The 60,960-nt window shown below is 40.2% G+C and overlaps 1 protein-coding gene across 1 annotated transcript; it reads left to right on the top strand.

The window, feature by feature from the left end:
* Positions 1-11,236: 11,236 nt before the first annotated feature.
* Positions 11,237-39,878, top strand: LOC121854105. Its single transcript, XM_042348491.1, has 6 exons — positions 11,237-11,330; positions 22,320-22,432; positions 28,802-29,000; positions 31,489-31,710; positions 31,864-32,000; positions 34,980-39,878. The coding sequence occupies exons 1-6, from the start codon at positions 11,237-11,239 to the stop codon at positions 35,793-35,795; spliced, it is 1,581 nt and encodes a 526-aa protein (XP_042204425.1). The 3' UTR covers positions 35,796-39,878.
* Positions 39,879-60,960: the final 21,082 nt, after the last annotated feature.

The following is a 60,960-nucleotide window of genomic DNA, read 5'->3' as shown; positions in this document are numbered from 1 at the left end:
GCACCTAGCAGGTCTCCTGGGGGCAGTTGTTTTTGCTATATTTAGAACTCTTGGAGATATTTTGACGTTAAATAAATACGATTCCAATCGCATTTCCAGTATCATTTCATCCTGAACAATGTAAAGAACAAATATCCAACAGCAAAACATAAGTTGGGGTGTTGTGTTGACTGACTGCTGTTCTCCACATGTAGTTCGGTGATTTACGTTTTAGTCCACCAATCACAGAAAGTAGGATTGTTGGACATGCACGAGAACAGAACGATTCCACTTGATAGAGCTCCCAGGAGGTCGCCTGGTAGGCCCTGGGACTCTGACGCCCTGGCCACCCCGCCATTGAGGGTCGGGAGGGCCACACACGGTAGGTCCCGAGGGCAAGCTGCCCAGGGCAGGGCCCCAGCTGCTCCGCGGGCACTCAAGGGCACCTGCCCATGGAGGGCCTCCTAGGGGCCCCACCGCCCCAGGAGCGCTCATGGGGCGCCATCACCCAGTAGGTCCCAGGTGCGCCAACACCCTATTGAGGACCTCTGGGGCCGCTGGTCTTGGGAGGGCCTCCCAGGACGTCGCCACCTGGATGATTGTCCATAAAGGACCACGTATCTGGGAGGCCCATGGAGGCGCCATTTCACTGTAAGAACCCCTGGGATGCCATCATCCCTAAAAGGGCTGCTGTGGTAGCAGATACCCCGCAGAGGGCCCTATGGGCACCAATGCCCTTGGGAGGCTGTTTGTTCGACACCACCCCAGGGAATTTCCTGGAGGCACCACCACTCCTGGAGGGCCTCCTGAGGGCGCTTGCCCCTTAGAAGGCACCTAGGATGCTGCCGAACTGGGAAAGTCCTTGGGGCTGGGATCACCTGGAGGGCCTCTGAGGGCGCCCCCACACCGTGAGGTCCATTGGTGGCGCACCAGCACCTAGCAGGTCTCCGGGCAGTTGTTTTTGCTTTATTTAGAACTCTTGGAGATATTTTGACGTTAAATAAATACGATTCCAATCGCATTTCCAGTATCATTTCATCCTGAACAATGTGCAGAACAAATATCCAACAGCAAAACATAAGTTGGGGTGTTGTGTTGACTGACTGCTGTTCTCCTATTGGCTGTAGTTCGGTGATTTAGTTTTGTCCACCAATCACAGTTAAGTATGGGATTGTTGGACATGCACGACAGAACGACCTACTGCTATAGAGCTCCCAGGGGGTCGCCTCTGGTAGGCTCCCTGGGACTGCCGTTCCTGTGAGGGCCACGAAGGGCGCCACCGCCCTTGGGAGACGCTGTGAGGGCCACACCTTGGTAGGTCCCGTAGGACAGCAGCCCAGGGCAGGGCCCCAGCTGCCCTGGGCGGGCACTCAAGGGCGCCTGCCAACAGGAGGGCCCCAGGTTCGCCACCGCCCTGGGAGCGCCATGCCCCTAACGAAAGCCCGGCTGTGGAGCCGCTGCCCTGGGAGCGCTATCGCCGGTGACAGGCACCCTCGGACGACACTCTTCTGGAAGGAACCTTGAAGGCGACACCGCCCTGGAGGACCATGCGGATGCCATCGCACCTGTGAGGTCCATTGGTGGCGCACCAGCACCTAGCAGTCCCGGGGCAGTTGTTTTGCTTTATTTAGAACTCTGGATATTTTGACGTTAAAAATACGATTCCAATCGCATTTCCAGTATCATTTCATCCTGAACAATGTAAAGCAGAACAAATATCCAACAGCAAAACATAAGTTGGGGTGTTGTGTTGACTGACTGCTGTTCTCCTATTGGCTGTAGTTCGGTGATTTACGTTTTAGTCCACCAATCACAGTTAAGTATGGGATTGTTGGACATGCACGACAGAACGACCTACTAGCTATAGAGCTCCCAGGAAGGTCGCCTCTGGTAGGGCCCTGGGGACTCTGCCGTTCCTGGGAAGGCCACTAAGGCGCCACCGCCATTGGGAGGGTTCGTGAGGGCGCTGCCACACATTGGTAGGTCCCGTGAGGGGCAAGCTGCCCAGGGCAGGGCCCCAGCTGCCTGGGCGGGCACTCAAGGGCACCTGCCTATGGGAGGGCCCTTAGGGTCGCCACCGCCCCTAGAGCGCTCATGGGGCGCCATCGCACCTAGTAGGTCCCAGGTGCGCCAACACCCTTTGAGGAGACCTCTGGGGCGCCGCCGGCCTTGGGAGGGCCTCCAGGGACGTCGCCGCCCCGATGATTGTCCATAAAGGAACCACGATCTGGGAGGGCCCATGGAGGCGCCATTTCACTTGTAAGAACCCCGGATGCCATCATCCCTAAAAAGGCCGCTGTGGTAGCAGATACCCCAGAGGGCCTCTGGGCACCAATGCCCTTGGGAGGGCGTTTGTTCGACACCACCCCAGGAATTTTCCTGGAGGCACCAACTCCTGGGAGGGCCCTTGAGGGCGCTGACGCCCCTTAGAAGGCACCTAGATGCCGCCGGAACTGGGAAAGTCCTTGGGGGTGCCGACTGTCCCTGGGAGGGCACCTGAGGGCGCCCCCACACCTGTGAGGTCCATTGGTGGCGCACCAGCACCTAGCAGGTCTCCTGGGGGCAGTTGTTTTTGCTTTATTTAGAACTCTTGGAGATATTTTGACGTTAAATAAATACGATTCCAATCGCATTTCAGTATCATTTCATCCTGAACAATGTAAAGCAGAATAAATATCCAACAGCAAAACATAAGTTGGGGTGTTGTGTTGACTGACTGCTGTTCTCCTATTGGCTGTAGTTCGGTGGATTTACGTTTTAGTCCACCAATCACAGTTAAGTATGGGATTGTTGGACATGCACGACAGAACGACCTTACCAAGCTATAGAGGCTCCCAGGAGGGTCGCCTCTGGTAGGGCCCTTGGGGACTGCCGTTCCTGTGAGGGCCACGAAGGGCGCCACCGCCCTTGGGAGAGTTCGTGAGGGCGCTGCCACCTGGTAGGTCCCGTAGGGACAAGCTGCCCAGGGCAGGGCCCCAGCTGCTCCTGGGCGGGCACTCAGGGCGCCTCCGCAATAGGAGGGCCCCCAGGTTCGCCACCGCCTGGGAGCGCCAATGCCTAACAGCCGGGCTGTGGGGCCTGCCCCTGGGAGGCGCTATCGCGGTGACAGGCACCCTCGGGACGACACTTCTTCTGGAAGGAACCTTGAAGGCGCCACCGCCCCTGGGAGGGACCATGCGGATGCCATCGCACCTGTGAGGTCCATTGGTGGCGCACCAGCACCTAGCAGGTCTCCTGGGGGCAGTTGTTTTTGCTTTATTTAGAACTCTTGGAGATATTTTGACGTTAAATAAATACGATTCCAATCGCATTTCCAGTATCATTTCATCCTGAACAATGTAAAGCAGAACAAATATCCAACAGCAAAACATAAGTTGGGGTGTTGTGTTGACTGACTGCTGTTCTCTATTGGCTGTAGTTCGGTGGATTTACATTTTAGTCCTGGGATTGTTGGACATGCATAGAGGCAGCCTTACCAAGCTACTCGTGACTCCCAGGAGGGTCTTCTCTGAGTAGGGCCCTTGGGGACTCTGACACGTTCCTGGGAAGGCCACTAGAGGCGCCACCACGCCGTGGGGCGGGAGGGTTCGGGGAGGCGCACCACAGTGAGCCAGGTCCCGTGAGGTGACAAGCTACTGGGAGGCAGGGCCCAGCTGCTCTCCCCTGGCCGGGCACTCAGGGCACCTCCGCCTATGGGAGGCCATGGGGCCGCCACCGCCTAGGAGCGCTCATGGGGCGCCATCGCACTAGTAGGTCCCATAGGTGCGCCATTGCAGCTATGGAGGACCTCTGGGGCGCACGCCGGCCTGGGAGGGCCTCCTGGGGACGTCTGCCGCCCGATGATTGTCTATAAAAGAGACCCCACGTATCTAGGAGGGGCCCTTAAGGCTTCATTTCACTTAACAGAACCCCTGGGATGCCCATCTGTCCCTAAGGGCGCTGTGGTAGCAGCAGATACCCCGCAGAGGGGCCTCCTGGGCACAATGCCCTTGGGAGGGCGTTTTTGTTCGACACCACCCAGGAATTTTCCTGGAGGCGGCACCACCACTCCTGGGAGGGGGCCTTGAGGCGCTGACGCTTATGGAAAGGCACTAGGATACACTTGAGAGCTGAGAAGAATCCTTGGGGTGCCGACTGCCTGGGAGGAGGCCCTGAGGGGCGCCCCACCTGTAAGTCCATTGGTGGCACTGGCACCCTACATAGGTCTCCTGGGGGCAGTTATTTTGCTTTATTTAGAACTCTTGGAAGCACATGGCGTTAAATAAATACGATTCAATCGCATTTCAGTATCTGACTGCATCTCTGAACAATGCTGCTAAAAGCAGAGGAATAAATATCAACAGCAAAACATAGATTATGAAGTTATTTGTGGTGACTGACTGCTGTTCTCCTATTGGCTGTAGTTCGGTGGATTTACATTTGGGAGTCACCAATCACAGTTAAGTATGGGATTGTTGGACATGCACGACAGAACGACCTTACCAAGCTATAGAAGCTCCCAGGAGGGTCGCCTCTGGTAGGGCCCTTGGGGACTCTACTTGCCGTTCCTGTGGCATGAGGGCCACGAAGGGTGCCACCACCGCCCTTGGGAGAGAGTTCGTGAGGCGCTGCCACCCTGAAGTAGGTCCGTAAGGACAAACATAGGGCAGGCCCAGCTGCTCCTGGGCAGGCACTCAAGGGCGCCACCGCCAATAGGAGGGCCCCCAGGTTCGCCACCGCCCCTGGGAGCGCCACCCTAAGCCCGGGCTGTGGGGAGCCGCGCTGCCCTGGGAGCCATCGCCAGTGACAGAGGCACCCTCGGGACGGCTTGCGCTTCTTCTGGAAGGAACCTTGAGCGCCACCGCCCTGGGAAGGCCATGCGGATGCCACTCGCCTGTACGAGGTCCATTGGTGGCGCACAGCACCTCTTAGGTCTCCTGGGGCAATTGTTTTGTATTTAGAACTCTTGGAGAGATATTTTGACGTTAAATAAATACGGTTAATCGCATTTTCAGTATCATTTCATCTAGACAATGTAAAGCAGAACAAATATCAACAACCATGAAAGAAGCATAAGTTGGGGTGTTGTGGTGACTGACTGCTGTTCTCCTATTGGCTATGTAGTTCGGTGGTTTGTATTTAGTCCACCAATCACAGTTAATTAACGAGGATTGTTGGACATGCACGACAAACGACCTTACCAGCTATAGAGCTCCCCAGGAGGGTCGCCTCTGAGTAGGGCCTTGGGACTCTTTCTGCCGTTCCTGCTGAGGAGCCTGAAGGTGCCACCGCTGCCCTTGGGAGAGTTCGTGGCGCTGCCACCCCTGGTAGATCCCGTGGGACAAGCTGCCCAGACAGGGCCCAGCTGCTCCTGGAGACGGGCACTCAGGGCGCCTCCGCCCAATAGGAGGCCCCCAGGTTCTCCACCGCCCTGGGGCATAATGCCCTAAGCCCGGGCTGGGAGCACGCTGCCCCTGGGAAGCGCTTCTCGCCCGGTGACAGGCACCCTCGGGACGACACTTCTTCTGGAAGGAACGCTGAGGCACCCGCCCCTGGGAGGACCATGCGGATGCCATGTCGCACCTGTGAGGTCCATTGGTGGTGCACCCAGCACCTATGGGTCCTGGGGGCAGTTGTTTTTAGCTATTTAGAACTCTTGGAATGTTTTTGGCCGTTAAATAATCTTGATTTAATACAGCATTTCAGTATCATTTCATCCTGCGTTCATTAAGCCGATAAATATCAACATAAAACACTCTGGTTAGGGGTGTTATGTTGACTAACTATGTTCTCCTGTGCTTTCTGTGGTTCGGTGGTTACGTTTTGGTCCGCAATCACAGTTAAGTAACAGGATTGTTGGACATGCACGACAGAACAGCCTTACTTCAAGCTATAGAAGGCTCCCAGGAGGGTCGCCTCTGGTAGGGAACCCTTGGGAGATCTGACGTTCCTGGGAGGCCACTAAGGGCGCCACCGCCATTGGGAGGGTTCAGGAGGCGCTGCCACATTGTGGGTCCGTGAGGGGTGCCCAGGCAGGGGCCCCAGCTGCTCCTGGGCAGGCACTCAAGGGCACCTCCGCCTATGGGAGGCTGGGGACCACCGCCCTAGAGGCACTCTTGGGGCGCCATCCTTTTAATGGAATTCCATGGTGCGCCATAACCCTTTATGGAGGAGACCTCTGGGGCGCCCGCCTGGGAGGGCCTCCTAAAGAGACGTCATATGATGGGTGTCCGCAAGGAACCACATGTCTGGAGGGCCCATGGGCGCCGTGCTTTCGCCTTAGGAAGCCCTGGGTTTATCATCCTAAAAAGGGCGCTGTGGTAGCAGATACCCCTTGAAATACTGTGGGCACCAGAAAAATACACCCTTGGGAGGGCGTTTTGTTCAGCCTGCAGGGAGGTGCCTGGGCTGCCTACCTCCTGGGAGGCCCTTGGGGTGCTGACGCCCCTTAGAGGCACCTGGGATTACATAAAGCCTTTGGGGAAGAGTCTTGGGGTGCGACTACCCTGGGAAGACTGAGGCGCCCCCCCACACACCTGTAGTCCATTGGTGGCACGCACCAGCTTTTCTTGGAGTCTCCTGGGGCAGTTGTTTTTGCTTTATTTAGAACTTTCTTTGGAGATGTTTGATTAAATGATTCAATCGCATTTCCAGTGACTATCTCATTCATCTACAGACAATGTAAGCAGAATAATATCCAACAACCAAAGCATAAGTTTGAAGTTATTTGTGGTGACTGACTACTGTTCTCCTGCTGTGGCTGCTGGTTCGGTGGATTTACATTTTAGTCACAATCACAGTTAAGTATGAGTTGTTGGACATGCACGTAGAACGACCTGCAATACGTGAGCTCCCAGGAGATCTAACCTCTCTCAGGCCAGGGCCTTATGGGGACTACCCGTTCCTGTGAGGGCCCACGAAGGACACTGCACTTCCCCTTGGGAGGAGTTAAGTGAGGGGCGCTACCACCTGGTGGGTCCCGTAAGGTTCATGCTGAGGCAGGGCCCCAGCTGCTCCTGGGCCTTGGGCACTCAGGGCGCCTCCACTTAGGAGGGCCCCCCAGGTTCGCCACCGCCCTGGAGCGCCAATGCCCTAACAGCTTCGGGCTGTGTGGGGAGCCGCTGCCCCTGGGAGCGCTATCATACGGTGACAAGCACCCTGGGACAACACTTCTGGAAGGAACCTTGAAGGCATACGCCTAGAAGGACCATGCGGATCTGCTGAGGGTCCCATTGGTGGCGCACCAGCACCTAACAGGTCTCCTGGGCAGTTGTTTTGCTTTATTTAGAACTCTTGGAGATATTGCAGCGTTAAATAAATACGATTCCAATCGCATTTCCAGTATCATTTCATCCTGAACAATGTAAAGCAGAACAAATATCCAACAGCAAAGAAACATAAGTTGGGGTGTTGTGTTGACTGACTGCTGTTCTCCTATTGGCATGGCAGTTCGGTGGATTTACGTTTTAGTCACAATCACAGACTAGAAAGTATGGGATTATTGGACGCTGCTGACAGAACGGTACGCACAAGCTATAGAGCTCCCAGGAGAGATCTCGCCTCTGTTGGGGCCTTGCGAGGACTCTGACGTTCCTGGGAAGGCCACTAAGGAGCGCCACCGCCATTGGGAGGGTTCGGGAGGCGCTGCCACACATTGGTACTTAGGTCCCGTGAGAACAAGCTGCTGGGGCAGGGCCCCAGCTGCTCCTGGGCGGGCACTCAGGGCACCTCCGCCTGGGAGGGCCCTTAGGGCCTCACCACCCCTAAAGGCGCTCATGGGGCTCATCACTGAGTCCCATAGGTGCGCCATTACCTTATGGGCCTCTGGGGCTCATGACTTCTGGGAGGCCTCCTGGGGCGTCTCGCCCGATGATTGTCCTGCAAGAGACCCACGTATCTGGGAGGGCCACTGGAAGCACCATTTCACTTGCTGAAACCCTGGGATTGTCATCCCTAAAAAAAGAGCCCTCAGCAAATGCACAGAGGGCCTCTGTGGGCACCAATATATGGGAGAATAGTTTGTTCGACCTTCCACCCCAGGGAATTTTCCTGGAGGCACCACCACTGGGAGGGCCTTGAGGTGCCCCAGCCAAAGCACCTAGGGATGCCGCAGGACACGGAAAGATCCTTGGGGTGCCCAGGCTCAGGAGGGCCCTGAGGCGCCCCCACACCTGTGAGGTCATTGGTGGCACTGGCACCTATGGAGTCTCCTGGGGGCAGTTGTTTTGCTTTATTTAGAACTCTTGCCGGAGATGTTTTGACGTTAAATAAATATGCGATTCCAATCGCATTTCCAGTATCATTTCATCCTGAACAATGTAAAGCAGAATAAATATCCAACAGCAAAACGCGGATTTGGGGTGTTTATTGACTGACTGCTGTTCTCCTATTGGCTGTGGTTAGGTGGATTTACATTTTAGTCCACCAATCACAGTTAAGTATTATGGGATTGATGGACATGGACGACAGAACTGACCATACCAGCTATAGAGCTCCCAGGAGGGGTCGCCTCTGGTAGGTCCATGGGGACTCTGCTGCGTTCCTGTATGTGAGGGAGCCACTAAGGGCGCCACCGCTGCCCTTGGGAAAGTTCGTGAGGCGCTGCCACCCCTAGTGGGTCCCGTGGGGACAAGCTGCCGGGCAGGGCCCCAGCGCTGCTCCTGGGCGGGCACTCAGGGCGCCTCCTGCGCCAATAGGGAGGGCCCCAGGTCCTCTGCCCTGGGAGCGCCAATGCCCTAACAGCCCGGGCTGTGGAGCCGCGCTGCCCTGGGGCGCTTCTCGCCGGTGACCTGTGAGCACCCTCGGGACGACACTTCTTCTGGAAGGACAGCAGAGAGCGCGCCACAACCCCTGGGAGGAGGACTATACGGATCTATCCCCTAGAAGGGCCCAAAAGGTGGGCCAACACCTTTTATGGAGGATCTCTGGGGCGCCGCCGCCATGGAAGGCCTCCGGGACGTCGCCGCCCCGATGATTGTCCATAAAGGGACTGGTATGTATGTGGGAGGGAGAGGGACCTGGGCGCCGTCTCACCTGTAAGAACCTCTGGGATGCCATCACCTAAAAGGGCCCTGTGGTAGCAAATACCCCCCTCATAGGGGCTCTGTGGGCACCACCCCGTCCTTGGGAGGGAGGCCCTTGGGGCAACACCACCCAGGAATTTTCTGGAAGCACCACCACTCTGGGGGGCCGGTCATGGGGCGCTGCCGCCCTAAAGGCACTAGGGATGCCGCCGGCCTGGGAAGGTCGTAGGGCCATAGCCCCACACCTGTGAGGTCATTGGTGTTGCATCAGCACCTGGAATCTCCTGGGGGCAGTTGTTTTTGCTTTATTTAGAACTCTGGGAGATATTTTGACGTTAAATAAATACGATTCCAATCGCATTTCGAGTATCATTCACTAGACAATGTAAAAGCAGACAAATATCAACAGCAAAAGCACCAGTTGGGGTGTTGTGTTGACTGACTGCTGTTCTCCTACACCAATCACATTAAAGGAAGGGATTGCCGCCGCCCTTGGGAGGGCCCCTGGGGGCACCACCACCTCTGGGAATGCCCCTGTAGGCGCTACCACCCGTCGGGGGGGGGGGGTTCCTGGGGCCGCAACCGCCCTTCGGAGGTTCCCCTGGGAGTGGAGATACCCTGGAGGTGTGGAAGAGACCTAGAGGGTGCAGGAGACCGGGAGGGGTGGAGGAGACCTGAAGGGGTGGAGGAGACCTGGTGCGATAAGGAGACCTGGTGCGGTAAAGGAGACCTGGAGGGGTGGAGGAGACCTGGTGCGATAAGGAGACCTGGAGGGGTGGAGGAGACCTGGAGGAGTGGAGGAGACCTGGGTTGTGAAGGAGACCTGGAGGGTGGAGGGAGACCTGGAGGGGTGGAGGAGACCTGTGGAGGAGACCTGTGGTGAAGGAGACCTGGAGGGGTGGAGGAGACCTGGAGTGAAGGAGACCTGGAGGGTGGAGACCTGGTGGTAAAGGAGACCTGGAGGGGTGGAGGGAGATCTGGAGGGTGAAAGAGACCTGGTGTGGTGGAGGAGACCTGGGGTGGTGGGGAGACCTGGAGTGGTGAAGGAGACCTGGAGGGTGGAGGAGAACCTGGTGCGATAAAGGAGACCTGGAGGGGTGGAGGAGATCTGGAGGGGTGAAAGAGACCTGGAGTGGTGGAGGAGACCTGGGGTGGTGGAGGAGACCTGGAGTGGTGGAGGAGATCTGGTGTGGAGGAGACCTGGAGGATGGAGGAGACTTGGAGGATGGTAGAGACTTGGGGGGTGAAGGTGACCTGAAGGGGTAGAGGAGGCCTGATACTTGTCGACCTGGAGTGGTGGAGACGACATGGGTTTTACCCTTATGGATGCTCCGTATTACTAGTATGGAGGTTCCGTGTTACTAGTATGGATGCTAGTATGGAGGTTCCGTATTACTAGTATGGAGGTTCCGTGTTACTAGTATGGATGTTCTGTGTGTTACTAGTATGGAGGTTCCGTGTTACTAGTATGGATGTTCTGTGTGTTACTAGTATGGAGGTTCCGTATTACTTAATTGAAACAATTGATTTGAAACAGTTTATTTGGCCAGAAAAACACAGATACAGAGTGGATAATAATAACAATATTAACATGGCTGAGCCAGTTGAGAACCTGAGCTCTCTTTGAGGCACCTCATATATACTATACATCTGGAATAGTACAATAGCATGGTGGTAATAAGAACATCTCATAATGTTACCACGGTTATCACTTGAATATTTATTTATTTTATTTATTTTTTATTTTTTTATTTTGTATATACATAAACTACAGTGGAATTGAAAAACATAAGTATAATGGGGGAGCAGTACAACATGGGCTGTACAGTATTAAGGTTGAACAAGAGGACAGAGCTGTCAGGATTATGTCTAGTGTGCAATTATGTTTATTGCAATGGTAATTTCTTATCTATTTACATGATAATTTCCGATAAAACGGTTTTGATGGTACAATAAAAGCAAGTACTGTAAATATAGTAGGGGTACAAGAAATATTAATACTTGGACAATAGATATTTTTTAAGAGATGATTTAAAGGAAGGGAGCGTAGTCTTTGCTCGGATGGGTGGCGGTAAGTTGTTCCACACCTTCACACCGTGATATTTTATGGAGGTCTAGTATGAATGTTCCGTATTACTAGTATGTATGCTCCTTGTGTTACTAGTACGGATGTTCCGTATAACTAGTATGTATGCTCCAAATGTTTCGAGTATGGATGTTCCGTATTACTAGTATGGATGTTCTGTATTGCTAGTATGGATGTTCCTTGTGTTACTAGTATGGATGCTCCTTGTGTTACTAGTATGGATGCTCCTTGTGTTACTAGTATGGATGTTCCGTGGGTTACTGGTATGGATGTTCCGTATTACGAGTATGGATGTTCCGTATAACTAGTATGGATGCTCCTTGTGTTGCTAGTATTGATGCTCTATGTGTTACTAGTATGGATGTTCCGCGTGTTGCTAGCAAGGTTGGTCAAAAGTTACTATTGAGTTACCTGGTCTGAGGACTGTCCCTAGTAAGAGACCCAGAGATCCTTTTAAAAGATAATTGGATCTTCGACGCTTAATTGAATATGCCAGTTCTTTTAAGCGCTGGTGTAGCTCAGAGGTAACCCATCCCAACTGAGGTACAGCCTGAAATATAAGGGATTAGTCTCTGGTACATACTGTAGATATATACGAGGTTTTATACAAATCTATACAAAATTACATACTATGAGGTTTATACACGGCGTTATACAGATTTTAATTGTTTTATTTCATCCAAATTAAGTCGTCATAATGTTCCTTAACTCAGTAGAAATGAATCTCTTTACCCATTGTCTCATCCCTAACTTCAACACGCGTGAGAGCGGCATGTGGAAAGGGTAGGTAGGAAGGGGGAGGGGTCTCTTAGCTCCGTGTAAATACTCATCACAAGGAATACTTCAGAAACGAGAGTGAGAGAAGTGTTATATTGGAGGGATGTAAGTGAAGATTAACCTACTTAAGGAACGAGTCGGTCTGAATGAATTGGTTGGGAAGATTTCACTGAGCTTTATAGTTGAAGGTTTTTAATAGACATGGGGTATAGGAATATGTACAGGATTTTATTACGAAGAACGATAATTTGATGGGTGTGTTATCCCATGTGTATTATTATTACTGTAATATCATTATCATTATCATTATCCTTGTTGTTGTTAGCCTAGAGTAGGTATAAAGATTTAAGGATGGTGGATTTAGAGAGAATGTTTTCAGTACAGTGTAGAAATATCACAGGTCATAGCATAAGGTTGAAAAGGTAATTAGTTTTAAAGGGTCTGTTCAGGTAGAAAATATGTAAATGGAGGTTAAAGTACACGAAATGAAGGAGGAATACTCTCTCTACCTCTCCACCTCAATATTCATCACATGGTTCCATCTATTTCTCTGTATTGGACACACTCTTCGTCCCTGCTTACATCACCTCATCAAATATATACGTATTGTTCCTGGCTGACCAAAATATCCTTCTTTACATAAGAGCTTGTGTCTCTTGGCCATCCCTCGCTCACGCTGCCTCTTTCCTGCAAGATAGAAGAATAATTTACATCTTATTTGTAAATATGTTGTGTTCCTCTTATCATTTACAAGATTGTCGTATTATAAAAAGGGGGGGGGGGGAATGCATCATCTTGTAAAACTAAGTACACGTGTATATGCTATTGATAGTTGGTTATCAGGGAAGTCAATTTCATATAATCATACAATGCAAACCACGAACGTAATACACAAAGCATCTCGTTGGGTTTTAAAATGTTTGATCTAATTTGCAGGTTCCATAATGTGACTTTAAAATGATTTCCTTGTTCCAGTTGTACTTCCACAGTGTAGATTAGGTTCAGAGAGCACTGGTTCTTCTTTTCTTTTACCTGTAATAATTACTTTGATGTAAATTAGTGAGGATATTGTGTTTGATGTGTGTTTCTGTGTGTGTGTGTGTGTGTGTGTGTGTGTGTGTGTGTGTGTGTGTGTGTGTACCAGTCACTCATGAATGTACTGGGGAATAATTCACTTGTTTTCTCTGGCTTTGTATAGCTTAACAATATTATTATTATTATTACTATTATTATTATTATTATTTTATTGAATTCAGTGGTTTACCTTCTTACATCTGAGTTAAAACAAGTAACCCTCCCTACACTCTCTCTCTCTCTCTCGGTCGTGAACAAATAATGAACGTGGAAATACTATTGGACAGTGACTTTGTTAGCGAGACACCAGAAGTATAATAGACACAGCCAAGATAAATGAGTCGTAGAAGAGAGATAGTGAGGGGGAATAAAAGTCTCCCTCTCTCTTTATCTCTCTATATAGTGAGTCGAGGAAGCGAGAAAGTGAAGGGAATAAAGGTCTCTCTCAATATAATAGACTGATGAAGAAAGTGTCATACGAATAAGAAATAACACGAAAAAACAGAGAAGAAATGAGAATCACAATAAAAACAAAATAAAGGTGAAAAACAAAGAATATACTTTTTTTTTTACATAAATATCAACATCTACAAGAGCTTGATGGCGACTGAGGCATATGTAAATCACCTCGTTGTGTGGAATTAATGGACTTTGGGCGTAATGGAAATATACTCTTAGGATTATACCAAGATTTAAAGATGAATAAAATGTTATAGTATCTACATAAAGAATGACTCGAGGTCGTCTCTAATGTAGTGAAGAAATATATTGGGTATTATTAGTAGTTGTGATAAAAAAAACTATATTTGATACTAATAAGATAAACATGGATATAGAAAAGCCATTGTAAAGCGGTATTCGGGGAGTCACGTTACAGAGAACTATTTCACTAAAACTAAATAGAGCAGAGAAGAGAAAATGAACAGTAAATAAAACACGAAACAGGTAAATAGAATAAAGACAGTGTATGACCGATGATAAAAAATTTGTTGCAGGAAATGTATGAAGAGGGTAAAAAAAAAATAATAACGGAAAATATTGCAGAGATAAAAAATATTTCGTGGATTTTTTTAGTTTGTTTGAGTCGACTCCCCTCTTTGTTAACACACACACACACACACACACACACACACACACACACACACACACACACGTATGTATGTATGTATGGATGTATGTATCCGTCACTCCTACACAATAGATTTTACTTTACTATACACAAAAATTATGTGATTCATCCGCTCAGAGCACTCAGCAAATCCCTTGACCTATTCAACATTGTTTTTGTCATACTGTGCTGTTTTGTTTTGTGTTGTGTGACGTGACGTGTTGTGTGACATGACGTGTTGTGTGACGTGACGTGTTGTGTAACATGTGTTGTGTGATATGACGTGTTGTGTGACGTGTGTTACGACTTGGGGATTTAGAATATAGTTAAAAGTCTACCCAGATCCCAACAGGTAACAACAACAAAAAAACAAAGACAATCGGACTATAAAAGGGTAGACAAAGGATGCGAGTTTTTGTTGTGTATAATAAAGTACCATAAATCCCTAAACAAAATATTCAGCTTATAAATTACCCTTAACCAAACTTAACCTAAACATTAACAGTATATACATATTAATACAACATAAACAATTTTGAAGCAAGTGGACGTGGGGGAGGCAATACAAGATACATATACTTAAGTGAGGAGCTGAGATGGCTGACGAGTAAGGCTGAGTATTGTAGAAGACGGTAGGTAGTCACTGCACCGTAGGTTTAGAGGATAGATGATCCTGTGGTCACTTCCCAGAGCCAAGTGCTCTCTCCTCGAATTGGAGCTCACAAAGAAGACTTGGAGGAAGTGACGCAACAACCAGGATATGGAGAAGGGAAACCCCGGAGTGTTAACTAAGACGAGTCATACTCGTGTCTCGTCCCTAGATGGCGTTGCTCGTGGTGCTGGGTAGGTAGATCAGGACAATAGATGGCGTGGTTCGTAGTGCTGGGTGGAGGGGTTCGTAACACGTGTTGTGTGACATGACGTGTTGTGTGACATGACGTGTTGTGTGACGTGACGTGTTGTGTGACGTGACGTGTTTTGTGACGTGGCGTGTTTTGTGACGTGACGTGTTTTGTGACGTGACGTGACGTGACGTGACGTGATGTGTCGTGTCGTGTCGTGTCATGTCGTGTCGTGCTTTAGCTCCAAGCTCTAACACACAACCATTACACTAAAACATTTCACGAGGGAGAGTTCCTAACAGCATTTGCATATATAATCTTTTCTTTGATCAAATGACGAATCGAAGCAACTACTTATCAATCTAATATTAAAATATGGTGTTAATGGATCTTTTAGCTAAGTTAATTGTAGTTATAGTGTTCGTAATATGGGTGAAATTGGGGTGAAATTAGTTTGGTTGCTTGTACATGGATGAGTCTTGTCTAAGCAGGCTAAATGATTTTCGATGATTGTACGATGATGATGATGTATCTTATCAGCCATAAACACTAATTACTCTATTATTGTCAATCAACTATGGTTACGAACAATGATAGTTCCTTTTGTTTATCCATTCTCAGTTTATTTTATTATTTTTTTTTTTTTGGAGGAGATAAAAAAAAACATCGCATGTTCTTCCGCACTTACTGACGTTCCCCTAGTTATTAGTGTTGTTATTTCATGAGGTAATTTGTAGTCTTAACACGTTCTTGCCCCCTGTCACTGTCACGGCACAGTACTATAATCACTACACAATATATGAGGTAAGGATCGTCACTACAGTTAATTGAGGATGTCATTATGAGGGGAATTATAGGGAAAACCAGTTACCTAATGTGACTCTTGTTGATGGTGGATGTGATTGGTCTTGATGTTAATTTTATAGTGGTCAAGTGGTGGTCATAGGTCACAACCACAAGTTGGATATTACAACCCCACGCCACACCACATCACACCACCCCACGCCACACTACACCTCACCACACCACATAACATAACCTTTTCTGTATTCCCTGCAGAGTTCGAACCCACACTTCCGAGTGGCAAGCGAGGGTGCTACTACCACTGTACCATGAACAATTTAAACCTTCCCTGATGTCAATCGATCTGAGGAATTTAATCTGGACTCTTGACACCTAACACAAAGTACAGCTGGCGAGTTTTACCAAATGCCTCGCCGTCACTTGGAGGCAGAGAGAACCTTTAATGCACACGTACATACATGAGGACACTCAATTGAAGAAACATGCGCTTCATCCTCTTATATTCTCTCAGTCTCTCTTTCTCGTTTCTCTAATGGACATATCAACACGCCCAATATAATATACTTGGCGTCCTACCGCACTTAGGGAAATCCTCGTGGCCATTACAGTGTTACTTATACCATTGTTTACGTCTCTTTGTCCTCACTGCTATTGTCCATTTGCTGGCTCAGGGAAACACTTTACACCCAATAAGGGAGTGAGTGTCCCCTCGTTGGATTTACATGACAGTCGCGTTATAATGGCAAATGACCTCTTGAAAACGGCTCTCGGCAGTTACGGTGCTTGGTGATGGTACCAATGGCACTTGAGGTTAAACTCAAATGGCATCAGTGCCACTTGAAGTTAGACTTTGATGGCACCAATGTCACTTGGGTTTAAATTCTGACGGCACCAATGTCATGGAACTTAAACTTTAATGTGACAAGTTTCATGTAACGTGTAATAGTAAACTTTGGTGGTTCAGATGTTATTTAAGATTCAACCATGATATTTTACTGTTGTCAATTTAGACTAGATTCTGATAACAATGCAGTTATTGGTTAAAGCATTTACTTTGGGACCATCTCCTATGGTAACGATAGCATAATACAGTATTTATACCTTGAAAACAATTACCTGGTAACCTCAAGATGGATAAAGGTGTTTACAAAGAAGCTATATCCTAAAATGAACGAATGATTAACAATTGCATGGTATAATTTGGTGTTTAGTTTATAGGTAGTTAAGGGGGATATACCGCTAAACTAGAGAGAAAACGAGGACATGGGAAAGATTTAGAGAAGAAAAGAGTAAATGCGAGAGAAAAAGAGAGAGAACGTGAAAGAAATAAAAGATACACAGAGGGAGAAAAGACGATGAGAAATAGAGGAGCTAGAAAATGGGAAAGAAAGAACGTAGATAGAGACGAGATGGGATAAATTACTAAATAAAGAAAACTAGAGAATGAAAGATAATGAAAAAGGAAATCGAAAAAGAACAAGAGGGAAAAAATAAACGTAGGAAATAATCCCTTATCATCATCTCATTAGCTGATATTCATGTTTTTTGGCTGTGTTTTGGACAAGTATGTGATTAAAACCAGCTGTTTTTTTTTGTTTTTTTACTTTAGCGTACAACCGATGCAACAATTGAAATACCTTACCTTGGAAAAACTAAACATACGAATATAACCCAGTAATATCAGGCATGTCGAACCTATGATATATACGTTGTGTTTGTTCGGGCAGATTTCCACTCGGCAAAAGCTCACTTCAAACAGTTATTGCATCGCATAGAAATTAAAACTCTGCGGGGTACAAGTGAGTGAGTAGGTGAGTGAACAGGTGAGCAGAAAAGAAATACAGGAACCGTAAACTAGACCGGAAATTTGAATATTCTGGAACATGATGGGAAAGAGATCTATAGGTATCACAGTAAAGATTTTCATTTCATAAATTGATTAACATTTTCGTTGAAACATAAAATACAACAGGTAAAACGTACAAGATTATGTTTTAATACTTCTATGGGGATAATACCACACACATAACGATTAGGGTAGGCTAACATGTATAGTAATATTTGTTATACGAGTAATACCTAAATTAACATTAACCTCAAGTTGTAATAAACACAAATATTAAAAATTCACCTCATAAGGATATATTATAAAAGAGTTTGACTTATATTCGATTAAATTTCTTTCATATCCTCTAATTATGGCAATTTTATCACCATCTCCCAAACCACATTAGGATTTTCGTGTAAAATTATTTGATATTTATACCTAAATTTGGTCTAAAAGTATAGGATATCCTTCAAAAAGACAGATTATACAGTATACCTATGGGTGAATGATGGAGGGCTGGGAAGAAGTATTAACTTGTATGGAAACAGAATTATAAAAAATATATAAAATCATTGAAAGAAAAATACGAAATATGTCAAAATTTCTAATATGAAAGAGGAAGTAGTTGAAGCTCAAAGAAAAGTAAATAAAATAGTATAATTAATATAATTTACAGAAGGTAATATATATAATTCCCTATAATAGTAAACGAGAGAGAACGGGAAAACCATTAGTATCATTTGAATGTTTATGACTCGTCAACATAAAAGAAACAGCGAATGCATAAATAATAAGAGTCCTGACATCTTTCCATGAACACAACTGAAAAGAACTGACATTCCAATAGAAGATGTAATTGGGAAACACGAACAACTGCCTCGCATAAAAAAAAAAACAGATACGCTATAGCCAAAGAACAACAATAAAAACGTAGATGAGTGGCGAGATGAAATGGGAAAAGTGAAACAGCACATCATGGGTGGAAAATCTTCTCGCTAAAAGTATGAGAAGAATTACAATGAGAAGTGAAAAACCAGAAATGGACAAAGGATGTCAAGTTGATGCATTCTCTCTCTCTCTCTCTCTCTTGCTGTGAAAACTGCCACAATTGCACACTCACTGTCTTTCTTCCCGTGTGTCTCTCTGTCTGTCTGTCTCACACATACAATATGGACGCTACTAATAAACAATATATTCCTCCGGGCTTAAATTAGACTTTAACCTTAAATACGCCTCATAAACACGACTTATGAGCAATATTATGAAGAAATTGAACCCATTTTGTAAGCCTCATTAGGGAAGGGATAAATAATTTAAACCCCCAATGTAAATAATTTCCTTTACAGACAAAATTATTATTAATATTATTTTTAATTATGAAACAGATATAGCTTAAGACTTTCTGCTGAATTCTTTTTTGTCCACAAGTGTACATATATTTCAGTGTACAGTTGTAATAAGTGTACAATTCACTCCATGTATAACTATCTCCCTGGGAAACATAGAGGAATATAACTTTATCTCTTAAGCCGGTAACATGTTTAAAGGTGGAGCTTCATTACTGGTGTGAGTATGCAGACATCAAACAGGTAAATGTATCTAACGTAAGAAAAAAGTTCTACCTGGTTGGTGAAGCTAATTGGTGTGTAGAAAAGAAATACATGGACAGTAAACTACCCGCAAGCTAAATGTTTGTATCATTAAGGAATCGTGAGAGCTTGTTAGTGAGAGTCAGAGAGAGAGAGTTTCTTGAAAGGATCAACAGCAGCAAAGTAAACATCGTAATGGTAATCACGTTATATTTTGGAGATGGAAAATATCTTGGTATATATCGATCAATATTAGTGAGTGCCGAGAGAGAGAGAGAGAGAGAGAGAGAGAGGACCATAAATGGATGATGGTCTCAAGAAATCTCTCTCTCTCAGTAGTGGAGCTTCATCAACGTTGTGCTACACCCACAATACACCGTACTTTACAAGGCACTTAATAAAACCAGTTGATCATTACGGTCTTGTTCACGACGCCTCAGCCATAAAGCCCCACCCTCTCTTTGTCTCTCCTTCCTTACAGCATAACAGCAACAATTTACACCTGATAGGAGAGTGCGTGTTCCTCTTATCACTTAGGTGGGAGTTTTATCAGGAAAGATATAGCTGGTCTTCAAAGGCTTCTGGTAATCATGAGCGCTGCTGATGGTATCAAAGTCATTCCAGTTTAAACATTTAAAGCTGTAGTAATTTTAGAGCGAATTTGTACTTGGAGAAAGACGGGAGGTATTTTTATTTTTTTAAATGGGTCAAATTCTGTTTATTTACTTATATGTCTGTGTTTCTCCAATGTCTGTCTGTCTGTGTCTTTATGTCCACTCTGTCTGTCTGTCTGTCTGTCACTCACAGTTTTAAATTTACCCCATAAGCACTACCAATAATCAAGCGTCCATTACACCCGTCCTACGTCCAGCCATCAATCTCTCCGGCCTGTAAAATATACACCGATGTTTATCCATTTTCCCTAAATTATCATATAAATTAAAGGAAATATAAAGAAAAAATATATTGCAAAACTCTAAAGAAAAAAATACACACAGAATGTAAATAACTCTTCATAATTGACTTAATAAATCACGTATAAAAGTTAGTGTTGTAAAAAAAACAGTATATTTGTATATGGTGATTGTCGTAGTTGTCCCGGCACCATGATATAAAACTAACTCAACGATTATACCGGGATATCTCTCTGGCTGTCGAGGGGTGAACAGTATATACCTTGTATTTACGAGGTGAACTACAGTACAGTATATATGGGGTTTAGAGATAATCACCTCACCTACTTAAGCCTTGGAACACAGCTGACTATTTCACTACATAGGAATTGCATTTCGTTTGTATTGAAATGTGTGGCGTGTGCAGTTCATGGATGTACGTACTTTTTTTACTCGTATGTGTACATGTGTACCTATAGTTCGTCAGGTGCGTCAACTAATGGCAGGCAATAGTTCAATAGCACCAAAATTATTTATTGTAGAAACTGATAAATGTCCTGAGAACACTTAGGGAACACGAGCTAATCCTACTAACTGTTTATAAGAACTGTATTGACCATTGGAGATCACCGGTGGTGTTGTGTAATCTGGAGAGGTAACGTACCGATGTAAATTACTGGGTCAAGCTTATGACTGAAAGTAGCGTATTCATTACTTTGGGTCAGAATAACGTGGCGTAATAATAACACCTGATAAAGTCTACACGTGTTGGTCATACTTGTGATGGTCCTGGTAACACTGTCTTGCACCATAAGTTATATATCAGAATAATTACACATAACCATAGTCCCATTATAGTGACCGTCAATTAAATACTGAATGTGGGGTCCTATAGCCCTAGTGATACTCAAGGAGGCAGCGTGGATTACATTACACTCGATCACCTTCACTTCCCCATCTGTAAAGTTAGGTACCCATTTACAGGTAGTTGGATTGGGAGTCCCTTGGGAAATAACCAATAGCCAGTAAGTTAGAAAGTGACTGTTGTATCCACTCGGCCACCACATACTAAGATGCTAAACACAGCCCAATTTATCCAGGTAATTCTGTCCATAACAATACATTGACCCTGAGTTAATTAATTGTATCTAATGTGTGTACCTGTATTGTCGCCTCTGTACTAAAAATAAACCCAGCGAGAACTTCCCCTCTGATGGTGGACAACAGCTGGTAATTGAGAACATAAAGGAGAGGTTTGATAGACTCGTGAATTATGAGGAAGGATTATGTTGTTAGGGGAGGCTCTCTGATGATCGGGTCTATGGAGGGAGGGGGAGGAAAGGGGGAAAGGGTGAAAAAGGGAGGGGAGAAGAGTAAGGAAGGGAGGGAAAAAGAGGGAGAGAGTAAGAAAGGGAGGGAAGGAGGGAGAAAAGAGGAAGAGAGAGAGGAAGAGGCAGGTATTATGTGAAAAAAATACCTCTTGTTTTGAGAGAAAATATTACCACACAGGAACATTGAACGTAACACACCTGAAATATGACTCACTAATGTCCATAATATGAAGACATCGAAAATACACTATATTATTATTCTCAAACACGTCAAGTTCTTACCCTAAAGACGTCAATTATTTGTCTAAAGCCATAAACATAAGCAGGAAGACCTCAGCATAGTTCATCTGACGATTAATGGCGAGGTTTGGTTAGGTTAGGTTAGGGTAGATTAGCTTAGGTGAGATTAGGTTAGGTTACATCAGGTTAGATCAAGTTAGATTAGGTTTTGGTCAGGTTAGACTAGCGTTAGGGTGTCTAATCTTCAGGTGATACCATAAATCATAATCAACTTTATCAAATCCCAGGATAACATTCATATTAATCAACAACAAAATACGAGATACAAACAAAAAATGAAATAAAATAAAGTAACAAAGTTTTCGAAAAAAAATCACTGCGAAACGAGTAAACGAATGAGAGAAAAAAAAAGTATTTCTAAAACTACATAAATAGATGTGCAGTCACTGTAAAGATTTTTTTTTTGTCCAAATATCCAATAGAAATCAGGGAAATTCTGTTTTATAGTTTACCGGTTACAAACACAACTGAGGGGATGTGATGGTTACTGGTCATCTATGTGAATATTAACTCTATACAAATACATACAGGATAACACATAGACACATGCAATACACATAATCACAAAAATATGCAAAAACAAGTATATAACTCAATGCACATACAACACACATATATTTGCATAGACACATGCACATAATGACTCAGATGTACAGTCAAGTTTAAATTGTAGATGAATCAAAATATTTTTCTCTTCCTTCTTCAGGTAAACCAGACCCACCCCACAACTGCCGGGCCTACGACGTCACCATCAGTTCCCTGCAGGTGTCGTGCTTACCTGGCGACGATGGAGGACTCGGGCAAACTTTCCTACTAAGGGTAACTATCTGGAGGTGTCAACACAAACACTCAGCATGTATTACCTCTTTAATGACTAGGTGTGTTGGTGACTGTTATAATCGGGCCGCAATACCAACAGGGCCCACAGTCTAGGGTATCAAAACCAGTCCCATTGGGTACCACTCCTTTTGGGCCCACGATTCCTGTAGTGAGGTTAGGTTAGGTTAGTCAGGGTCCTATAAACAGTGGAGCTTCTCAAGACTGGAACTCATTTGACCTGCATTCTACACCCCCTGTGTATTTAACTCGAATTTATAATGATATAAAGACCGACTTCTTTAATATAGTACCTACAATACTGCGTCACATTGATATAATACCATTTCCCCAATACCATAAACCTCACTTGATGCACGAAATATAGGACGTCAAGTGTGTAAAATATTCACACTTTTCTATAACAAGTAAATTAATATTCATACTTTAAGGGATTTATCATGATCTAATAGTTTGTGTTACCTCATCGTTTAGAGTATTATTACATTATTGTTAGTCATATTAGCATTAATCTGCAGTTAGTGTGTATAGTTAACAGTTAATAAAGATAGTATCAATCTATTTATTCACATTAGTAAACCTTTGTTCCCGTCCTCGTGTTGAGCCTGTGTGACCGGCTGTTACCCACTAAGGATCATAGCAGCATTTAATAATAATCGAACACACTTTATATAACAGCACTTGTGTAGAGGCTCCATTTAGTCTATATTCCACTTGGGTGCAAAATTGTTAACGATAAAACAACAACTTCATTTGTAATATCACACACACACACACACACACACACACACACACACACACACACACACACACACACACACACACACACACACAGTACCTGGAAGGAAAATAATAATAAGCAACACAAAAAATATATTTCTTCGTAATGTAAAAGCACTAGATAAATGATAGAATAAAAGAATAACAAATAAAATAAACAGACAAACACTACAACAAAGTGACACACACACACACACACACACACACACACACACACACACACACACACACACACACACACACACACAATAACACAGCTAATATACCCAGTAACGCAGCGTAGCACATTCACCAATTTTTGACCGTGACCAAACTCATGTCACACACTCCCAACCCGACAATTAAAGATGATAAACAGCGTTAATAATTCATGTAATCACCGTTGTCATGGTTTATATGCAGGCCAGCTGGTGTTCTGGATCCCTGACAGTGCTTCATAATTTAACTTCTTTTTTTTTTTTCATTGTCATTTTCCCATTGATTTATGTCAGCTACAATGCGGATTTAGTCATTGTAAAAAGGTAAAATGAATCACTGTGTTGGTTTTTCGTTTTGTTGCGGTGATTTTGTTTTCTGTTTTACGTTGTTTTGTGATTTTTTCTGCTAAGTATTACCCTCCTCCCCATCCCCTCCCCTCAAAAAAAAAAGTTGTTATGTAATATTCAAGTTGATTTATGAAGGTAATAACAGAGATTCATTCACTGTAAAATGAACTATTCAGAAATGGTTCATTGTATCACTTGTTTGTGTTTCGACTCTCTGACTCTTTTGTATGTACAGTACTTTAGCCCAGAGGTGATATGTCGTGTTTGTTCACCTTTTTTACTCTTGTTATTTCAGTGATTTATGATGGTAGAAGTAGTCACTATAAAAAGTGGTAAGAAATTATCCATCTATATTAGTCTGTTTATTTGGAACTTATTAATTTTTTGGTCTTTGGTCGACTGGGTTTTTTTTTTGTAAAATATTTTAAATTTATAGCCATTGCTTAACCTTTACTTAGTTATTGCCGTTTCTTGTTTTCAATCTTGTAAATTTAACACTTGACCGTTTTATTATACTTTCTTAATTTAATATACAATGGTAATTATCCTGTATAAACCTGTACTATATTAAACCCTAGAATTATTATGGTATTAGGGTGAAAAGATCAAAGGGTAAGATAACAACTTTGATAACCATGATCCCGGCGTGAGTTGACGGCTCCTTTGAGTGTAGTTTGATATACCCTTTTAAGCCATGTTTATATTGATTTATGGTTACAACAACACCGATTCACGTAACATTAACAAAATCACATCTCTGTATAATTCTTTAGTTTGACTTTGTTTTGTTTTACTGACTATTTTATAAAGTAAACTATTTTGTGTATTGAAGGCAACGAATTTTGTCCTGCCTGGAGCTGTGGGGTATAGTATTGTTTTTGGTCGTCTTTGTCTGTCTGTCTTTCTGTCTTAATCAACTATTAATAAGGTTCACACTATAAACTCCTACAGAAAACCTCGCCAAAATTAACCACGTATCGCCATGGTAAGAAATCGCGTAATTATGACGTATTGGGCTTATCGGGTATTAAAGAAAACGATGATATCAGACAGTTTCTAGCTGTGACTACTTCAATTTACAGTAAAAGCGTCACTAGCAGATATTTACCCTGTCATGATAGCGGTTCACGGGTATGTACAGGTATAGATAACAAAAAATAAATAATATTATTTTTTTTGTAAGTTTAAGTTCTCGAGAAGAAGTATACTATGTTATCCCGGATACTAATTATTTACTATAAGATTAATGGCATAGTTATCTTCCTATTCCTTTGATTCAGCTGCTTACTCAATTTATCTTTATTTTCTCCGTAAAAAATAGGGATATATTTAGATGGGATAAATATCTAGTTATATCAAGTGTCACTTTATAGTAGACAGCTAATAGAAAGGTTACAAGGTTCAGTGATGGTTAGAGTCAGGTAAAAGATCAGGCTGAGTTAGGTGTTAATAAGGTGGCGGGTCCCTGGTTGCATCCTACACTTACCCTGACGACTAGGCGGCGGAGAGTGTACCGATTGTGATCTAATTCTGTCATTCCTTCAATTATTTTCTTCTCATGACCTGAACCTGGATTTAATCTTACCCGGAATTACTTTAGGTCATCAAAGCAATTATTGACAAAACTTGTTGATCTCAGGCAAAAAGACACACTATCGATCACATCACGAATTAAAGTTAATCTGTCTTAAATGCTGAGGAGGAGGTTAAGACGGTGTATCCCAGCCGAACATGATGGAAAGGACACTGCTGTTTTGTATGCTTCTGAATCTTACAGAATTAAAAAGAGTTTCTGATAGTAGTGACCTCGAGTTGCTCACTAGGTACACGTACACACACACACACACACACACACACACACACACACACACACACACACACACACACACACACACACACATCTTTTACAACAAAACAACTTTTTACATTTGAAAAAAGTTTGGAGATATTTATTTCGGGGTCTGAGTGATGTTGAGTGAGTTGGGCCAGGGAGGTTGAGACTCTGAAGGAAAAGCTGGGAGGGGTACTGAGAACGTCTCCCTCAGGAAGAATAAAGGGAGATTGGATAGAGAGGAAGGGAGATGAGACATAGATATTGATGGGACACAGAGAGGGAGGAGTGATGAGGGAGATTTGAAGAAGAGGGAGAGAAAAATAGAGAAGGGATATGAGGGAAAATATGTGAGAAGAGGAAAATGAAGATGGCTGGAGAGAGACGGATAGGAAGAAATTACCAAGAAGAAGAGATAACGAAGAGAGAAAGGGAAACCCAGATATGAAAGGGAATATGGAAAAGACTGAATATGTGAAAGGAAAGAAGAAAAAATATGAAAGAAAGAGGAAGAGTTATGGAGGCAAGATGAAGAGGGGGAAAGATGAAGTTGGAAGTGGGAACAAAAGAGGAGGGAAATGTATGATTAGTGAGGGAGGAAGTGGGGAAGAGGAAGCATAAAGGAGAGAATGGTAAGACGGAAGAAGTGATGAAGAGAGAATGTCGAAAAAAAGAATGAGTGGTTGGAGGCTAAAGAGGGAGCGTCATCCATGAGAGTATGAAGTGACATTGTGATCATGATAACACAGGTGGAGTGAGATTTTGATCATGATAACACAGGTGGAGTGAGATTGTGATCATGATAACAAAGGTGGAGTGAGATTGTGAACATGATAACAAAGTGGAGTGAGATTGTGAACATGATAACAAGGTGGAGTGAGATTGTGAACATGATAACAAGGTGGAGTGAGATTGTGATCATGATAACAAAGGTGGAGTGAGATTGTGAACATGATAACAAAGGTGGAGTGAGATTGTGAACATGATAACAAAGGTGGAGTGAGATTGTGAACATGATAACAAAGGTGGAGTGAGATTGTGATCATGATAACACAGGTGGAGCGAGATTGTGAACATGATAACAAAGGTGGAGTGAGATTGTGAACATGATAACAAAGGTGGAGTGAGATTGTGAACATGATAACACAGGTGGAGTGAGATTGTGATCATGATAACAAAGGTGGAGTGAGATTGTGAACATGATAACACAGGTGGAGTGAGATTGTGATCATGATAACACAGGTGGAGTGAGATTTTGATCATGATAACACCATTGCAGTAAAAGTTTCATCACAATAACAATCTCATCACAAAAGACGTACATTACTAAAACAAAATAACACGAATTCTAAAATTACTTTGACATTAATTTTCTGGTAGTGGTGGGAGTAGGAGGAGAAGGTAAAGTTTGTTAATATAAAAGGTGTTGCTCCAGAGGTGTTACAAATGGCTGGTAGGTGTTGTGTAAATTGTTAGGTATTGTATATATTGTTTAAACGTTATTGTATATTTGGCATAAGAAGTATCGTATTGGGAGTGTTGTTTTACAGATAAATATTGTAGTCGCTTTGTAGATATATATTACAAGATCTCTTACCTCTGTCGTAATGCGATTATTATGTTGCAATGATATTACAGTAAGTGCTTGAGAAATAATGCCTTGTGTTGCGGACGTTCGCTGGGGATTTACACTTGTAATAGTCTAACAAGTACAGGATTCCTCGAGTAGGGATTTTTATGTAATTTCCTTGCTTTACAGTTCTTCATTTGGCAAATAAAGAAATACAAATTTTGTGTTGTTAGTTTCGTAAAGTAAATCTTGTATTAATAGTGTTGATTTACAGATGTTGTGCACTATGCAAGTTCCAGGAATGAGTTTTGTTTTATTTGTGACTGATGTAGTTCGGGTGTTGTGCAGAATAGGTGTTGCGTGAGTGTCTGCGGTGGTGCGTGTATGGGTCCATTCCCTTACCCAGCTTTGCATATTCAGAGTCGCAGGTGTTGGAGGTATGTTACAGAGGCCGTGTTTACATTAGTGCTTTGTGCTGGAGATGCTACCTCACTGAAGGGGGTACAGATGTGCGGTTGAGGATGTCTCGTTACAAAGGTTGTACTTGTATTATTGTTCTACATGTGTTGCGGAGCAGGAAAGGGCTGCAGGTGTGTAAGTGTGGTGAGGTCCAGAATCGTCGCTTATATTATATGCTGCTGCAGGTGTGTGTGTGTGTGTGTGTGTGTCTGAGGGCGTTATCTCGTTACTCATGCAAGCAACTTTGTCAGCTCATATTTCGAGTCTTTGCACATCCATTATTATTCTAGCGGAGTTAAGCGAACTTTGTGCGAAATATTGGAAGGCAGATGCTTATATAAGTGCAGCCATCCCCAAATTTATTAGGCTATTTAACTTGTGTCCATACTTCATACTAGGGAGTACCGCATTTATACTGACTCGGCGTTATGCAGCATTTACACAATATGACGCGACGCTAAGATTGGACGCTGTGTGAATTTATACACCAGCACAAGCACTAAATTTATCTTCGTCTCCCAAAATAGGAAAAAAAATCGTATAGAGTGAGAAAATCGGTGACACACTGTGGTGGCCTGTCTCCAGAAAGCAATTTTGGACGATGGAGACAAAGAGTGCAATGCAATCTAAGCAAAGTACGAAGCGTCACCTGATGCAAGCAAAAGTTTAATGCATAAGAACAAGGGAGCAGGAGTTGTAACTGACGCCAAGCCTCAAGTTGCTTACGAATGTGTGTTACATGATAATAGAAAAAAAGGAAAAATACACAATGATTCATTTAAAACCACCTACAGCCTCTTGATTCTCTTGTGGTGGTGTTAATAGGTTTTGGATTCAAATACAAAGGATAATTTTTCCCATTTTTGTTTTTATTGTTGGTGATAACTGGTAAGCAAGGAATTTTTGTTTTTTCAATGTTTTTGGTCAGATAGTGTGGTGTTATGGTGTTTGCTAAGCCTCTCGTTTAGGTGTTTAGTGGTAAGGGAAACTGGACGACCTAATCTAACGTTCTAACTTACTGTAATCTAACCAAATCTAACCAAACTTATTCTAACCTAACCAACAACTAAACCAAATCCTAACTTAATCTAACCTAACTTACCTAGCCCAATTTATCTTCACCTAACCTGACCTAATTACAATCAATCTGTGTTTCATCTCTACAGGTTCTGGAGGCCAACGGAGACTTCGATGACGTGGCACAGGTAACACGTGAGACGGCCTCCTTCTCCGTGGCCAACCTCCGCCCGGCCACAGCCTACCGTCTCCTCGTCACCGCCACAAACGCTAAAGGAGAGTCACGTCCTGCTGAGCTAAGAGCCTACACCGTCGCCCTCAACCATCCTCAACATGAGACTCCAGCAGGTATTGTGACACCTGAGTTTTGCCTCGATGGTCAGGTTAAAACTCTTTTGGTTGTGACACTCAAGTTTGTGACACTGTAGATGTGACACTCAGCTTGTAACATTGAAGTCGTTACACTCATTCTTGTGATACTGAGTGGCATTCAGGTTTGTGACACTGAGGCATATAACACTCAATCTTGTGACACTAAATATGACACTGAGTTTTATGACACTGATGTGACACTTGGACTTGTGACACTCAGGCTTTTGCTACCCGTGGTTCGTGTTGGCCAGGTCATGACACCAGGTATATGAGAAATTAACAATCATGGCTGGGATTATTAACACATAACACCTGGACACTATAATACCTAAGAATCAATTTACACCCAACGCCACAACTAATCTCAGTAATCTTATGGTTTTATTTTATCAAGGTAGCTAATGGAAGAAGGATTAATTAACAGGTATACAGGTACGAAATTAACCCATATTATTGAAGAAATTAAAGACGTCATTCCTAACACACACTTACCATCTCACACCTCCTGTATCGAGCCATTTATACTGTTGAATTAATCACGAATTTTTTGATAGGACGAGATAAATGGTTTTTTTTCATCACCAAGAGTAAAGAAGCTCCAAACTCATACAATGAATCCACATATGAGAACAAAAAAAGAAGTAAGAACACAAGAAATATCATCAATACCATCCCACTCTCAAGGTTTACCATATCTCTGAACGGTATCTGCTGGGGACTGTGGAAGACACATATCCGATACTCAGATAAAAAAAAATCATTGCAAGTAATCAGAAACTGTCAATACAATCAGATAAAGGAATTAATGTCCATGGAAAACAGATTTGCTCATATTTTCATCGACGAAAACTTAACAAAACCTAACCTAACCTAACCCAACCTAACCTAAGAATGTTGAGTTGGTTTACCTGATATGTATTGTAATTGGCAATGATGTATACACCATGTCGGTTGAGGCCGCACACACACACACACACACACACACACACACACACACACACACACACACACACACACACACACACACACACACATTTAAAACAGTATATACCGTATTTGTGTTATGTTGCGCTACATATTTAACTGTAGTAATGTTCGGTGGTTCATTCCATGCTACACAAATCACACAAATGGACCATGACTTTAATAACATACAACATAACCACATGCAACACCATTACACGCAACATAACCGCATAAAACACCATTACACGCCACATGCATAACCACATGAAACACTATTACAAACCACAAAAACACATAAAATAGCATAACCACATGCAACACCATTACACGCCATCATAACCACATGCAACACCATTACACACCAACATAACCACATAAAACACCATTACACACCAACATAACCACATAAAACACTATTACAGACCACAAAACCACATTAAATAGCATAACCACATAAAACACCATTACAGACCACATAACCACATAAAACACCATTACAGACCACATAACCACATAAAACACCATTACACACCAACATTACCACATAAAACACCCTTACACACCAACATAACCACATAAAACACCATTACACACCAACATAACCACATAAAACACCATTACACACCAACATTCGACTGTAAAGTACTTGGATGATTCGTGGCCCCTATGATCTATCGACTCTGATCAAACTATTCCAAGTGTTCTTATCATTAACTGGTAACTGATAGAGACTTAAAGGCTTGGTGCTCGCTTTATCGTTGAAACACAGACAGACAGACAGACAGACAGACAACAGTTAACTTCTGGTATCTTAACGGTAGATAAATACAGCATATAAACAAGAGATGGTTGATTCGTCCCCCGGATTTTCCCCCAGAATGCATTGCGCTAAACAACCAATGATGTCATTATGGAAACATCTCCTCTTATCCCTTCCTTTATCTCTGTTTCTATCTCCTCTCTCTCTATCTCCCACTTCTCATCTTCTCAATATATATTTCTCACTTTTTGTTATTTATCTGTAGTTCCTCACCTGTGCTTATTTCTTGTCATTTTTATTTTATTTCTCATATTTGCTGTTTCTCTCTCTATTCCTGTTTCTCTCTCTATTCCTGCTTCTCTCTCTATTCCTGTTTCTCTCTATTCCTGCTTCTCTCTCTATTCCTGTTTCTCTCTCTATTCCTGCTTCTCTCTCTATTCCTGTTTCTCTCTCTATTCCTGCTTCTCTCTCTATTCCTGCTTCTCTCTCTATTCCTGCTTCTGTGTCTTGTTCATCCTCTCTCCCTTCTTCTCTACGTCCATTCTCTCATCTCTCACACCCTTCATTAGCACCTGTCGACGCCTCAGGTGCTAATGGTGTTGAGGTGTGAGGAGGCGAGCAGATAGATAGATAGATAGAGAGATAGATAGATAGATAGATAGATAGATAGATAGATAGATAGATAGATAGATAGATCCTTAAGTAAACAATGCATGACTGTGTCCATTTCTCTCTCAGAGCCAACGCGCGGGCGTGAGAGCGGGGCAGAGGTGGCTGTGGGCGTGCTAGTGGGCGCCGTGTTGGCCTGCCTGCCTGTAGCCATCGCTGTGGTGGTGATGGGTGTGCGCACGTGCATGAGACTGCGGGCGGCGAGACGTGGGCGTACTGCCGAGGAGAGCGAGAAGTATGCAGCCGAAATGGAAGCTGGAAGTACAGGTCGACCATTGCTGACGGGCCAAGGTAAGTGACTGCTCTCTCTCTCTCTCTCTCTCTCTCTCTCTCTCTCTCTCTCTCTCTCTCTCTCTCTCCGGCAATCACGTTCTACATCATCTCTCTTTCTCCCCTAATCACCTCTTCTCTCACCCTCTCATTGTTCCACATCTCCACCTACAGGTACTCCAGGATCAGGAGGTGGAGGCTCAGCAGAGAGTGGATCAGACATCACTACTATCACTGGAGGGGTCGCCATCTCCTCCTCCACCATGCCTCCAACACCCTCCTCTGGCCAATCAGACACTCAGGTTACACAGGTAAATATTAATACCTTACTACTCTCAGGTAACGATCATTGACCCCCAAGGAAATACAGAGGTCACACACTAGTCTCAGGTAACGATCACTGACCCTTAATCAGACACTCAGGTACACTTCCTTGACCCCAAACAGAAGCTCAGGTCACAGAAGTAAATAATTAATCAGATTCTCAGGTTAACCAGGTATATCTTACTTCCAGGTGTGTGTGTGTGTGTGTGTGTGTGTGTGTGTGTGTGTTTATTTATTACTCGTTTTTATACATTAAACTGGAACTACGATGATGAAAGTGGCTGCCATGCCTTTGTTAAGACTATTGGCATATACCAGTTCATGATATATCCAATGATATGTTTTCAGGCACCAATTGCAAGCAAGCGGAAGTAAAAGAGATAAAAACGGGTTGAGTTATGTGTTCACGCTCTCTATTCCTAACAAAAAAGATAACACGTATTTAGTCTGTTATATTTTCCTCGGGTTTAACAGTGAGGTGATGTTAATTTTCCATGGGAGGTGAAAGTGATTAAATATTTTATAGATATGATTATTAATGTTAAATCTCCTGTAGTGAAGATGTAAATAACACCATTTTAAAGGAAATTTCATGGGCAATACTTGATGTTATGAAGCATCACTATGGTCATTAAGTAGGTATTAAAGTAAAGACGCTAGTTATTTCAGTGACGAATAAATATAAGAACCAAAATATTATAACAGCAATTTTTTCATACCTATATAAATACCTAAATTAACCATAACATTGACCAAATGATACACAGCCATTAACCCTTAAAGTATTAATGATAGAAATATTCATACACTCATTTCATACAACTCTCATAATCTGTATTGGTGTATAAATCGTTAATTAACATGAATGGACTCTTTGCATAGTATCCAGAATGACAATCAGTATTAAAAATATAATAATCAGTTCTCATATGATGGTTTTTTTTTAATAATTGTTCCACTGACAGCCCCGAGGTTTACAAGCACAGGTAATAAGATCAGTTCCTACAATGAGAAAACTTTTTCATTACAGTCGCATTATAAGTTCACACATTTATTGAACTTTGGTGATCTTTATCGTCTTGTGGGTTATAGAATAATTAGATATTTTTCATATATTTTTCGTCTGAATTATGCAGGATTAAACTAGGTGACGAGAATGTGTTAGTCCAGCTTCCACCAGATGCGTGAGAAACGTAAGAGTGTTGATGAAAAGATTCCTAACATTATTAGTTGTCTATTTAGTATTGGATTTTGACTCAACTTACCGAGATTGATTTCCTGGGTAAGATAATCATATTGAATAACAGTGACTTAACGTTACTAGACTGGTCACAACTTGTCATTGTCAGTTGATATAAACCATTTTTTTTATTCTTAATTCAGAAAGATTCGTCTAACTTCTTCAATTTATGTGTAATAATGTATTACTCACTCTTATATTACTCAAAATGACTTATATAATAACAATAACAACAATAATAATAATAATAACTTGTACTAACAATAATAATAATAATAATAATAATAAAAATAATAATAATAATAATAATAATCATAATAATAATAATAATAATAATAATAATAATAATAATAATAATAATAACTTGTACTAACAATAATAATAATAATAATAATAATAATAATAATAATAATAATAATAATAATAAATAATAATAATAATAATAATAATAATAATAATAATAACAATACTAACAAGATAAAGAAGTAGTAATAACTCACTAAATGTTTTAACAAGCTGCTTCAAAATATGATGAGAAAATTGTATACCTTCACGTAAGATAAATAATGGAAGCTCTTTCCCCTTTGGAATTTAGTTAATATTTCACAGCAGATGTGGAGAGGAAGATCTGATATGAAAATACCTTCAGAGAGAGAGAGAGAGAAAGAAGGAAAGAGAGAGAGAGGCTTTAAGTAACTCCAGGAATAGTTTTCTCACTTCTGGGGCTGAGAAAGATAAAATGAACCAGCACAAGATTCTGTTATTAGGAAATTATAAAACTCATGGGCATTTAATTGATTTTGTCTTAGGAGAAAATTCAACTAAGAACAACCATCTCCGTATTGCATGAAGTGATTTTTAATTCTCTTTCTAAAGGTCAAAGGTCAAGGGAAAGTTTCTTGTGATAACCAGAACTTAGGTCATCGTGAGGTAATAAGATAAAACTACTAAAACTAGATATTTTTAGTACAGGTTGATGACTTTTTTCAGAATATGAGATACTCTTATGAAACCTGATCAGAGTGTGTGTGTGTGTGTGTGTGTGTGTGTGTGTGTGTGTGTGTGTGTGTGTGTGTGTGTGTGTGTGTGTGTCAGTTATTGTGTGACGTGTGAAACATTTCTCAAGTAATAATCTCTCCAAATCATCATTAACCTGAGATATTAACATTATCCACCCGTAATCAACGCCGAGAATTGTCTTCCAGATTAAAGCTCTGTTATTATACCTGTTAATGAAGACTTGAACATTATTTCACACAAACATACAGAATTTAGCACGATTTTGTTTTTCTTATACACTTGAGATTTAAAGTTTTACAATATTTAGACTTTAATTTCACTCTTGCAATGGACACGAGTTCTTTCTTGTTAAGTCTAGTAGAGAGTGCGTGTACTGTCCCCTCCTCAATGGTGTTTCTGTCGCGCTGAATGACATGTTTCCATAAAGTAAATCACAATATTTTTTGGTGTAACTGAATTTATTATGCTGAAATCTTTTTTTTGTGTGTTAAAACTCGGTCTCACGTGTTCCGGTGTTTTATTAGTTTATTAAATCATGTTTATTTTATGTTGCTCGAACTATAATAGTTATTAATTTATGATATTCATGTTTATGTGTGTGTTCATGTGTTATGTGTTCTTATATGTGTAATGCCACGTGTCCATGATATGTGTAATGCCACGTGTCCATGATTCTTATTTTGTTATTGTTATCTCTTTGGTGTAGGTTTCGACCACAGAGACGTCCAACCTGCTGTATCCTGCAGGTCGCCTCTATAGCCCAGACCGAGCCCAGGAGGTGGTAGGTCCTCAGGTCCTGACCGCCAACGCTGCCAACCTACGACGGGGACCTTACAACCCTCTGGAGGAAAAATTCGACGGCGACAACGAGCTGCTGGAAATTACTCTCCCACCCCCGGCAGCATACGACCAGGGTTACCAATCCTCTTACTCGGGTTGCCAGCCTCGGGATCAGCGTTACCAGACGCAAGAACAGGGTCCCCAGAGGTTAAAACAAGGCTACCAGCAAGCCTTTCGGGAATACCAGCCTGTTCTTCCGGGTAGCCACCATCTCCCTGCTGCTGCTTACCCTGCTGTAGCCATCAAGGGAGGCCATCCGAGCTTGCAGTACATATCTTCGGCAGCGATGACTCAGGACTATCACTTCCCGAGTAAAGACCCGACCAGCGCGGTCACCAAAGTCACGGGTTCGTCCTCCTTCGCTACACTGCCTCATAGTAAAGTCACCTCGTCATCCTCGTTCGCTACTCTGCCAATAAACAAAGACGCTGGGCAGGACACTAGAATGGACGATCCTAAAATGTCAACGTTGTACAATCCTCTGGCGATGTTTGCGTCTAGTCCGAGTTACGCCCAGAAGTGTGGGTCAACGGCGGGGATGAGTGAGAGAGGACTTACCACTGGCTCGCTCAAGAGGGGTGTCAAGCCGCAGGGACAAGATGTGCTCAGAATAAGGGACAACCCGAGGAACCGAAGTGCCAGTTTATCCTCTGTTACCTCAAAAAGGGAGAGCTCAGTCTAACGCAGGCCCATCTCACACCGCTCTTTTTTTAACTGGGGTTTTGGGGAAAGCTTTTGACATTTTGTGCCTGAGACACATTTATTTTTGTTTTTGTTTCAGGTGAGAGAGTTTGTAACGTTAGTGTATATGGAAAAATATTTTGTCTAGGCGTGTCACTTTTTTGGATCAGGAAGGAAGACAGCGAGAGAGAGAGGGATATTTTCTATACCGTCTTTCAGACATAATTGTTTTGAACTAGTGTTGTAGAGTTATCATGTTGTGTGTGTATGTGTGCGAGAAGGAGCAGTCTTGTGTTCATACTGAGGCGACTGATGAAGTTATCATAAACTGATTTACAAAAAAAACACACTTTGCTGAAGATGATTTACATGCAGTATGGTTTCAGCGTAACTCTTATGTTGTGTTTGTTATGGTGGTACTCTAAATGTTACGAAAGAGTTAAAATTCTTGTCCCGGAAAAAAAAAAAAAATTATGGATTTTTTTTTTGTCAATCTTTGCTGTTGGATATTTAGTGTTTGAGCAAGACAATAACAGCGACTCCTACTGACCTCCTTTAGTGATGCAAGTCCATGAGATGATTCATTATTTGCATTAGTTAAGTGAAGGTGACAACACTGGCCCCTACCACCACCCACTGCCAACCACAGGACGCACCCGCTGTGTACACTCCTATAGAATACTAAATGAATTAACTGCTTCTGCTTTTATTTCAGGAAACAGCCAGCATGTTGTGTGATTACTTCAGGATTAATTCAATTTATGTCACTTAATTGTCGATAATTATCTGTTCGATGAATAATGATAAGAAACTTGTTATTAGACAGTTTTTTTTAATCTGTTCTAAAATACATCGAATTAACCCAAAGCAATGCAGTTACCAGGTCTTTAGGGAATAATTGAAAGCAAAACTAACATTTATCGCATTTTTATGTCCTACTTCAAAAGATAATCACCTGATGTTTACTTATAACTTCAAAGCGAAGATAAAACAGATATTAATTGGATCAAGCAGGAGACATCGCATATCAAAACAACAATTCCCACACACCGAAACATCAGATGATAAGAAATATATAAAATCCATCTAAAAAATATATCTCACCCCAACTAAACAGATTTTTTTGGGGGGGAGAGACTAAGACATGTCTCCCAGCGGTCATATTTTACTCCATATACACGTTTGAGAAATATATATCCAAGTAAAAAGAAGAAAAAATATATATATGAAAAATTCGGCTCCGTTTTCGTAGCTAAACCAGACTCACACATCAAAGGAGGTTTCCAAGAGGTGGGGGTAACTGCCAGGGACAGACGCCACGCCGGTGCAGGAAGTGATCATCTTGAGGTGACGGCCACGCGTACGGCAAAGAGAGAAAAGTCCTGAGGTGAGAAAGTTTTTTATTTTTACTAGGAAATACAACCTACGAATCTTAAATCTGTCCTGGGAGGTTTAGCTGTGATGTTCAGTCGTTTTTTAAGGCTTCATTATAAGTAATATTGATTTTGTTATATATGAAATCTTCTTTAAATCTTTTTTATTTTGGTTTTTACGGTGATTAAGTTATTTATTAAAGCTTTCGTTAGGATTTTAGTCTTTTTATAAATCGTTATCATAATGTCTCGTTATAAAGTCTTTATTACGATGATAAGTCGACTGAACCCTTAATGATGTTACGCACCTTCTGAAGATTCTTATGGTGGGAAGTCTTATTAAAATCTTCGTTATGGTGGAAAAAATCTATCACGATCTCATTGTTTTGTTTACATATCCCAAACTTATGAGAATTAGACGAAAAAATAGAACGATCATGCAGAAAAATACTAACTCTGAGAAACTACTTGTTTTTTAATAACTTTTGCGTATGACAGTTCTACAATAGGTCCCTCGGATACACGTTTATCAGAGTGATCACTGGTATTTAATCCCATTTAATCATATGAACAGATGCTATAAGAACGCCAAGGAAAATATCAAGATATATCTGTAAATTGAAGATACGTAAATTTTCTAATATCATGTATTTTTCACGTAATGTTACACCATTTGATTCAATACTGACTCTTAACCTTTGACCTCTAGAAAAGACATTACCAAATTAAATCAGAGTACAAATGACATTGACTAAACGCTTGATTCTGTAGTTTGGTGTTATGACATACAGCATGTGTAGGGACGTCTCTCTGTGCTGAATAAGATCATCATAAAAGTGACGTTCAGTAGTAGAGAGGTAGGTGGAGATATTTCACTTAAACACACAAAAATTCATTATAAAGAAGAAGTAAGTTACAATCCATCGAGGATATTTACTGTAAATTTTGTATAGTGATCTGTGACCTTTAGTTCATTAAGAAAAATAAACACAAAATACTTTATCCATAAATTTGGTAAAATTTTGTATATTTGTTCAGCACTTGACCACTCCTCCTCCTACTACCCCACCTCCCCCCCCCCCTCAAAAAAAAGAGAGAGAAAAAAAAGAAGAAATTATAGAAATCCAAATTTAAGGTTAAATCCAAAAATAAAATGTTCTCCTTCCTTGTTCACTATAACGTGTTCATCAACTTTATAACAGGAGATACTAAGAGAGAGAAAAAAAAGGTCTTGAATGATATGGAATTGGAAAAAATATATATAACACAATTTACCTGTAAATGTTGAAAGGTGACGTGAAAGGTGAATGATAATGAAAAAAACAAAATAAAAAACTAATGAAAAATTAATAGAATGAATAGATAATTGGACATATATTCATTCCTTTGAAGTCTTTGGTCTTTTTAACTATATTTTGTTTCATTCATTTTAATAAAGAACAAAAAAAACTGTATTTTCTAGCAAAAACAAAACCATCATTTTACACTCGGCTACAGTGAAAAGGTGAATGTGGGTCCCATAGGCATGATTGAATGTCTAATATCAGCAAGACATTCTCCCAGTCAGTAGTTTCTGTTGCTATAATTTAACTTCTATCCACAGAGTTGTTGACTGTATGTTCGAAACTCCTATCTAACAATGTCTGGCTGATAGCTTAATCTTGATTATTTGGTTAATTAAGTCCTAGACCACCTGCTTCTTGCTTCAGGCCAACATCAGGTGTGCATATGAGTTGCTTTTAATTACCTGGATCTATTCTAGAGAGAGATATTTACCTCATGATCGGAATATCGTAATTTTAACATCATGAGTACTAATTACCGGTGTTTAATTACCTGTTGAGTACTAATTACCGGTGTTTGATTACCTGTGTTGTCTCATTCAAAGGTATTTCCTTTGGCTCCTGTTAATTTGGGTGAGTTCTCCTAGCCACTGTCTACCTTAGTGTCCGCATAATGAAGTCTGGTCTTGAACCTGAGATGGTTTTTGGCGACTTTGTATAAATCAGTAATGTCGTGAATTAGCCTTTTTATGTAGGAAGGCATTTTATACTCTTGTGACACCTTATCAATCCTCAATATTTAATTGAGAAAATTAGGTGATTTGGACCATGTATATAATAGTCTTTTATATATCAATACACTATTGGGTTTCACTAAGCGATTAACGACACTGAGAGTAATCTGTTGTTTGTATATATGTGGTTACTCTACATTTCAGTACACTATGTGTTTTGTTTACAGTAATGGTATATATGTGGGGGATCAGTGGTCATGTATGTAATGTATATAGAATATAACTCCAATCCACATATATATATTATCCTTAATTTAATACTATATGGTTATATTACACACTAGACTTACGTTCTATACTGATACAATTATACAGAAATGATTTAAATGTCTATATTATTGTACTTTAATTTACACCAAGAGATCATTACACAACAGCCACTTAACACAACACTATTAAGTAACAGGCCATTGTGTTAACTTGTATTTTTTTTTAATTGTATTAATTACCTGGATGGATCTATTGTAAATACATTCAATCACTCCTTATTACTGCTAAGGTTTCCATGGTCAGTGATACTTTTATACAGACAAAAAAAAAATATACTTGTACGAAGAACCTGTGAATGTAGACTAGACCTCTGAGACTGTGAACTGTGTATAATATATCTGACATTAAAAACCCCTTAAGTCGATTTCCGCATCTGTTTCCTCCTGACATTTCGGAAGATCTGATAAACCAAGAAAAATATGCAAATGATTGCCTTTCCAATAATTGAATTACCTCCACGGAAGAGAAATGCGTCTTCGGGGTTTTTTGAAATATGTGAATGTATTGAGGATATAATTATCATAAATGGGTGTATTATTGGTTTCATTGGGGGGAAGACAGAACTCCATTGAAGGGCTGTCAATAAAAGACCCTGATTGTGTATCGGGTTTGCTTCCCTGGGCGCTTAGTATAAGGCAGGTAGTATATATATCTCTTTATCTCCGGTGTTTTTACGTCTAGGAAAATATTAATAAGTAAAAGTAATCAACTCACATTAGAATAAACACTCACACACGTACATACACTCCCACATGCAAAACTTCACACTACAAGGCAACAATAGTGAGAAGCCTTTGAGCTGAACACACAAGTAAGATCTCCTCAGTACAGAAGAGTAACAAAGGAGGAGTATCATTAATATTTAACATGTAAACAGAGAAAACTTGGGTAAACACACACAGCTGCAGGACACACAGCTGCAGGACACACAGCTGCACGACACACAGCTGCAGGGTTCACAGAGGTTACGCAGCGACCAATACGAATAAGGAATCTAATATTTTCATTTAATTGCGCTGGGAGACACACCACTCAAGTGCTAGTATTAAATCTATTCGTAGGAAGGCCTCCTTGTTATTGATTGAAAACACTTGACACGTGAAGTTGTTAGAGGTTATGTGATATAGAAGAAGAAAAAGCCTCTGTGACAGTGTTCCACAGACTCAGGCCATGATGGGATATGAACAAGAAGGTAAGTGGTCTCCCAGATGCTCTAAGGCACTAATGGTGGACGGTGTGTTGACATTTTAAAGTACAGTGAAATGTACTAACTTGTATAATAATAATAATAATAATAATAATAATAATAATAATAATAATAATAATAATAATAATAATAATAATAATAATAATAATAATAATAATAATAATAATAATAATAATAATAATAATAATAATAATAATAATAAAATACAAACGAAGGAAAATTCTAAATACTCTTAATTACATAAAAATACATTAATTTGGCAAAAAAAAATAATGAATCTAAAATATGAAAAATAATAAACCACCTTATCAACTCAAGACCCAGGTAGGTATATTTAGATCATCAGGTGAACTGTAAGAGCAAGAAAATGCTACACACACACACACTACCTTACCTGTCTTCCCCACTCCCGCCAACACCCTCTTCAAACCAGGTCAAACGTGACTCCACTCTTGACAAACTTAATATCAGGTATCATTTGCTTCAGTAACTCATTAAGCAACTTGAACCACCTTTGATCAGAGGTAAATTTACATCTTGATCTCTTCCTCTGAGGTTACTTGGAGTTTTTCCTCTTCCTTCTCCTCCTCCTACTCCTTCTCGTCTTCTCCTTCCTCCTCCTCCTCCTCCTTCAACCCACATGACTCCTCTCACTCTCTACTCCTCCTCTCTTTGTACCTATCTCCTCCCCCTTTCCCCCCCTCCTCCTCCTCTTCCTTGTGAACCAATCTTCAATAAGACCTAACCTCTACCTGACCTAGTATTGCTGAGTCGTTGGAGATCCTTACTACGGTGAGCTGTGTGCGGACATTCATTTTATTTCACCATTTTTATTGAGGGATGGAAGGAGGAGCAATATCAACCTCACCACTCCTGCAACCATCCAAGGACTAAATCTGTTATCTCCCTTTATCAAACCAGAGAGAATTGACCTCGTCAGTCATGTTACAGTCCGGGTACAATATGTCAATCATGTTACAGGTAAGGTACAATACGTTGCAAGTTATTTTTAACCGAGGTAAAATACTTTTGTCATACGATGTAAAAAAACAACAATGATAAACACAAACAATAGCCATAAGTTTATATACAAAGTTGTCATATAAATTAAATTTATATAATTATATGATAAAAAAACAAACACATACCATAAAATACACCCACAATACTATGCAATATTGGGAATTTAATGCAGATTAAATATTTTACTCGTTGCAACATAAGAAAATACAACAACGATACGGACCAATTGAAAACCAAACTTGAGACGTACAAGATTGAATGTCTTAAAGGCGAGACATAAACAAACTTCTGACGATACATAAACTCGTATTTTTGAAGTGCTTTTGACCAGGTTTGATTCTTAGAGTAAATTCTATAAGAGTTAAGGTCTTTCTCGGGTCATGACTGTGTATAAATAGTGATTCTTGTTATATTCCTGAAGGCTCGTTGCTGGTGGTGATTACTGGTGTGGGGTTAACAGCTGTGCTCTCTCTCTCTCTCTCCCTATCTGAGATTTTCTTCTGGTTTGTCTGTCTCTCTCTGTGTGTCTGTTTCTTCATCTTTCTCTCTCTATATTTGTCTATCTTCTCTTGGTTCTTTTCTCTCTTCTAATCTCTTTCTCCTTCTACTTCTGTTATATTATCTCACTAGTTTAATCCACCTCTTTAATGGAACAAAACGAGACGTGAACAATAATAAAATACTGATCCATTTTCCTTGAACATTCTACAATATATCTAATGTGGCTGGAAACAAGATGAGTAACATAAACTGTATCTAATGAATTTAATTGTATCTTTATGTTTTATTGTGTTATATTTTCCTCCAAATTCATCACAAATACGGTACCTTATTTACCATTTATACAACCTTCAGTTTTCACTACTACCAGACTACAACGCTAAAATTAATTATCAAATCTCCCTCCAAAAATTAACATGCCCACTAAGCTCCTTTAACTAAAAAAAAAAACAAAAAAAGAATTTCAACATAAAATAATGTTGCAGCGTCCCAAAAATCCCGACCAATTCTAATCTAAATATCCACATTTTTGGGGAATATTATATAAATTGATTTACATTATGTTCAGTATATTGCGTTTAATCATAATAAAAAGTTTTAGATTCGTATTCCCCCCATTGTTGACAGTTGAGCGACACGTCCTAATAGAGGTTTAACATGTAATTATAAAGACTCCAAGCTCGAATTATCAAGAACTGCTGTTGTCATTGCTATACTGTATATTTATATCGACGGTATCAATAAATGTATGATAAATGAAAATTCAATTAGAAACTAAACAATAAAATCATGTAAACAAACTTAATAGAACTTTAAAGAGAAGAGTATTAGCAAAACACACACATACACACACACACACACACACACGCACACACACGCACACGCACACACACACACACACACACACACACACACACACACACACACACACAGAAAATATCATACTACACAGAAAACTTATCTCTCAGGCCAGAGTGTATTTGGCATCATCTCATGGACACATTGCTCTTTCTCTACTTATTACCCCATAAAACTACATCTTCTTGACCATTACGGTGTCCAGGGCCAAACACTCCTCTTCTTCAGCACGACAATAGCGGGTCCCTTGGAAACACATCTCATGGTCATCTCATATACTGAAGAATATTGAGACGATGATGGAGAAATATACATAATCATTTGTCATCTGGTTGTGTTTGTTGTATTGTTTATGTATAGGTATTGGTGTATTTGTTCGTTGAGAAATATATAAAGTCTTAGGAAATGTGAGACGAAATTCACCAAGACAGAAAGAGAATACTAGAATTATTTATAAGAGACTGGACCGGAGAAGGAAGGTTTTCGTAAGACCAATATTGTTCTTTTTCTTTTACCTTTACAAATATTCTTTTCATAGGATTTATCATAGAATCCTTGAATATTTATCTGCCTTTTCCACCTAATAATCGTCCTCTTTCTATCGATATTAACTTCACCTCGTAACCTAATACAGGGTGTCACGTGACTTGCAGCATTTTTCATTATTTCCAAGATTTTCCTCTTAGACTTTTGTTCGGAATGATTTAATCTTGAGATCTCATTTTCAAGTATCTAGTTTGATTTAATCTCATTGCAGTGCGTCTTTTCTCATAAATGTTAGAATTATATAAAAAAAAACAATAATTTTTCGTTTCCATCTACATACAGCGTTAATGTGGACCGTCTGTAGAAGCATCGAAGGTGTCAAAGATACGAAGGAGAAAAATATTATCATAATCAACTAATTTCAGAAATAGATGAAGAGTTAAGTGAAAGAAATATCGTCAGATCTAGATACGACGTCCATACTTAATAACCACGTAACGTCGCGGGGAAATTCTGGAGTAAAATTTGTGACAGGTGGGTGAGACTCTTCCAACAGGGCAAGTGCATTAGCTGTTGTTTATCATATTCTTCCACAACAGAGAAATGTATCGGAAACTGACGCTACGGATTTTATAAACATTCGTATTTTTTTTTTACTTCCTCTCTTGAAATAATGTCATAATACTTCTTCCAGTACCCTCAACAAATCTACATTCTTAACATTCATCTCACTTCCAAACTCAATCATCCTGAACTCTTAAATCACCATTAAATTCACATTCACTAAGTTACATACACATGTATTATTCTTTATGAAACCGGTACAGTCCCCTTCACTACTGCGTTTACAGGGGCTCGTCAGGTTTTGTGCAGTGTGGCAGCCCTGTGTTTGTTTACATTCGACAATAGTGAACCTGCTATACTATACTATACTTCCTTGTTGACAGTATCCTTCTTTATCACTTATCCACAAACCTCATCCTTATTCACAACCTCTACTCACTCGTCATAACATCATAACCTTACAGAGGCCTTTAGTCTGGTGTTCATCATCTTCCTCAAACACAAATTAATGTTCCTTTTTCAACCGATCTTCATGACCAATATATAATGTTTAATAGACCTTTGTAGCCCCAACTATTAAATTAATTGTCCCAAAATAGGTGAAATATATTATTATTATTATTATTATTATTATTATTATTATTATTATTATTATTATTATTACATACAGATGAGGCGAAATGTGTAGGCCATTATGAAGCAAGTTTATACTTTAATTAACTACTTATTATTTACCAAATATCTTCTTATCATTTTGCATTCTAAGAACTTCTTTCACTCAACTTGGGGAAAAAAATCACTCACATATCCTAAACCTTTTTCATAACATTCAGCTCTTCACCCTGCAAGCCAATGTTCTACTATTCCATTAGGTAACAATAAAAGTCCTCCCACGTACACTTACTCTCTAATTCCTGGTGAGAACCTTAACCACAACAATATACCCTTTTACCTCAACTGTTTTTCTGACACTCACTAGACCAGAACCATTCTCATCAGTAGCTGTCACATCCTATAGTGTGTACCTTGGTGGCTTAACCTTTCACCAGTATTATGGTATAAAGTCGCCTACATTCTCCTTGGTCCATTATTTTAGTCTATGGTAAAAATCCACGTTCGATTCTTCACAACTTTTGATATAATAGACCACAAATCTTATTAAATTTTTTCGATTTCCATTTGCGAATTTCCGTGTTTTTCCATTGTAGAAATTTTTCCTCGTAGGATGGCTTAATACAAAAATCCTAAATGTTGCTGCAAATCTGCCTTGTGTGTTGAGTTGCTCCCCTTGGATTACTGTTTTAATAAGAGCAAAGCCGTATTTGCTCAGCTCTTAATGATAAAGGCTTTTCATCTCAGTTGTTATCTAAACTGTGCCCTTACTAAGCTTGGTCTATTTCCTCCACGATTTTCTGTCAGCGTAACGTTGAGACGAGCATTGATATAATTAACGACTAAAAAGAGAAAAAAATGTTTCATTAAAACTATATAAACATTGTGTCAGATTGTGTGTTATAACAAACACCTGAAAATAAAGGTTTATAACTGTTCATTAAGGAGCCTTATATTGCTAATGAAAAAAAGCGTATCCTTTAATTAAAAATAATTTCAACGATATTAGTGTAACTTAACGCTTAAAGTAAAACATTTTTCATCGAATATATCCGTTTGTCCTGAAGTAAGAAAGTTGCTTTGACGAGTCACATTCGTGAAATAAAAGATGAGTGAAAAAAAATGAACCCTGAGAGAGAACTGGTGAACGGGGTGCCAAAGGCTGCAGCGATACATAAAAACATTTAGTGAACAAAAGTTACGGTGGTAAGATGATATAACGTGAACATTAATATCGTTAATTTAGACGTGTGGTGAGCCTGACTTATGACAACAGTGTGAAATGTAGAATGGCTGGGTATTATCACCTCCTACAGGGAATGTGCATTAGTGCCGCTCATTAATACAATACATCTAGATGCTGAACACAGCGCCAGAGGCACTCCTGGCAACTATACACATGCAGTAATTATTTATATATATATATACTGTATATATATATATATATATATATATATATATATATATATATATATATATATATATATATATATATATATATATACGCACAGAGGAGAGAACTCAACTATTAACGCTCTATGAGGAGGAACCATAGATTGTCTCTCATACACCCTGGTCAATCTTATTGTTTTTCAGTTTATGTGTGTAATTGTCAATGTATTCTTCAGAGGGAATATTAGACGTTAAAAGAATATTCGAATTTGCACAAGTGAAGGAGCCTCGCACAGTGTAGTGAGTGATGTTCCACGGTAGAGCTGAAGACACTATGTGCAACCTAAATAAAGCGATACTACCAATGTGTATAACAAGATGGGTCTCATACTCTGGTTAAACCTTACACGACGTTTAGTGACAAAGAAGATAAGAATCATTTACACTATTCATCGTTATTATTTTTTGTTTTACATATTGCTGTAAATTATTAATATTCTCTTCAAACCGATTAATTGAAAGGGACTTGTGGAGTTTCAGATTTAATACGATGTGATAATATACAATTTACTTTACAAACGCCATCCTGGAAACCAATTAGAATAACATGATTACTCTTGTCAGTGGGATAGCTCCGTCCCTAGCTGTTTCTGTAAGAGCACCACCAAATTCGTCTTTAGTGGGAGTATTGGCCAGCAGAATTTGAGGTATGATTATAAAACCAAATTAAAAGCAGAAAACATGTATAATTAATCTATTAACAAAGCCGAAATTTTGTAAGATGGATTGTGGATATTTTCACTGATTATGTTCTTAAGAAACTTCTCAAACGTTAGGAAAAAGGTTAAAAAAAAAAGTGTTCTCTGTTCTATAGTGCATAAATTAACTCTTAAGACAGAACACAATTTTTAAGACACGTGACATGCTTACAGTAATCCATTAAAACTCTTGATGTTATAATGTGTTACAGCGCTTCAACATCTATATAATGACTTACAATGACTTTAAGTGCGTATTTAAGATGTTTGTGTATACCTCCACTTTAACAATAAGCTCCTCAAGCGTGGCCACGAGTTAGTTAATACACTAGACATCAAGAATTCAATTTAAACTATACATCCCTCTGGTCTCAAGGTATGAAACTATGGGAGAAATATCCCCCCCCCCACTGGAGATTATTTCACTAAATATACTCCCATTACACCACCAACATATCATGCTTTATAAATATTCAGCCACTTTTAACTTTTGTTTTACAGTAAATACGTTGTCGTCAGTTGTATGGTTATGAAATCGTCGGAACAAATTTCTCGTTTATCTAATTTCTCAACAATATATTGCAGGTAGTCACAGAAAAATGGACAATTATATTATTCATATATACTGACACGGATATACCAGGGAGGAAATTTGGTATTAGTCTTTTATTGTCGCCTTAGAAACAACTAGAAGCATTTTCCATTAGTGAGGAAAATGATATAGACTAATTTTTTTTTAAGGTATATCTCGTTACTCCTGCCTTGATCTGATGTCCTTCGTGCATTTATTTCAGAAAACTTAATTATGGTGTACAATTTACCTGAGAATACCGAATAATTCCTATAAAAACCGAGTAGGGCTTGATACTGATGGTCCATTAAGATACATTGTTTAGGTCAATAAAAAAAAATTGCCATATGGAAGTAATTATACCAAACCAGACAACAGAAGAGATGAATGAACAATGAGTATCAAGTCTAACACGGATATAGGATCTTTGTGGAATGAAATTACACTCTTCTACAGGTTAACCCATTATTATGAAATCCAATCTTAATGTAATGATAAGTTCAACCCTTCATTGTACTGTATTCCATTCCATATGACGATAAGAATATTTATATAATAAAAATATGGATTCAATGCCACAAAGAAAAATTATATGACCATCACCAATATCTACATCATGTATTCAGAGACGCCAAAACAATAATTCACACGACACTCAAGCACACGATCAATGGCTTACTGTGCGTTGTGAGTGGTCGATTTATTTACATTTTCAGTCACTCTGGATAACACTATCAACTGTCTGGTCTCCCTGGAGGTGAAATAAGGATCTCCCACCCCACCTCAACCCACCCCACCCCACCGACCAAACCCCACTCACACCCCACCCCACCCCACCCCACCGACAACACCCCACCCCATTCAATCCAGTTTTAGTGTAAGATGGATCAAAAATTCCCGGAGAAAAGCTGTTGTCTTCTGAAGGGTCACACTGGATGACATCTTTCTGATGCTCGAACCAAGGAAAAACTCGAACCCAGACCGCGATGGTGATATGCAAGCGTGTTGACCACCAGTCAACACGTAAGCTCATTTTTATTCCAGGATTTGCATGTCGGCACGAGACAGGGAATGCTTGTTGTCTGTATTGTGTTGTAAGAAGAGTGTGTTTGTAACGAGAGAGATGTAACAAAAATATAGGAATATGAAATAGCACAGAGGCGTTTATATAATATAAACTCATCCGGCTTTGTGGTTTGTCCAAAATGTATATCCGGAACATTTCAAAATTCATGCACAATATGCAGAAAAAAAACTTAACTTCTTTCTCAAAAACTTTTGTTATTTCCAATGAGGAACAACTTTTATGTGCATTTTGTGGCAGTCATAAACTATTTTCCTATCCAAATATTCAACATTTATATTACCATTTTCCCTAAATTTCGCCGGAACTTTAATAATGACAACAACAACAATAATAATAATAACAATATTAATAACTCAAAGACTATTAAGCATCACACGAAGATCACCAGATAAGACTAAAACTCTAATTACAAGATAAATTAAGTTTAGAAGGACGATCATCAATCAACCTTTAAAAAGAAAACAGAGGGAATGTTAGTCCTTGCACTGCACTGTCCAGGGGAAACTAAAGGCATATTAGTCCTCTGAATTATACTATATACCTAAGTGTAGATATTTTTCCCATTCCCTTGTTGTAACAGCAGCCAAGAATTTCCCTACAAACAGTTCTTGGACATCATATGAACAGTTGCTTCACTTAAACATCCAATAAAGTGAACATTGTTAAGGTTAAGCAAGAGCTGGAGTCGACACAACACGTGGGTTAACGAAGGTGTACTGAATTATAGCAAACTCATCACACACTCCCTGATCAAATTTTGTAAGGCTGTCATGACCTTTCAACGCGAAATTTCCAGCATAAATCTAATTATAACGAAAGCTTTATGAGCGAGATCCTTTTATGAATGTTTAATAATATTACACAGAATATGAGCTAATATTTCATTTTTAAATCTGTATGACGATATTCATTATTTGGGAAGCAATTAGCTGTGTGTTAAGGTGTAGGTAGAACATCTCTCCGCGTCAGGTCAATATGAAGTCCTTTGTGCATATGTTATCTAAACAACACTTGCCCACGATGTACATTTAGAGATATAATCAATATATATGTTCACTGACCTGGCCAAATGTTCATAATGTTATGTGTAATGTTGGATGAATGTAGGCAAGAGGCAGAGAGACCGATCATTAATGTTGATCAGTTAAATTTATAATGATGCAGTGGATGTCTCTGAGGCAAGGTTCGTGATGTACTTGTTACATAGTATGATGGAACAAGACAGTTTTCTCTGTAACTGAGATTGTGTGTGAGAGTGACAATAAAATTAGGTGTCTGTCTCCTGACACGTCTCAGAGTATCAGGGGATGAGTGACTTCCTGTTCTTTAACGTGAGTCTGATATATTTCCCTAAAGAGAAGTTGTTGATCTTTGTTGACTACAATATAAAAAGAAAGTTGTTTCCAATAGTAATACAAGACAAAAAAAATATATTTCATTTTATAGTAGAAGCAGCACAGTCTAAAGCACGGGGGTTCTTCATCACATCGCTTACATTACAACACTCAGAATCAAGATAAAGTCAATCACGTGCAGCTGGGAATGTTCGTCACCATCACAAAAAGTCAAACAACACTACAGTAGACCATCATTTATCAGAGCCCCTCCGCTCAGTGGCTGACGTGTAGCTGTGAACACTGACCCGTCCCACTTTACACTTTACCAGTTTTTTTTTTGTATTTCAAATCTTAGGTAAGTAAACGGTGTACAAGTATATTTATCAAGTTATTCTTACTTTCATACTCCGTCATGAAAGCATATACAACATCCTGAAATATCGCAAATAAAGTTTTTTTCTGGGAGAATTTGTATAAGAGTAAACACAAGCGATGGAAAGAGAACATTTCTAATCCTTGCAGATTTCCCCAAGCTAAAGTAATATTGTTATTATTATCATCTATGCTTAACTATATTTATATTTATTGACTTTTCGTTAATTTAGATCAATAAGGAAGAGAGGCGTAAGTCCCTAATGCTCGTAGCGTTTGTCACCACCACCACCCATTCCTACTGCTGTCCTTGCCAACAACACACCCTTCCTTACCTCTTTCCTGCCACAACCTATATATAACAGACAGACAGACAGACAGACAGACAGGCAGGCAGACAGACAGACAGACAGACAGACAGAATATTAATATCTGACATAAGACAAATAAAGGTTATCTTGTGTTAGTATTGATTTTCGTTACAATTATTTCCCTGCCACAGCTTCTGCATTGAGAGGCAGTGAGCCTTCAAGAGGATGAACTAACACTCGTTTTGTAGGGTTTAGGACCGACTCATCTCCCTGATTACAAAACAAAGAAACACAGATTAAAATATAAATGTTTACAAATCTTCTGTTGTCTTTTGAGCTTTTAATCTAAGACGTAAATAAAAGCTTTTCTATGTATATCTTGGTATTCCTCAGTGGTTTCTTAATAAAGGTAAATTGGGATGTAATTGGCAGTTGCGAGTTACTAATTGTACACCATGTTATAAAGTGTGCTGTGGTTTCTGATTCAGGTTCACTCTAGCTCCTTTAAACACTGGTTAATGAAATCTTACACTAGTGGATCGAAGGTCATTAGCTGCGTAAGGTTGTGCCTCTGATGCAAAATTATATATTGGGAAAATTTACAAGACTAAAATCTGACTATTCATTGTTTGTATTGCAATGAAAGATTTCAGGTTAATTGGGTTTTGTATTTTGGAATGTGACCTTAATGACCTCTAATGAGACCTACATGACCTCTAAGATCATAGTGTGAGAAAAGAAATATTTCTATTTTTGGTAGATAAATGTGTCTACACATAACCAATGATATTCCCAGTAACTTAAAGATCTAACGCGGTGTTCAAGTTCCTGTTATAATAATCGCCAGCTGATAATGACAAACAATAACTGAAGTACATGTCTTAGCTTGCTTGATGTTTTCGATTTATTAAGTACGATAAAATATCATAAACGTCTCCTGTACAGTCTAAGACATAACCCACTTCTCAAGTTTTGGTGACTACATCGCGGAAAAGTTGAGTTATCTGACGCACGCACCAGTGTACTTCATAAACAGTTGGCAGACCTATGGAACAACAACATTAGTATGTCCACTCACTATACGAGCCATCATTCCCTGACCAACTCTAAGGTTGTATCCAGGCAGGTGTACCAACTGACCAGATGTAGTCACGGTTACGCCTTCAGTATAATCCTCCAGGTTTATATAGTCACCGACCAAGGCTGGGAAGATACTGGTTTCCGACACAGTACTGTACACTGCAGAACGAGTGAATGGTTAGATCCTCATGGTATGACTTTCGGCATTAATTACTGTAGATGAACCAGTTTAGTAATCCGTCACCAGCTATCTTACCGCACCTCAAGACCCAGAGAAACACGCATTGTATAACGTGCAGCCCGGGAGGGAAAATATCACAAAAAACACAAAGGTTAATATTTTTCTACGAAGTGTTTTCTTAGCTATAAATTTTATAATGTAATTAGCATTTTAGGCGAGAAATTACCATTTTATTATTTGGTTTTATAGCAACAAAATCTTCTTACAATTTATATTTGATGTTTATCTAAGAATTGAGAAAACGTTTTCTTAATTAAAAGTCTTATGCTATCACGTATGTTTCTGCTACTGCTGTTTGTGTTTCCTCGTGAATAATCTGGAAAAGATTAAATCTCAGAGCAGACTCCTGCTTGTTAAGCCTCCACCAGCCCGCGGGGAAACAGCTCCACTTACAGGATTTGTTTAGTAAGACCTGGAGAGCATTTACTCAACTCCCTAATGATGAAGATCTTCTACCACTCTTCCTATTCAAACTTTACTTTCTTACGCTGTGTGACTGTACTTAATAAAACTTGGTTGCTTCTTATTTCCCAGATACAGTCTCACTTGTGACTCTTATATAATAAAACAAATCAATACACCATATATTATGTTCTTCACTAATGAACTAAAATCTTTACATCTAGTGTATAACCAAATAATCCAAGTCAGACCTGGAACTACACATACAGGCAGTGAAGTGAGGCGACACTCTTCAGTTCTCTGTCACCACTACAACCTGCTTCTCATCCTTAGTTAATCCAACACTCCAGAAAGCTATACGAGAGAGAACAAGCTAAATATAACCAGAGGAAACGTTACCCCAACCAATCTACTCGTAGTGTACACTGGTATTGTCGACGCTCTGTTACAACGCTGAACTTTGAAGCAGTTTATATGTATCCTTTCCATCAATAAAAAATCTCTTTATTCTCTTTTTTAATCTTGTAATTTATTTATTTTTTTATTTCCCTGATCTCATCGTTGCAGCAAAATCGTAATCGGTGGTAATCGTAATCGGTGGTGGATCTAATTCTCTCAACTGTAAAGCCAAGATAACCACATTGCAGCCTCTATCTCATTCTCTTAACATAATAACCACCATCACCATCACCATGACCATCACCACCATCACCATCACCACGACCATCATCATCACCACCATCACCATCACCACCACCACCACCCTCACCACAAATACAGCTTCTCACCGACAGGATTTTTTCTCACAAGTTTTGATAAGTTTTGCCTCAGAAGCATACTTCCATCAACAGAAATTATTCAACAAGGAGAATGACAAGTTGACGAGAATTTAAAATTCATAAAGAGATTACTGTCAACGCGGTAAACTACACACACACACACACACACACACACACACACACACACACACACACACACACACACACACTTATCCACCATCATCATCAACCTCGTCACACTCTACTGCCACACACGAGTTGGTACCCTAAGCATGATAGAAATATTCCAAGCGTCACTAGGATTCATCATCGGATATTGAGCTAGGATTAACACTTATGGGAAAATTCTAGTTGTATAGAGTGTCCCAGAAAAAATGTCCCTGCCTCCCTCTCTCCCTGTCTGCTCCCTGCCTCCCTCCCTCCAACTCACAGTGTCTCAGGGAGCAGGCAGGCAGGGAGGGAGGTAGCCTATGTAAGGAAAAGGAGTATTATTTTTCAGGCCTTAAATTTTTATTCTTTTGGGAGGAATTTCAGCTGAAGGGACTGAACATGTGGTCGAAAAATATATTGATAACCAGAATTAATACGTACAGTCACTTAAAAAAAATAGGTTTACAAAATTGTGCCGACAAAATATAACACAACAGATGAAGTATTTTGACAACCCTACCGAGACAACAGGAGCCGCAGTGTTTCATTCTGAAATTCATCGATCACCCCGAGTACAGATAAATGGAAAAACACACCTGAGAGCAATACAAGTAATAAAGATGCGAAGAATAACAACGATAGATAAAGGATGTAAGGGAACATACGAACGAAATAAAAGGATCTGTAAAAAAAAAACATCTAATGGGTTATATGGAACCGGACGGGAAGACAAATGAAAGAATGGGGTCAGGAACGTGCTGGAACTGCTATAGGGGATGTGTGTGTGTCTTGAGAGAGAGAGAGAGAGAGAGAGAGAGAGAGAGAGAGAGAGAGAGAGAGAGAGAGAGAGAGAGAGAGTAAAGTAGAAGAAGCAGCTCATCGTTATCACAAGTCAAAGAAAGTGTTTTCTTAAGACAGGAAAATATGGATTAACGCCCGGGTCGCTCCCCCTCCACACCCTCGCATAGAGAGAGAGAGAGAAAGAGAGAGAAAGATTACCAGACGAGGAATTGTGATCGCTTCATATGGTTTCAATGCAGACTCTCTTTCTTAATTTCAAAGCTGGGTCCTAGCGCTTAAAATACAGAACTCGCTCAAGCGGAAGAACCCCCCTCAAAAAAAAATCTTTTGTTGCATTTCTACCTCCACTCTCAGAGGTATTGTGAAGACAGGACAAAGGATATATATACGTATGTAACATAACTCACATATATATACTGGACGCTCTAGGCAAATAGGGTAAGTGGATCCTTACTCTCTCTATATATATTCCCTATAGGAACGTCACACACAAGACACTTTCCACTTCAATTTCCACTTGGTTGTAGACAGAGACATTGTTGAGATGAACGGAACCTCTTAATTCATTTTAAAGGGATGTTATAACCTGAATAGAAACTTCTTTTTTTTTTTGTTAAGGTAATATGGAACAAGAGGATAACTATAGAAGTCTACCTGGTTCAGTATCACAAAGGAACAATAGTCAGACCTCAGTATCAGATTATTCTTTTCCTTTCTGCCTCAAACATTTCGTTCTAATATTTCAATTTGTCAAGATAGTCTACTAACGCCTTGTGTATGGGGTCCCCTCTGAGGCTAACCAGTACCACTAAAGAGATTCTATTATTGTATTCATCTCTATCTTAAAATCTCCCCAAAACATTACACGAGAAACAATATACACCATTAAAATCGTTAGTGTTTATCTTAAAGAACGAAACAGACAAAACAAGTTTCTATGTTAAGAATAAGAGCAAGAAAAATGTTTACCTCATTACCACCTTATGAAATAATTATTAATTTTCAGCGAGAATTTTCATATAAAAGTTTTTAATACGGTGGATCCTGCGAGGCGGCGAAGACGGCCCTTACTAATAATGTGAATAGCGTTAAGTGAGACAGTGAATGAGTTTTACCAGAGTTAAACATTGTACACCGAGGAGACAGACAGACAGACAGACAGACAGATAGGCCTAGATAGATAGATAGAGATAAGACAATACTTTAACCTTTTAGAAAGTCGTAAGAAACTGAAAATGCTGGCAGACCTTTCCATTACATATACCTGCCTGCCTGCCTGCCTGCCTGCCTGCCTGCCTGCCTGCCTGCCTGCCTGCCTGCCCTCGGCCTGGTGTTGTAATGAGACCAACACAGTGTTTGTTCAACGCTTAATGACGAGAGAGTATTCATCTCTGGAGCTACTTTACTCGCTACTTTCCTTACACACCAGGATGCCGTTAAGTAACTTTCACTTTACTCGTGTTACTTTTCCATCATAAAACTTTATACTAGAGTCAAGTGTTCATAGGGTTTTTTTTTCTTCAATTAAGCGATAAGTAATCATTTTAAATTTATTGCATTGTGTTGATTTCTATATGTGAGTGTGTTTATAGGTATATTTAATTAAGGAAGAACTGGATACGATAACAGGTGTGCAATATATATGGATATTTCATTTGTTTATATAATATTTTCATGAAACAACCCTAAGTTATCCAAATTACTAAAACAATAAAATTCACAGTTTTATTCGCGGCTTTACACCCCAAAACACAACAAACGGATAAATTATTAGTAACTATGCATACCTAACCTTGTGTACAGAATACATATGAATACATTTGGATACATAATCGAGACAAATAATACATAGCATAATAAAATTAGCATATGTATCCCCAGCAATGATAAAGAATTATATGTCCACAGCCTACCACTACATAAAGCTAGTATTGTGTGGTAGACTACAAGACCGAGTGTAAACATTTCGTAACCAGAAAGTACTACTCCCAACCCTTCAGTGAAAGTCTTCTGAAATACTCATCTTAAAAATCAAGAATTTTCAAAAAGCGGGGAAAATTTTTCAATAAGTTTACTGAAGTTGAAAGTAAACTACCGGTTTATTAATAAGCCCCAGGAGACTCTATATTGATCCCTGTAGGGTGAGTGAAAGTAAATATTAACCTGAGAGTCAAGACGTGATAATTAACTACCTGCAGCCAGAAGGGAATTCCTCCATCTCAATATTTAATGTAATGGTGTTTTGTTTTTCCTATGCGAGGGGGGGAGGAGGTTCACGACAATGCTGTATAACTTAACCTGACACTCAGGAACTAGTTGTGTTTATGTATACTTAAAAAAAATAAATAAAAAATCTGAATTTTCAAGCGTGAATTCCTTAAACGTTGGGACAAAAATATTATCCATTTATTTAAGATCCAATCTCATGCGAGTAATGACCATTTATTCAGATGCCCCTTAATGTAGTCACAGATATTGCGTTTAAACTGCATAAAGTGTCACATTTCCGGGTAATTTCCCTAAATGACTGTTTTCACGTATGTAAATGGACTCAGTACAGGAGCTCTAATGTCCATGGAAGAACAACCCGTAGAGATAAACAAAAAGGAATCATGTTGTACAGGTAATTATCGAGCTAACACGTCAAGGTATTTATAGACGCGGGGGTAAAATAAAATATTCCGTTTAGTTTATCGAATAGCCGCTGCTTCATCGGCTAAAGTGAAATTCCTTGTAAATCTTAAATGGTGTTGAATTCCACAAAACCTCTCTGCTCACTAACCCAATGTGAGGCAAATGTAGGCGGCAACAGCAACACTTCTACTTCCGGGAAATTGTTCACTGTGCAACCTTACTGCGTGAATAACCTCAGCTAGCAACCTTACTGCGTGAATCACCTCAGCTACTAACCTTACTGTGTGAATAACCTCAGCTAGCAACCTTACTGCGTGAATCACCTCAGCTACTAACCTTACTGCGTGAATCACCTCAGCTAGCAACCTTACTGCGTGAATCACCTCAGCTACTAACCTTACTGTGTGTGAATAACCTCAGCTACTAACCTTACTGTGTTAATAACCTCAGCTAGCAACCTTACTGTGTGTGAATAACCTCAGCTACTAACCTTACTGTGTTAATAACCTCAGCTACTAACATTACTGTGTGTGAATAACCTCAGCTACTAACCTTACTGTGTTAATAACCTCAGCTAGCAACCTTACTGCGTGAATAACCTCAGCTACTAACCTTACTGTGTGTGAATAACCTCCAATATGTACTGCGTGAATAACCTCAGCTACTAACCTTACTGTGAAATGTGAATAACCTCAGCTACTAACCTTACTGTGTGTGAATAAAAACCTCAGCTACTAACCTTACTGCGTGAATAACCTCAGCTAGCAACCTTACTGCGTGAATCACCTCAGCTACTAACCTTACTGTGTGTGAATAACCTCAGCTAGCAACCTTACTCAAATGAATCACCTCAGCCCAACAACCTTACGTGAATCACCTCAGCTACTAACCTTACTGTGTGTGAATAACCTCAGCTACTAACCTTACTGCGTGAATAACCTCAGCTAGCAACCTTACTGTGTTAATAACCTCAGCTAGCAACCTTACTGTGTTAATAACCTCAGCTAGCAACCTTACTGCGTGAATAACCTCAGCTAGCAACCTTACTGTGTTAATAACCTCAGCTACTAACCTTACTGCGTGAATAACCTCAGCTAGCAACCTTACTGTGTGTGAATAACCTCAGCTACTAACCTTACTGTGTTAATAACCTCAGCTAGCAACTATACCTTCTCACTCCTTAATGTAATAAAGACTAAACAAAATTTGAGCTCATCTATTGGATTCACACAAGGCATCTATCTATCTATCTATCTATTTATCTATCTATCTATCTATCTATCTATCTATCTATCTATCTATCTATGTTTCTTCCTGGGTATGAATAAGACGAAAGGGGAAGAAGCGACTGAAATAGCAAATAGGACACACACACACACACACACACACACACACACACACACACACACACACACACACACACACACACACGAACCCTAATAACTTCATTTGCATACAAGGCATATACACTGCGAACACTGAACCGTGACAGTGATGGCATCGTTACATAGCATTCCACTGTGCATACACGGTTAAGTTGCCTGGGTCGTGCATATTGCCTCTACCACTTAGGAAATTATACTCCACTGTACACGAATCACAATCAAGATCAAATATTAGAGTAATTTTCTGAAACAAAATGACTCGACTATGTAAACTTCGGGATAACAATTTATTCAACTTTCTGAGATTTTCAATATTTGGTAATTACCTACAGGTGAGGAGGTCAAGGTAAGAGATTGAGGAGTAAATCTGTCTGTCTGTCTGTCTGTCTGTCTGTGTCTGTCTGTCTGTATCTGTCTGTCTGTCTGTCTGTCTGTCTGTCTGTCTGTCTGTCTGTGTCTGTCTGTCTGTCTGCCTCTCTCATCTTACACTTTGAAACCCAGAAACAAAACAGTTGATAAATGTTGTGAGTTTACTACAAAATTACCGTAAAAAAAAAATAGAAAAAAAAATATATATCTCTTAAATAACAGACATTATTAATTACCTATGGAGAAAATAACACACATATTAGACACGTAATCCCCCCCAAGGGAAAAAAATCCCCCAAAATCAATATAAAGGTCGAGCATCAGTTACTTTAAAACCCGCTAAATAATTAACCTCAAATAAAAAATAAAATCCTAAATAAGAGTTCAGGTATAGACTCAATAAAATCCCACCGTGGTATGAGGGAAGTGGTGCTTGAGACAGAGATGATAATGGGTAAGTAGGTAAGGCAGGATCAGTAATGTCGTTCAGGTTGATTGCAAGCACTTACCTCCTCTCTCACTTGTGTATTGATTAGCCACTGGGAGGGAGGGAGGGAGGAGGGAGGGAGGAGGAGGAAGGAAGGAAGGAAGGAAGGAAGGAAGGAAGGAAGGAAGGAAGGAGCTGAGACATCCCAGTCACTAACCTTTCACTAGTGTCTTCTTGTAATTCAATTTCCCATTATTATTTTTTTTTTTACTTTTTTATCAGTTATTTTATTGTTTACTTTGAGCCTAATGGGTTTAAAGTCAGCTTCAAGTTATAATGGATCTGTAGTAAGCTTCAAGATATAATGGTCTGTAGTAAGCTTCAAGTTATAATCGATCTGTAGTAAGCTTCAAGATATAATGGTCTGTAGTAAGCTTCAAGTTACAATGGTCTGTAGTAAGCTTCAAAATATAATGGTCTGTAGTAAGCTTCAAGATATAATGGTCTGTAGTAAGCTTCAAGTTATAATGGTCTGTAGTAAGCTTCAAGTTACAATGGTCTGTAGTCAGCTTCAAGTTACAATGGTCCTTAGTGAATCAGTTTTACCTAAATTCCCAATGTAATGAAGTCCGGATTAACGGCGTCTACTCTACCGACTTGAAATAATAAAACTACTACATAAGACTTTACACACAGACCCTACTGTATAAACTTACCCCGAAAGAAAATACATTACTATATTCCATACAATTATACATGAATAAATATATTTTTTTTTTCTGTATAGTTAGCTTATGGGACTAAAATACAAGCAATATCCCGCCAAGTGAAATCCAAGAATCTCTTTAGTACATTGAAACTACTGTTGAATAAGAGATAACACTTACTATCATAGGAATCCTCAATATATTCACACATAATTCCAGGTCATGAATCAGTTCTATATAAAGTATATTATATCACAGTTGTATTTGCTATATATTTTTATTACTTTATGTATTTTTAGGCGAATTTAAGACCTCGATTACATAACAATTGATTTTACGAGAAATATATTAATTATTCTTAGGTTATTGTATTTTATGTGATTAGCCAGGTCATGTTTTTTTGATTATTTTTTTTTATTTTTTTTTTTGAGGACGGGGGGATGTGTTATAGTGGGAGGAGTAGCCCACAGAAGATCCCGTTGGCCTCTTACACATTACAGGGATATGTTGCTTTAGGTTTACATTATACTGCTGTACTTGCAGGGTTTACCAACATCACCAAGACTACCTGTTTACTCCCTGTTGCAAGATATGTACATGATGAGAACGGGATATATGTCAAGGTTGTTGCAAGTAGAACGATGTACAAGTAGCATTTATCGCCAAGTAGAACAATTTACAAGTAACATTTATCGCCACCAATAAGAATTCTCTCGCGATAAACCATTACTACTGATAACAACTAGATGAAAGACCATGAGAGATGCTACAAGGTATTCTGTAGTAATAGTTTGTATCCAAAAATAAACTTGATATCAGCTTTCAACAGCAAGAGTTAAATACATATTCATCACAACAAACACTCAAACGTGTAATCACCTTAACCCTCTCACCCAGGGGTTTGTTGCAGGTAATCGTATTAGCTTCAAGTTTTCCTCGTGTACTGAAAGTGAGTCACCAGGTGGTCAGCGGTACCGTGTACATTAAAGGTAATGTTTTCCTCTACTTAGTGTTGGTAAAAAAATGTTAGTTAAATTTCTGATATACTGCTGAGCAAACTATCAGATATAAAAGTATTCACAACGTGATATTCAACGTACATTGATCTTTAACGAAGTTACACTATACTGCACTTGTCTGAATACTGTTGCTCAATAGAGGAATACAAAATGCAGAAGCCATTGTAGAGAAGATTGTTTTACTGTGAGGCTGAAGGTAAACTCAATTTGTGTTGTGATATCACAACCGAACACAAAGGCACTGTGTTCATTCTGAGAAGTAGACTTTTCTCTCTCTCCCTCCCTCCCTGCCTCTCTCACTTATCTTTATCTTCCTCCCTCACTCACTCTCCACACACACACACACATACATATATATATATATATATATATA

This window comes from Homarus americanus, unplaced genomic scaffold (assembly GCF_018991925.1).
Source record: "Homarus americanus isolate GMGI-L3 unplaced genomic scaffold, GMGI_Hamer_2.0 scaffold25195, whole genome shotgun sequence".
Taxonomy (NCBI): Eukaryota; Metazoa; Arthropoda; class Malacostraca; order Decapoda; family Nephropidae; genus Homarus; species Homarus americanus.
This window is presented reverse-complemented; position numbering and strand designations above follow the sequence as displayed.

Coding starts and splice junctions, on each gene's coding strand:
- LOC121854105 (XM_042348491.1), top strand. CDS start 11,237: ATGGATGTTCCTTGTGTTACTAGTATGGATGCTCCTTGTGTTACTAGT. Junction 22,433..28,801: donor GGCAAACTTTCCTACTAAGG/GTAACTATCTGG, acceptor TCATCTCTACAG/GTTCTGGAGGCCAACGGAGA. Junction 31,711..31,863: donor ACCATTGCTGACGGGCCAAG/GTAAGTGACTGC, acceptor CTCCACCTACAG/GTACTCCAGGATCAGGAGGT.